Here is a 71509-nt window from a genome sequence, read left to right on the forward strand (position 1 = left end):
CCTAGTAGTCAATGAAGATAATATGAAGGAATGTTAGATACCCTTTTGCTCCAACTAGCAACCCCTCGTGTCTGCATACTCCAAAATAATAATTTTGAAATAGGCAGAAGCAGAGATAAGTTAGTTGCACCAGCTATGGGAACAACTTTACTTTTCAAAACAACTAAAATAAATTTATTTGATTTATGCATTTTTTCTGCACATTTTCTTAAATATCTCACACATAAATTGAAATATCGTAATGAAATGGTATTTTCATTTTTTTAATCCCTAGAATATTTTTTGAACATATTTTTTTGAACACATTTTCATGCGTTTTCGAGATATTTGGAGTTTGATTAGTGTTGTTTTAAAACAACATTACATAGAACGAGTCCCGAGTCATTTTACTCGAGTGAGCCATTTTGGTATTTCTATTACAGTAGTCGAGTTGAGTAGAATTTCAGTCGAGTATCTCGACTCAATCCGCGATGCCAGGAAAATGTTTGACGTTTTATAGTTAGGAAAAAGGTAAACAAAAGGGTGTAAATTTTCGATGAATTTAAAACTTATTTTACTACGGTTTTTTACTTCAGAGATCTTTTCAAAAAGTGAGTAGAATCAACTTTTAGGTCTTCTTCTAGCGTTTTAAATATTTTTTGAAAAAATATTGATAGCTACTAAGCGATAAATTGAGTTTCAAAAACTGATGTTTTTCTTGCTATTGAAAACACACCTAAGTATTTTAAAAGTTTTTGAATGAAAAAGTGATATTTTCACAAAAAAATTCATTCAAAAAAAATTGTTGGAGATATTTGTTAGCTAAATTTGCGAAAGTTCTGTTTTGGAAAGCATTCTAACAAGGAAAAAACCTGGTTGAAAAGACTGGAATTTTATCCTGATTTCTGCTAACTAAAGTAACCAATTTGATGTTTTTTTCTGGAATCAACGGAGTGTTTGAGTTGATTTTTGTACTGGAAGAAGATTTAAAATTATTTAGACTTTTTATAGATTTATTTAAGAGTTGTATTTTATTTATGAAAAATGCACGTCTGAAATGTCTGCTCTTATGTGAGAGCTGTTTGCACATTTTCCGAAATTTTTTGTAAGAAATCAAATGTATTTCTGTCGGCGTGTCTTACAAGTACCTTCTGATGACAAAATTTTGCCCAATTTTTTTTTAGGTTTTATTTTTGACACTTTACCAGCATTATGGCATTCGTGTCTAACCATTTTGCCCAATAATTATTAAAAAAATAACATTAGGAGCTAATTTCCTATTAATTATATGCCTGTTCCTAAAAGCTTCCCAATTTCTCTAAACTCTAGTATGGAGCACTTTGTGGCGCTACTGTTTGGTTAATATCTCGGATCGACTGCTTGAAAGTTCGTCACGATTAACCGAGCCAAGTTTGTTTTGATGCGGTTTTGTTTACAGCAACTATCATGGCAAATTTGCACCTTTTTTGCCATTTGTAAAATAGGCTTATACAGGCCATAATAAAAACAAAAAACAATAACGAAATCATTCAGAAATGACAGGAAAATCTGTTGAAAGCCTGATATTTTGCATGAGGAACCATTTCAAAGACGGTTTGAAAAATTATTGGATATTGGGAGCCGTAGAAAGAACACGTATTGTCAGCTTGGAAGTTACAGTTAAAGAGACTGATTTTATTCGAACTAATTTTACAGATTGCTATGATTGCTTCACAGTTCATTCGCCTACTGCGTCTAACAAAAATTTCAACAGACTATTTCAAAAATATTTTTGGAGTATGCAGGAGCAAGAGGTTGCTAGTTGAACCTAAAGAGTATCATACTAACATTCCTTCCTTTTTCCCCATTGACTACTAGGACGTGGCCGGCGCCGTTATTAATCATTTATAGAATAAGAGAGCATGAGTTTTGTACGTTGAGAATGTACTGCTAATCCCAAGCACCATTCTTTTGGGCTTTGGGCCTCGATTAATCACGGAGTAACAACCATTGGCGAGGTAGAACTTGTTCTGCTTAGCCACGCCAGCGATCATAGAATTTGAAATGCGTAAGTTGAGTAAAGAACTAGATAAATATGTTATCAGAAGTTTCACTTTTTTTTGTATATTTTTGATGAATGATCATATCTATACAGCATTTCAAGTTCAATGATTTGAGGTGGATATGAGTAGTCAACCAAGCTAAGCTAAGCTAGCTACTGCGTAGTTCTTGTACCCGGCTGTTATGATGCGCAAATTTCTCAGTTCAATAACGAAGAAGAATAATATTTCTGTGCAGAAAAAGCTGCTGCCCAACTTTGTACAATATTTAATCAATGTTGTTAGGCTAGAAATGCGATTGTACGAATATGGTATTTAATTTGAACAAAATAAACATACCCAAAGCTCAATAATGCGTTTTATTTTATTGTTTGAAAATGTTTGGTCAACTGGTTTATTTTGTACAGCGTTTTTTCCGTGATGCAATTTGAGTCGGGACAGGCCTTATTCATCAGAGCTAGATTAAAAACTTCAACGAACAAGCTTCCAACTGGTTTCCATCAAGTCATGGAGATTTGTCAGCATACAACTGAATTAATCTGTCAGCTTCTCGTCTACCGCTCTCGATGGCTCCATGGACGGTGGCATAGTGTTTCCGATTCGTTGCTTCGCCGGCAAATAAAAGCACCGGAGTGCCCAAACAATCGGTCAACGGAAGTGACAAGTCCTGGAAGTCAGCTTTCAATAGTTCTGTTGTAAGGGAACGGCTGGAATATGAACCACGGAAGTTGCGATCCGTAGACCACTTCGACCTGAAATGATAACGATAATAATGTGAGATATTTTTGAATTCCTATTAGTCACTACTTTACCTGATAACGCTAATAGGCTTTTCAATAGTTACTCCTTTGAAAAATTTGTTCAACAAAAACATAATGCCATCAATAATATCGTCATCGCGCATGAGCTCAGATTGGCGTCCTTCGGGTCCTATCATCCAAATTGCGAGTAAGTTCGGTTGTCTATCTATTTTGAAAGCCGTAGAAGCTCCCTCGATCCATGCATATTTTGAGGCTCGTAGAGCTTCCAAATCGTCTCCATTCCAAAGGAAATTAAATGAGTTTCCCAGCTCTGTCCAGAACGGTTTTTCAAATTCCATGATAATTTTGTTTACTGTCCCAAAGAATATTCCCTCGATTGCATTCATCTTTATGGCTGGGAGTTTGGGATTGAACATGCGTTGAGCGCCCTGCTTCAAAACTCCCAATGACACGGTGAGGATAACATGATTGGCATTGTACTGGCTACCATCAGCACAGGTCACAGTCACTGGAAGATCTGGGCTGTTACCCCAATCGATAACATCTACGGCCTTGTTGAAAATGATGCTGTCTTCAATTGGAATGGAGTCTGTGATAGATTGCGACTCGTGGCGTTTCTGAAATGTTTGTATCGTTAAAACTTTTCTGTGTAATGAATCGTGTATCTTTAAGACAGTAACATGAATGGAGTGAACAGCAATGTACTTTTTTTTAAACGTACACAAACACATAGGGTCTCAATGAAACATGTTGACTCTAAGCGTACATCTTTCGAGGATATGATGGCAAGCATCTTACAAATGTTAAAACCACCAATCCACAGAAAGTGTACTAAGTATACCGTGACCGGGATTCGATCTCATGACCTTTGGCATAGAAGACTTAAAGGTTATCCTCTACGCCACGGGCTGCGGCTAAATAGATCCGGAAGACAGTACAAAATATTTAAAAAATACGTTATTTAATTCAGAGAGGTGAACATAAAGTTTCAATTGCGAGCTGCATCCGTTCAGTAATACAATTCATTGATATGATTACTTGATTTAAATAGATGTCCGGGCCTGTAATATCACACTTAATTTATACAAATTTCTATCACAGCCTCATCCTTAGCAGAGTATGATATTTTTACGGGGAGCTAAATTAAAAATAGAGTTTACCCAGGGGTGTTTTACACTGCCGGCTGCAAAAATAAATAAAAAAAAAATGAACAAAAAAAAACAACAAAATACAAAAATCAAAATACGTGAAACGCTACCGCCAATGAGGATGAATAAATAAACCGGTTTATTATTCCTTTATTTTCATAGTTTTCTGTCGCACGACCATGCGAGGTCCTATGGGGAAGAGGGGTGATCACCCCGATCACTTCCCTTCCCCAAGCGGAAAAAAGCGGGAAATTACTAATTTCGAGTTAATAATGCAAATTGATTAATCACACCTTAACCTTCAGCTGGTGCAAATTTCAAATTTATAGAACTTTGTCTTCATATTTATTTTCTTTAATTGAACGGAAATAGTAATAATTTTCAAAAGATATATGAAAAACGAATTAAACAAAACAATTTTAATTAAATCAGTTTACGTTAGAGATGGTACCAACGCAGTATTTGGATCATTTTTATTATTATTTAAGATAACAGAAAGGAAAATTTTAGTGAAAATGCTGGCACTGGTAATTTATTGTGTTTGCTCATAACACTACATAACCTGAATACCATGAATTGTATTTAATACTCTTGAATTATAACTGTTACACTTCTTCATCAGATTTCATTCTAAAGTTGTAGAAAAACGAGTCTAGAATAAGTTTCATATTTTTTTTTTATATTGTATGGCAACAATTGAGTTGATAAAATGATGATGTAAAGTAACAATCGACAAAAACCTCTTTTCTGTGGAAAATCATCAAAAACTCAAAAAACACAAAACCTCACCTCCCCTGAGCGTTTCCAAAGCCCCCTAAAACTCAAATTGGAGCTCACAGTCTTCAGCAAACATTTATTTTTATGTTTTCAGCTTGTAGAATATTTTGGTGTATTTTTTTACCCCTAAATGTATGCAAGATCCTTATGTTCGGAAAAAGTGTAAAAATTAGTTTCAGCAGAACCAGAAATTACTGCAGTTGATGTTTTTATGCGTAATGACTTTTTTTGCATCAAAAGTTTATCAAAAACTATACATTTACATACGATTTCATTGGATTTTTTTTTATTAAAATCCAAGTTTGTTACAAGTTGCCCCATTTTCTAGATAAAATGAAAATCGCATTTTTTCAAAAAATTAAAATAACTGAAGAAACCCATTTTTTTGACTACGTTGACTACTTTTGAAATATAAAGAGTATGATTATCTGCTTAGCCATTGAAGTTGAAAAGTGTTGCATGTTGCCCCAGTTGACGGTATTTTTTCTGAGTGCTTATATAAAGATCTCAAGTCTGAAGTAGATGCAACTCTATCTGTATCTACCACTTTATAGTAGTTGGCTCGTGAGAAAAAAAAATGATATGTGCTGATGATAATGCTTCTCAATAAATTCTACCCGCTAATTTCCACCATCTTTCATTTCATCTACCGTTCTGTCCATCTATAAAATTTCATAATCTTAGATGTCCCTACTAAAAAGGACATCACTTTTCACCGATAAGGCCGATAAATTAAAGTACCCAACATAAATTAAGGTGATTAATTCTTCATAAAAAGTCTTCTGAAGTCCCATTTTTAATATCTCATGTCTCCTATCTCAGAACTCAGTTCTCAAGGTGATGCATGTCTCAGATCTTAAATCTTAGGTCACAAACGTTAATTTGTTTCATTATGTTTCAGATATCATTCAAAAGTCTCATTCAATTTTAAGGTCTCATGTCTCATCTTTCAAGCTTCAAAGCTAAGCTTCTTCAAACTTTGAATTTTTTCAAATGTTTTACATTTAAAAGGACTTATGCATATTTTCTCTCAGATACCTGTTAATTTCGAAAAACGTGTAAATACCGTGAAAAACGCCTTGGAGTATTCTTCGAGTTTCTTCAGAGACCTTCCCTCGCCAGAAGCAATTTGACCGTCAGCATCCAAGAGTCGATCTACTCTCGTTAATGAGCTTCGCTTTTCTGTTTTTTTGCCATTTCAAATTTCTTCTTGTTCTTTTTCTTTTAAGCGCAGGTCCATAACTTATTTATAAGGTACTTCCGGATAATAACGGACAAGTAGTGAAGTGGTGAAAAATATCAGAAGTGAATTCTATGCTTGAGGTAATAATTTTAAAACTGTTTGTCAAGACATTTCAAAATTACAGAAAAATGCTATTGTGGCATAACGCAGCTATTTTTAATTAAACTGTTATATCAAATTTTCTTGTAACGGTGTTTGTACACAGCAAAAAAAGTTTGTGATATTACATCGAAAACGTGCACATAACCTGAGTCGCAAATGGTATCTAATATTACATCATTTTGATGTACAAGAAAATTGAACGAGTAAATCTAGTAGACAAATTCGAGCTCGAAAATTATGTACCAACTACTTTTGATGAAATCGTTAGCCATTTTCAATTTACATTTTCGTTTTGAATTTCTATTTTTTGATGATAAATTATCATTTATTTAGATGTGACTTAGATTAAAAATTAAAGATTCTCCTACGTGTGAATATAGGGATTAGGTAATGAAATCAGGTTTAAATTGTAATTTATTTTCGAAAAATTTATTCAGAAGCTTGATGTATACTTATTTTTTTTATCTTTGCGTAAATTAAATTTATTATATTTCAATATATTATTAATTATTAACATTTTCTGATCAAGATTGTCCTAAGCGTGGAAAAAGTCTTCCCTTTTCTGGTTGTCCGAATACGGATCCGAACACCTTTAAGCAAACCGACTTAAATTTTAAGAAGGAATGCATTCACAACAACCAAATCCAGACAATCTCGTGGTGCAGAAACTGCTCAATTTACAGATTTACAGCTTCAGGAACTGAATTCCCGGCTTCCAGCATCTCGATGAAACGTTACCGCGGTATCCCTCGTCAATATTTCTACGCGTAACAGAATTCTAGTCGATGAAACTTCGTGTTTATAAATGGATGTTCCTTGGGTGAACATGCCACTCCGTGGTTTCATACCGAAACACTTCAATTCTGTAAAAACTTAATCAATAATTTCACAGGGTGGAAAAGAAATTGAAAAAATACACACCTTCACATCCAGTTGTTTAAAGTCTCCGGATCTTTTACTTTGGCTGATGCATTAGACCTCAATTTCCTTAAAAATGACAAAAAATGGAAAACAGTTAGGATCTATGATTTTGCTATGATTTTTTAGGAAAATTGATATGACTTACCGGGAGGAAAAATCCCTCTGAGCTCTGCAATCTTCTTCAAACTTTTTGATATTGAAATTTGCTTAAACGTCAAATTAGACGAACTTGGCTACTTGACCTGTTCATGTCTTGTACAGAATTTCGATGTAATATGAAATCAAAAATCTTCGGAAATACATTGATTGACTAACATCTTCAAAAATTACATCGGATATCGTTACATTTTTTTTGCTGTGTAGTACTACTCCTCTGAAATGACCCAAACTATTCAAATGAAATTATTTTTAGAATATTCTGTAGGCATGCGAATCGGTTAATATCGAATAAAAACAACACAAAGTCGCATCAACTGTCCGTAATAATTAAATTTGTAATAATTTGAATAAAATAGAAGTCATGGCATCCATTTTTTTGAGATTTTCTTTCCTTTGTGCGGTTTTTTTTTCCTCTCCATGATCGAGGCGTCTCGAGCAAACGTCGCGAAAGGATAGTAACCATGGCATAGCATACTGATTAGTGGGAACATTTTGGCGCGTATTCTCGACCAAGCATAATTTCAACGCACGTTGTGGCGCTATGAAGCCTAGATGTGATTTTTTTCTTCTTGATTCCTAGCTCATTTGTACAGCACATATAAAAAATGAATCCTAGATGTGACCCAGATTGATATTTTGCCGATCGGATCAAAACCATATAAATGCTTTTAAATATTAAATTTATTTTGATTTCATGTTAATTGAATCAGCAATTGTAGTATGAAAAGCATGAATTTAATACTGATACATATGAAAAAAATGGTATGACTCTTTGATGACGTTTAAAAAAAAGAAAGTGAGAAGATTTATGTACGATTATATAATGCAATACGCCAAGAAGGTTAGTTTTGATTTATATCGATAATATAAAAAAATAAGATGTTTTCGACAGATAGAGATTGGATTTTTTTTTAACATGTACAAATGTACTTAACTGAATATGTATCAAGCGTCTTTACATTTTTAGAACAACAACAAAATCCGATGAAAATAAACAGACACATGAACTGAATAAGAGCCAGTCCTTTAAAATTGAGCATTGGAGTATTCAAAAGTCGAATGCAGATCTGCAAGCATATGTGAAAGTTATCAATAACAATCCTCACAAAAAGTAAGGATATGCATTTTTCGGAAGAATTTTTAATTAAGAAAGTACACTAAAGCAAGCGCAAACTTTCAACATTTACAAAAAATGTATAAATCATTTCTTCAACTATAAATTGTTGGGCTCAAATAAACAATCTGTCTAAATAAACTCAACTTTTCTGTTGTAATCATTCACCAAAAAAAAAACTGTACTGTTGGTTTGCACACAATTCAAATACGTTTTTAACATGAATGGAATGTCTTGGTTTACATATTTTGGCAACACAAAAAAATCTTTTGTTGAAAAATATGTTTTTGATTGATATTCCACTCAAAGCAGACTTTTTTCGATACATGTTGATGATCTGAAAGTGTTGAAAATAATATTAACTCATTTCACATGCTAGAAAAAGTTCAAACGCGAATTTTTGCCATGAAACATCTACCTTTGAAGAATTTCCTCTCCAAAATGATTCAGTATAAGGTGAGAAAGTTCAGAAAGAGGTATCCCGTGTATTGAATCTGAAGAGGATTTTCAAAATTATCAAATGTCTTTGTAAATAAAGGTGTTTTGATTAAAACAGCATTCAGTCAAAGTGGAGTATCAAACATTTACTTATGCTGCAACAAAATGCAGATATATGAAATTTGATAACACAAACTGGAACACGTATTAAATTCATTTCAAAGCTTTTACACTATATTTCGCATCTATGAAAAAATTCAGAAAAAGCATTTTGCTTTCCTTTACCTCATTAAACAGGACAAATGTTAACTTAGAAATATCTGTTTATCAACATTTTTGAATATTTAACTTTCAACAAGAGTTTGTTGAAAACTGATTTAGTTTTGCAACAAACGAAAATTGATTTGATAACTGTTATGCTTCTGCGCGCAAAAATCATCATTTTAAGGTTTAATGAACAGATAAGGTCAGTAAGTTTCAATCTTGAAAAGTCTTAAAAAGGACCCTCAGCATAAAAAAGGGAAAATTTTTGAGATTCAGTCGAACAACAAAATTTAAAAATATTTTTTTCTTCTTAAAAAACAGCTGAACTATATGAATTTTATTTGAACTTTTTGATTAAACAAATAAAAATATGATAACTTGCAGTATAAAAAGTCGCCAGATTCCAGACCATGACAAGTACTGTTATCACTTCAAGTTGTAATGTGTCATGTCTACAAGTTTAATACATGGCGAAAAAAATATCAACATGATTTTTATTGGGGAAGGTATTTGGGTACAAGATATGTTTCTATTTACAAACCTTTCTGCGTTGCAGTGTGAAGAAGAGAGCGACAAAGCGAATTCCATACAAATTGCGTTGAATAGCTTGAAAACTTTTTAACCATTCAGGGCTTCCATACAAGTTTGTTGGCATAAATCGAGAACTTATCAAGCAAAAGGAAGAGAGGTTGTTTGAGTACGAATAATTTGAGACCCTCCTTTATTTCTGGGTGGAGTCGGAACGAAGATGTCTGATCATATTATATTTGGCACAATTTGAAACTTATCAGACAAATAAAGTGAAATGTTAAGCCATTTAGATACTCAAAATGATTTTATAGCAGTTCATGAGCACTTCTTTCATTGGAAGAGGGAAAGGGCTAAAACATTAATCATAAAACATACATTATGACATCATTATGAACTCTATGAAGTTTATAGAAATAGAGGAATGTAATAGAGGTTTGAAATGCCGTCTTAGAAATAAAACTAGATTTCAATTATTTTAACTAATCAAATTTTTTTTTGGAAGGCAGCAAAGCACACCGGGTCAGCTAGTCTTATATATAAAAATAGAGGCGTAAATATGTACGTACACGAACTACTCTTGCAGGCTTCATCCGATTTACATGCAATTTTTTTTGTTGTGTTAGTTTTCGCGCTGAGCAGAACACAACGGAGAGATAATTTCGAAAATGTTTTGTGGAAATTGATACCTAATTAATTCTTAGTTTTGATTCGCATCAAATAAAATTCATGGCACCCAATTTTCAAATTTTTATTTTTCATTCTAACTACCCAGAATAGGAAGGCGCCAAAAGCAATCAAGGCTTACTGCATGATGCTCATCAATCTTTATGTATGGAGTACGTATGGAGCTAGATCACAGCGAAAACGTTAAGTGAGAAAAATATATTTTTGTAAATCACCATTTACCAGCGCTCGATGTGAATCGTTATTAAATTTGTAGACTTAAAATCCTTCTTCTGTGCCAATTTTCAAATTAAAAAATACACAATTCAAATTTTGTCCTCGATGACCAGATTTTTTTTTCAACAAACGATGAAAAAACTATTCCGTATATGACCATTGCTGCATTTTTAGCGATGTTATTGAAATCACAAAATTTTGTAATTAATTTGTTTCACAAATTTTTAAACTTAATTTAGATGCCACTGGAATAGGCTTTTTTCAGCTGATTCATGAAAATTTTATAACTAGACTCAATTTATCGATGTTTGGCAAGATTTTTCTATGAAATTTCTGAAAATAGCGTCACAGATAATCGTCACAAAATTTTCAGGTCGGATCACATAACTACAAACATTGTTTTGTCGGGAATTCCGACATTTTGTTGGAGCCTTTGATGCTTAGTCATGTTAATAAAACATCTGAAATCGTTCTCCCAGTCCTTATTATACAAAATTTAAAAAAAAAACCATTTGTATATGGTTTTTTCCGGTATTTGAGTGTTAACAGAACAAGCCATTTTTTATTAAATGAAATAATTTATTTAAAAAAAAAACTATCTGCTGAGCATATAATACATCATAAAACTTTATCTTTGCTTGAAACGAAAAAAATATCATTTCACTAAAAAAATGCCTGAAATCTTTATCCTTTAGATCTTTATCCTAGCGATTTTTTGAAAACTCACCCGATTCGCTTCATGAATTTGAAATTCAAAAATACTACGTTTTGCCAATAAATAAGATTGCATCTATGTCTTAACTAGAATAGGGTTACCATATACCGCGATATGAAAAAGAGTACATTGAGATTATTTATCTAAAAATAAAGAGAAACATTAAACAGTTCAACCCCGCTCATCCGAACTCCAGTTTTCTGAGCTCCACTGTATCCCTGCCATCAGGTGACACAAGATACTTCTATTTATTTAGCTTTTTCCCGGATGGTATGCAAAAGGATGTAAAATAGAACCCCGTTAACCGAGATCGACAGGGGAAGGACCACCTTGGATAATTGATACCTCGAATTAAACGAAATACATTTTCAAACCCTAAAAGATAGGGCTATGGTTTTGCATATCATTCAGGCTACGCGCCGGTGTCTACATGAATTTCTAATCGACGTTTCTGGCAAGTTTAGATTTCAAACTTCCAAACACGTCAACTTAATAGCTTAACAATATATCGCGATGATAAAACACATTTTTACATGGATTTTTGAAAGAAAATGGTGGCTTGGATAACGCCGAAGCTCGGATAACCAGAGCTCGGATAAGCGGATTTCACTGTACATATATCGTAGTCTCCGAAGCGGCTCCGAGATATTTCAATTTATTCAAATTCTGTTAATTTCTTGGAGGTTATGTATCTTATATGACATTTATAAATTTTCTTTTTAAATATTTTTGTACTTTTTGTATACTCAAAGGCGCTTATCGCACTCTAAACAGTGAGCCCGATAAGCGCCTTTGAGAACGACTAAAAATGTATGATTTTTAAAACTAAATATTAAAGTAATTTTTTGTAAGCTGTATTCCTTCCGTAGGTTTAGATGTGAAACAACTTCATAAAATGGAAGAAATACGTTGGTTTTTTTTAATTAAATGTCATTCAACAAAAAAAAGAGTACATTTGGTAAAATTTCACAAAAAGAAGAGTACACCCATTTCTTGATCGAAAAAGAGTACATGTACTCTTAAAAGAGTACGTATGGTATCCCTAAACTAGAACACAAAAAACGATTAAAATTCTAGGAGAGTTTAAAATTTGAATGGTTTTGGGCAAATTCTACTGCAAACAAGTGAAGTACATATTTATTTAAGTTACTTTCTATATAATTTTTGTAAAATTAGTTTGGACCAGTATTTAATGATGATTTACAATCTATCGTAAAAAAGTAATATAAATTCAATTTAAGAAAAGCTTCGCGGGCCGCACAAACATGTCTCGAGGGCCACATGCGGCTCGCGGGCCGCGGTTTGCTCATCCCTGCTGTATTCAATTTAATTTTTAAATTTACTTTTTTATCGATCACATCTTGAAAAATCCAGACATAAAAACGGAAGATGTGTACTGTAATTATGTTTTTAAAAATGAATCGATGGATTTTATCATGATACGGTCTTACCAACATCAAATCCAGTACACTTTTGTATCCTTTTCCCATCCAGCTGAGGGCTTGATCACCCTCGCATTCCTCGTAATCGTAACCTCCGGAAGCGGAAACATTGTACCAGGAATCATAAGAATTGTAACCCCGCTGATAGTTGTGCAAGAAGACCAGGAACTGCTGTATCAATTCGCGGTCAATATCTTTCATGTTATCTTCATTGGCTGCTTTCATGAAACGGTCAGTCACAAAATCGCCTACGGTTCCATCGTACTTGTTCATTTCTTCGGATTCCATGATCTGGTGACCGACCTCCATCAATCGTGCAGTGATTTCCGCCGGAACAATATCTCCGCTGGATTTCACCAACCTTATCTCGCTGGCCACAACGGAAGATTCGAGCAGTCCCAAAGGGCTAGCCAGCTCGAACACGGCGTTATTCTTTTCCCCGTGACACCATTGGGCGCCCAAATCGATAATATTTTGTCCAAACGGAACCGAATGGATTCGACCACCGATGCGGTCAGTCGCTTCCAAGATTAGAATGTTGCGGAAACCACTCTCATACAGACGACTTGCGGCAGCGATTCCCGACGCTCCGGCGCCAATTATAATAATTTTGTTCGTACTCATTGTTCGTTTCGCGTTCCACGCTAGGAGACAACCAAAAGTGTACTAACCGTCGATGTAATTTTTGTTCTTCCTTTATTTAGTTGATATCGCGCTTACACATCTTATATCGCTAGCTCTATCAGTAGTGATTTATACTAGGCAAATCTCAGCTATGTAGTAGGAAAATCGGTATCGTATTTGAAACAAAACGATGTCCGATTAATTTTTGCTGTTCTATCTTCATTATTCAATGACAAACCATTGTCACTTAATTTTAGTAGGCATTGATTAATTTAAAACTAATAGCGTTTTTGTTTATTCTCCACTGGAACGGGAGCACACTTTTTCTTCATGCACAAACAAAATCGTCAAAATGCATATAATTTATATACATTTTCCCGGGCAACGATTTTGTTTGTTTATGAAGTTTGCGCTGCCTCCGTGCCAGTGGAAAATATACGAAAAAGCTTTAAACAATCAAGCATAGAAGAAAGATGACGTCACTTCAAGGTAATGAAGAAGCCTTTGCCACGAACAATCATTCTTCCTTTGATGTTCGCTAAGCCATCTAAAGAGTTCAGGTAACAGGAGTCATACATCTAGCCATGGTAACCGATATGTGTCTTGTAGAAACAATTCAGTATAAAATGTATATCTGTTGGAAGTAAGAACTGCAGAGCCATCTACAATAATCTAAATGGTGAAAATATATGTTGATTGAATTTTTTAACAAAGTTGGTATAAAAATTGCCATCCTTAAAACACTTGGAATAAATTTGAATCCAATCAAAACTCAACTTCATTACTTTTCTCTATTCTTAAAATACAATCATTATTTGAATGGTCAATTGAGATTTTATTCGTTCATAAAAACAAGCATGTTGAAATTGATACCAACAGTGTAAATTCAAACAGCGGTTGTTTTGATAATTTTGTAGGCTATTTGGTCGGGATTCTACCAGACCGAATTGAACGCGAAATTGAAAAAAAGTGAACTATTGCAGCCGATGCAAAAAATGTTAACCCAAGCAACCAAAAGTCTCGTTAAAATGGTTAAACACAGCGTAATCAGCATAATCAATGTGCTTAAGTTCGCTTTATTCAGTCCAAAATTTAAATTCTTATTGAAACTTTGAAGTTCCATTACAGATTTGGCAAAGACGGCAAAAACAAAAAACAAAAATCTATTCTCTCCTCTCTTACTTCGGTCATCACCAGCCCATGTGGTGCTACAGGTTTCTCAGCATCCGTCTTAATTCCGCCCATCACCTCAATTCATCTGACTTAATTGCTTGTTTTCGACATTGTTTGATACACATTTGATTCATTTGCTTACTCAAACAATCAAACAGTTTAATGAAAAAAAAAATAGTTCTGATACCAGATTGGAACCGCGACCCTTCGAGATGATAGCCAAACACACTGCCACGAGGTCACGCCTAGATGTTGCCTTTCCAGCAGCTAAAACTCGAAGTTGTTAAAAGCTTCCCTAGAATACCTGCAGGGCAGCCAGCGGCCAGCAGCGAAGACACCAGGCTATTTGAGGATTTTTTTGGGACTTGAAGTCCATGGAAGGCTATTTGAGACCCAATTTGTAACTTTTATACTGAATGGAAGGGATTGACATGTTACAAAAAGGCTATTTAAGGAACTTTTTGGAACTTGAAATCCACGGAAGGCTATTAGAGACCTATTTTGTAACTTTTATACTGAAAGGGTGCGATTGACATGTCACATAAAGGCTATTTAAGGAACTAAGTGGAACTTGAAGTCCATGGAAGACTATTTGAGACCAAATTTGTAACTTTTATACTGAATGGAAGTGATTGACATGTCACAAAAAGCTATTCAAAGAACTTTTTAAAACTTGAAGTCCATGGAAGGCTATACGAGACCCAATTTGTAACTTTTATACTGAATGGGTGCGATTGATATGTCATAAACAGGCTATTTAAAGAACTTTTTGGAACTTCAAGTCCATGAAAGGCTATTTGAGACCGAATTTGTAACGTTTATACTGAATGGGTGCGAGTGACATGTTACAAAAAAGGCTACACACTACCAAAAAAATCTGTAAAATTACATCACATATGATGTAAATAAAAAGAAGCATCATATATGACGGAATTTTCAGTGCGAGTTGAAAATTACACGTCGTTTAAAATTAAAACAAATGTATTATTTGACTCGCATGGAAAATTCAGACAAACATGACGCGTTGTTTCATTACATCATATCTGATGTAATTTTATAGATTTATATCTCTATAGGGCTTTTTTTATTCCAATAAGAAAAAAATACATGAGAAATTCTGTTTTTTTTTCAGATTTTATTGGAATTTGGCAAAATTGAAAGATAATTGCACAATATCACTTATCTAAATTATTAAAAACTACACTTTTGAGAAGGAATTTAAAACCCGGTTTTCATTGCCACTGATTTCTCGATTCCGGGCCTTGAAGAGCCTAGCCCACTGCCCACGGCAATCTAAGATGATTTTCTTGTCCATCACCCTTGTCGATCTACAGCCTTACGCACGAACGGAAGGTACCTATGTCCCTTTTCCGGAATACTTGGAAAAGTTCAAGGGAATTACTTTTACGGCATTTCAGGAAGGCCGATAAATTTGTGTACGTGGAAGAAAATCTGTAAAAGAAGATAAATGAAAATTACCACCGGGCAAAATCAATTGAGATTAACGTCCCGGGAATGTGAAACGTTCACTATGGGATGTAGCTTTAAACTCACCTGAATTCCAGCAGTATCCAAAATGCACACCCAATACCAAGCAGGTTCAGACCGTGAGGACAGAAAGGGTGGTTTAGTTTTCAGCAAAGCTTTTGTATCCGTGAAAGGTTCCCGGTTCAATCGCCACACTGGAGAGCTGCAAAAAACAACAATCTTTAAATTTTTGGTAAACCACCAACAGAAGAATTGGATAACATCGAAACTTAAAATTTAATAGAAAGAAAACCAAGATCTTATTTTTTTCGTCAATTGACTTTAACTCCCGGCGAAGATTCGGCAAAAGAGTGGACCTATTCAAATTTCCTAACACACAGCTCCAGTAATGACTGGGGTGGAAAACAAAATCTTCTTCAGTTATTTCGAAGCTTAACCCAGCTGGGAATCTTCGTCGGAGCAGTCAGCAGCGTGCACTTACCATCTTTGATGTCCTTCTGTCAGTTCAGAAATCAAGCGGAGATCTTGTATTTGCAGGGTCAGATCTTTTTTAATTCCCTCTATAAGAGAACACTCTTCTTTTCCCCTGCAGACAGGAAAATATGCCTTCTTCCGGACGACTTGGGCATAATGACGACCAGCATTCTTCATCACGATCGATGCAGGTGGAACCGTTTTCACCCAAATCTGTACTTGAAAAACAATTTGCTGGAACTTTTTAGGAATTACTAGCGACTGTTTAACGAGTTATATCGCAGCAGAATAAACATCGGTATCGAATTTTGAAAACGGCGAATGCGCCAAGACCTTTGTTTTGAGAAAAACGCATTCCAAGTTTCAGAAAATAAAATCAATTTCCTATTTAGCTGCGTACAATCATTTTCCTAAATAAGTCGCTAAAACGCTTTCAAATTGATTTAATTTCATCACCCGATCGATCAATATAGCTTTTCCGTACGTATTACTTTAAAAAATTAATAAATATAACTGTGGGCCCTTTTACCACAGACTGGTGCTCTCATTTTGTTCATTCGCCAAATTGGAGCGCCCTTTTGAATTGCAGAATGACTGTTAGCCTTTTGGATCACTCATTAAATAAGCAATATTCAAGCAAATTTCGGCTTAAAAGCGGGTCCAAATGATCACATTAACACATTAGCACATTCAACGATCTTATAAATGCTGATTTGTGCTTCTCCTCGTCCTGGGAAAACAAATTTCAAAAACTTCAATGCCCTTTTTCCATCTCGAAATAACTATTGGCCCTTTTGTTCGCGACGAAATTTTGAGGGGAAATGGGCGAATGAACTGTGGGATTACACACTCATAAAAAAAGCTATTCGCCTTATTTAAAAAATGAAATTTAATTCCACTAAAATAAGAAAAATCAAAAGGAGATCATATTTTCGGATGTAAAATAAAGAGTTTAACGCATTTATGTGATTATCTGGATTTGTTTACAGTTGGCGCATTCGCCGTATTCAAAATTCGATACCGACATGTTTTAAATCCTAAGGATTAAAAATATTGTTTAAATTAGTTCGATGAAAACAAAGAAAAAATGGGAACTGTAATGAACGTCATGATGAACGCGATGGAATTTCCTCCTGTCTCCCGCTGAACTAAAATTTGAGCAACAGGCTCAAAATTGAGCAAGTTCACTATCCAATGATAAAAAGCTATTTAACGTTGTAAATAAACCAATTTTTGAACCAAATGTTTAGTTTTTTTTATGTTTTCAAGTTTTTTGTTTGGTTAAATGAATGCTATTAGACTTAATATGTAATATTATTTTAAGCCAAATTCCATGCCCTTATACATTCTGTGTCGTGTAATTCTAAATTTTTTTTGATTCCATGCTGTTAAGGATATTACATCACATATGATGTAATTAAAAAGAAGCATCACAAGTGACGGAATTTTACATTACGAAATCGTGTTCTGTGTCATGTAATATTAAAGTTATTCAAATTCAGTGCTGCTAAAGACTCAATTTCTCTAGATAATGTAAATTTACAATATAAAATTGCATTCCATGTCATGTAATATTAGTGGATTTCATTTTCAGTGCTTTTAAGGATTCAGATTTTTTTGCAGTGTATTTAAGGAACTTTTTGGAACTTCAAGTCCATAGAAGGCAATTTGAGGCCCTCTTTGTAACTTTCATACTCGCATTCGCGAAAATTCGGTACCAATTCTCTCTGGAACCTTTGTTCAGCGAAATCGAAGTTTGGAGACACGCGTATAGGTAGATATGAGACTTTCGGTTGCTTGGAAAATTACGTACCCTAAGAAAATTAGGACATTTCTTCAAATTTTCTAATTTTATTGAAAAAAAAAATCAATGTTCCATTAAAGTGAACAGAGAGTAACCTCAATGGGAAAGATAGAAGCACAGTTTGGTAAAGAATTTTTTTTATGCGGAATAATCTTCAGTCCGTTCGGTTTTTCGATTCGATGCTGTTCTTTGATTTGTCAGCATTCGAATGAAATTTCGTTCAGCAAACCCGAACTGAGTCCCTTGAATCTTATTCTTCAATTTACCTAATGGAATGACAGGATTTTCATCATTAAATAAAATAAGAAGATCATTTATATTGCGTACTATCGTTTAGAACACAATCGGTAAGTTAAAATCGTATGGCTCGGTTCACTTTGACTCAACGAAAATTGTAATTATTCGAGTTATCAGTCATACTCGTTGGGTGTTGCGTATAAAGGGCCTATTCCTTTAACCTCAACGGAAGGTGTACGTACAAGCTATTTTAGCCGTAGGTATGTTATGGATCACTTTTTCCAGATGCGAGCAGCATTGAGAGCGTATAGAAAGAATTTTCGATAAGTTAAATGAGTGTGATGAAAAGCTAGTTTCGAAATTGTAACAATATTCTAGGTAACATATACAAAGTGTTTGGTATGCTTTTTCCATACCGTTATCGTACAGATTAAAAACTCAAGATAATGCTTTTTAATCTATAGAATGATGTGCAGAGGCATATATGAGCATCAGAATGGTTGACAATTCAAGTGAGATTTCAAAATGCGCTAACCGAACCTCTTTTAAGGAATTAACCGTCTACACGAATTTGAACGGTAAGAATTTATTTTGGATGAAAATCCCGAAGGAAAGGTTTCTTTACGAGAACCTTCATATATAATATTCTTGAATTTAATTCTTTACAATGATTTTGAATTTCAATCTTAATCTTAATATAAAATCTGCATTTGAAGTAAGATTTTTGAATCTGAAATTGAATTCCACGATGTGAATTAAACATACATATGAATCTGAAATCTCAATTCCTGATCTGAAATATGATTTTCAAATTTGAAATCTGAATCTGAAATCTGAATCCGGAATTGTTATCTTTAAACTGAATGTGGAATCTGAAATCTGAATCCGGAATCTGAATCTGAAATCTGAATTTTGAAATATGAGGTATCTAAAAATTGATATGAAATTCTGAAATAAGATATCCGAATTCAGAAATTGAGCTCTGAATGCGGAATTCGGAAAATCTGACTTTTAATTGAGTTAATTAAATGTGAAACCTTCATTTTAATTCTTGTAGAAAATGTTGATGCTTAATTCTTGTTTTTTATCGATTTCTGTTTCTGATATTGACTCATGCACATGTAGGTTGTTTTCATAACTATTATCAACAAAATTATTCGGAATTCGTTCATGTTTGGCTTCTCTGCATACGAACCCACCTGTTTAATTTGTTGCCAATGTTTTGTAAAAGCTCTTAAAATACATATTAACCTTCCCATCTAAAATCGGGTTTTGTTCTAACTGCAACGAGCGCGTCAATTTTCTTTTTCATTCTTGTATTTGGTCATTTTTTAAATTTCCATGTAGTTCTGATTTTTTTCGATTTTACTATTTATACTTTTTTTAAGTTTTAAGGAGTAGGCGTTTGCTCAACCGTCAACACGCGTTTTTTCTGCTTCAAATATTTTCTAAAAATTCAAAGAAAATTTCATGGATTTTCAGAACCCTTAATATCAAATTCGATAAAATTGATGTTTATAAGTTAGTAAAATCGATTGTTCAAAAGTTGAATATGATAAAAGTGCTGTTATTCAAGAATCATCCATTTCAACAATGGATTATTTAATTAATGGGATGGAAAAATGCGATGCAAGCGGCCAGCAAAGAATGAAGAAAAACGTTAGTGCTTAAAACATTTATTGGTAAAATTCAAGGAAGCTGAGCACAGGATGTTTTGTAAAAAGTTTCTCTGTAGGATCTCCATCTGATCCATTCAAATAGTGGGAAGATACATTCTGGGAGTGTTTGTTAGCTGATGCGTATTTTGCTGCTAAGAAATTAGTGAGCTCGTTCCTTGCATTATTCTTAATTACCATCTGCATTTCTTTTTCAAAATGCATCTGTGTTAAGTGGAGATTATTTTGTGGATTACCGTCAACTGGGGCAACATGCAACAATTTACAACTTTAATGGCTTGTAAAAAACTTATGTTCACAATTAATCCTACTCCTTATGCATCAAAAGTTTTAAGGATGATGGGTCATCAAATTGGCGTAATTAAAAAAAAATTGGTTACTTTAGTTATTTTGAATTTTCTAAAAACATGCGATTTTCACTCTCCTCAGAAAGTTGGGTAACTTGTAACAAAATTTGTTTCTAATGAAAAATCTTAAGAACACGTATGAAACTTTATAAGTATTAATATATTTGCGATGCCTTAAAGACCATTACGCATCAAAACACCAATTGCAGTAATTTTTTGGTCTGTAAAAACTAATGTCCACATTTTTCCTGAAAATAAGGATGCTGCACACATTTAGGGGTTAAATAATACTACGAAAAACTCTACAAGCTGAAATCATAAAAATAAATGTTTGGATGAAAGGAATTTCAATGTTTACAAACGCGTGATGCAAAACAATCATATTCCACCACATAGAAACGAGATTTACAAGGTGTTTCAGTGATTTACATTTTGTTGCATTTTGCCCAGACACCTTATTGAATTATAAAAATATTTATTTAAAAAAATGCGTGATTGTGCGAAAAATATTTTTACACCAACAGTGTTGGTAAAGCATGAGGAAACCAGTAAAAAGTTTGTAGGTAATATTATCAAGCCAATCCGTCATACTGGGTAAAGTTTTTTGCGGCATCGAAAAATGTTAAATTTTTTACATTTATTGCTCGATTTTTCAAATTTTACATTAAAATAAAAAAACTTTTCAAAACTAGCTTTAGATGCGAGAAATTATGTCATCTTCATTTTGTAATCGTAGCAAAATGTTTTTTGTTGTTATTAATTTTACGATATTAAATGAAACAGAATTATTTCACCGTTTATGAAAGTTAATCAAACGATCGGCCTCCCTCCAACCACTTTCTGTCGCTCCTTGGATGGTTCCGTATCGCTTCTCGTTGGTTGCCTCACCGGCAAACAGCAGCACCGGTTTTCCTAGACAATCTGTCAGCGGAACGGCCAGATCACGAAAGCCAGTCCTCAGTAGATTCGTTGCTAGCGAACGGCTAGAGTACGATCCCCGGAAGTTTGGATCCGTCGACCATTTCGATCTGGAATGTTGGGAAAAGGAACAAATTGTAATGAACCGATGATGTTATTCATTTATCTAAGCATAAATGCCTCATAATCTGTTTCGGTTTCTCAACTGCAGCAAATTTCAAAAACTTGTTCAACAAAACCATGATCCCCTCGATAATTTCTGCATCTGGAAGCAGTTCAGATTCTCGTCCTTTTGGTCCGTTCAACCAAATCACAAGAAGGTTCGGTTGACAATCAACTTTGAAAATCGATGCTGCAGCCACAATCCACGAATGTTTCGACGCGCGGATCTCCTCCAAATCTGTTGGATCCCACAGCAAACTGAAAACGTTACCGAAGTCGTTCCAGAATGGAGTTTCGAACTCCATCATGATTTTATTGACAGTTCCGAAGAAAATTCCCTTGATGGCGTTTTGCTTCATAATTGGCAGGGTAGGCACGAACATTTCATGGTATTTTTCTTTCAAAACTCCAAGAGACACTGTCAAAATCACGTGGTCGGCTTTGTATTCCGTTCCATCGGAGCAGGTGACCTTAACGGGTTCATCCGGTCCGCTGTTCCAGTTAATAGAGGTTACTTTTTTGTTGAATACAATCATATCTTCAATTGGTATTGGATTAACTCCAGTTTGAGCAGGATGCCTATTCTACATGAAGGAACAAGCTTATAATGTTGAGAGAGTGGTCGAAAACATTTCAGTTGTAACATACCAGAAGTAAATTGATTGCAGTAATCGAACCCTTTCCCTTCCAACTAACGGAAGGGTCGCCTTCAATGGGTTCCAAACCATCGCTATCTTCAGCCGGACGATCAAACCATGAATCAATCGCGTCCAATCCTCTCTGAGCGTCATGAAGGTAATTGAGAAACGGTCCAACAAGCTTCCGATCAATATCCTTCATATCATCTTGATTGATTGCGTCCATGTATTTATTGGTCACATAATCGCCGAAAGTACCGACATATTTGTTCCGATCCTCCGACTCTAGTATTTTTTCATGTAAGGCCATCAAACGATCAGTGATATCCTGATCTACGATTCCATCGGATGTAACGAGACGAATGTCACTATTGACAATTGATGTCTCCAGTATGCCTAGGGGATTGGCCATTTCGAAGATCACGTTATTTTTCTCTCCATGACACCATTGAGCTCCGTAGTCAATAAAGTTGGTTCCGAAAGGCACGGAATGAATTCTACCTCCAATTCGATCGGTAGCTTCCAGTATTTCAATGTTCCGTACGCCATGCTCGTACAAACGGCATGCGGCTGCAATGCCCGATACTCCCGCGCCAACAATAATCACTTTAAAGGCCGAGCACATGCTTCCGATTTGTTTGTCTCTGTTGCCAAACCGAAACTGTTTCGCGTTGTTGTTTCGCGAACGTCAGTACCGATAGTCAAAATTCTATCAGCTGAAAACCGCTCAGTGATAAGATTTTCGATACATTAATAGAACCACAAATCCACACGCTGATGAATTTTAGATATCTACCATGATAATAGGGAAATAAGAGGGAATGTGAGCTACTAAGCATTTCGCTATGAGACTTTGTAGAGTTTAAAACCTTTGGTTTACGACGACTAACAAGGCGATACACACACAGGGGTAAAACATAAAAAGGCGATCAAAACTATTATATCAAACGATTCAACTATTTTTATATAATTATAATTTGTATAGAAACTTCATTTTTGGCTCAGTTTTATTCACACATCATGAAGATCACAATTGCCCACTTTGAATTGTAAATTGTTTGAAAGATGATACCTTTCTGATTGCAAAACTGTAAAATATGTAACTGGACACGTCCGGACTCAGGAGATATGACCTGTTAAAAATGACTTTTTTTGTTAAGTATCGTTAAAATATCTCGTTCGAACTTCAAAACTTGTATTCAGCAAAAGTGTGCAATTTTGCTGTCTCCAAAACTCGCTACAACATATATTACATAAAATCACTCGCAAAAAAGTTACAGTACCGTTCATAATTGTATAGAAATTGGAAGCACGCGCACTATCACTTCGACTTTGAACTTCCATAACTTTTTACTCTGATGATATTTTTTGATTAAATTTTTTGCGTTAGATAGATCAACAATCACACTATTAAACCACAAAATTTGAGAATTCTGGAGTTTGTGTGGCCTGAGATACAGTAATTCTACGAAAATCGGACTTTTTGGATTTTTCTCATTCAAACTGCCATATCTCAGAAACTATGCAACATTTTCTATTGAAGTTTTGCAGAGTGATTGTTGAAATATAAAGCTAGCATGTCTGAAGTTTTCGAAAAGTTCTATCGATGAGATCAAAAGTTACGCGAGGTGCAATATTTTTTTTTTTTTTTTATTTAATTAGAGAGACTTTTAACTTTTTCAGTTAATTCGTCTCTGGGGGTGCAATATTTAAGGCATGAACCTAGAAATGCGATTTCTATAGAATTTTGGACGATTCATGAGAACAATATCGTTTCCATCCAACAATCAGAAAAAAGTGTCTGGCAAAAGCAATGAAGAAAAGAAAAAATGGAAAAAATGATCCATTTGTGTTTTGAAATCAGAATCTCACGATATTGTTTTGATTTTTTGGTTGAAATAGATTTACTGGTTGTTAAACAGAGAATATGATTTTCCTATGGAAACATTCGTCCAAAATTCTATGGAAATCGCATTTCAAGGTTCATGCCTGAGATATTGCACCTCGCGTAACTTTTGATCTCATCGATAGAACTTTTCGAAAACTTCAGACATGCTAGCTTTATATTTCAACAATCACTATGCAAAATTTCAATAAAAAATGTTGCGTAGTTTCTGAGATATTGCTGTTTGAATGAGAAAAGTCCAAAAAGTCCGATTTTCGTAGAATTACTGTATCTTAGACCACACAAACTCCAGAATGCTCAAATTTGGTGGTATAATAGTGTGATAGTTGATCTATCTAACGCAAAAAATTTGATCAAAAAATATCATTAGAGTAAAAAGTTATGGAAGTTCAAAGTCGAAGCTTCCAATTTCTATACAATTATGAACGGTACTGTATGTTAAAAAACTGAAAATTAAAGATACTTTTTTTAAACTGTCGTAACTTTAAAACGTATATTGATACAGTAATGACTTCTTTGGCAAAATTGCTAGAATTGGTACAAAATGTATATTAAAATAATTAGTTTTTCTAACTCAGTGCAAGGTGGTTTTATCAATTGTTTAAAAAAAATACTATAGCCCTTGTAATGTTGGTGATTTGTTTCGAATACACTATAGATTTAAAACGCCTAGTTTCTGCAGAAAATAGGTCGCCTTTTTCATGTTTTACCCCTGTGTGAGAACGTCAAAAACTTGAACTCAATAATAGTTGTACATCGATTTTTTATGAGCCGTGATCCGCGGTTAACAAACAAACAACTGTAATAGATTCCCACTTATCCGAGGTAATATGGAAAAGAGGCATTTCGAGTAAGCGAACGCTCGAATAATGCAAAATTAATTGCAATGGAAATCTACCATATCCTTGGTTTGAAAGTTACAAAAATGAGATGAATCGTATGTTGACAAAATGACATAAAGAATAAAAATAACAAAAAATATTTAATTTAAAAAACTACAAGAATTACAAAAAAATTAAGGATTATAGAAGTATCAAAACTTGCATAAAAAGCTAACAAAATTACTATTAATATAAAAAAAAAACTATTCATTTATTTTATTTTTTTACGTAGTATTCCGTCTCACGACATAACTTCGAAAAAGTTTTCGTAAATAAATATAGACACATTCCACCATCGAATCTACACTGCTTAATCTTTATCTGGTTGAATTTTATGATTTTTATATTATTTTATATTATCATTTTTTTTTATTTATTTATTTATTTATTTTTTTTTGTCTTTATTATAGAGATTTTCAACTTTTGTTGGTTCGTCTCTTTGAAAAATGATGACAGTATTTTACAATACGTTAAACAAATAACTCTCTTTCAGGAAATATAAAAATTTTTCTTCTTCGACAGGATCGTTTGATAGAGCATTTCTTAATGATGTGTCAATTTGGTAGGTGTCTCTGGGTCCTTGAAACTCGGGACATTCGATAATTATATGTTCTACCGTGAGTCTTAAATGGCATACGTCGCATATCCTTGCTGATCCACCCGATATGTAATGTTGATGAGTGCTTCTGGTGTGCCCCACCCGAAGTCTTGATAACACCACCTGCTCTCTTCTGTTCTCCCTGTCGTTCCATTTTCTGGGATCACCTTTAATTTTGGCCAAATTCAGGTTCCTATTAGACCTCCATTCGGCCATCCATGAATCCCAAACTTTTGATTTCACCCAGTGATAAAGATCTTCCTTCGGTATTGCTACTTCGTATTGGTCTTCGTTGCGTCCAATGGCTACCAATTTGTCTGCTTCGGTGTTGCCATGGATTTCAGATTGTCCGGGAATCCAACAAAACGTGAAGTTATTTGCACATGTTTTTTGAATATGTTGTATCCAGGGGTGCCGATTTCGTGGGTTTTCCATAGCAAGCAATACACTTGCCGAGTCAGAAAACACTGCGAAGTTTCCAGTGGAGCTGTTGTGGTGTAGAGCTAAAGCGATTGCAGCGGCTTCCGCTGAAAAAAACGAAATTTGTTCCGGAAGACTTCGTGCAATTTCCAAAGAATTACCATAAAGACCAGCGCCAACTTTGTCCCCTAGTTTGGATCCGTCTGTGAAGAGTTTTTTGTAATTCCGAATTTTTTTTCTAATATTGAATTGAAACAAGCAACTACTTTTCTTTGATTATCTCCAGCACGAACGCATTTCTTCTTCTCCCAGTTAATTTTTAGCTTTTGACTGTTCCACCGTCGATCTCCTAAGCGAACTACCCGCTCTGTGTTTGGTAAGTTCAATCCGGTGTATTTCCTGAATATTTCTCTAGCGTTTTGGTAGAAGGATAAATTTTTATTGGATTTTTCTGCAATACTTATAGCTTTTTTAATAACAGTAAGTGCCACAACCAGGTGGAATGGCAAGACACCGGATTCTGCACAACAAGATAGAGCGGGGGAACTTGGAAGCAGTCCACTAGCGAATCGAATAATTTTATTATAAGTGGGTCCTAATATGGATATGACTTTATCAATTGAATGGCTTGTTATTTCTAGTCCGTAGAGGAGTTTGCTAGTGACGATGCTATTTCCGACATTTAAAATAGTGTTGCGGTTGGAGATGGTACGTTTTCTACTGATCATTTCAATGAGGCGCACACGACTAAATGTTTCCTGCTGAATTTTCCTGCAGTGTGGATCAAAGGTTAGTCGCCTGTCGAAGGTTATTCCCAAGATTTTTGGTTCTTTCTTGTAGGGTATCGGTATTCCGTCCAATTCGATTTTAAGCTTCCAGGGAATATGTTTTTCAAGACAAAAGTGGCTCCTGAGACATTTCTCTGGGCCATCGTGAAACCCATAGATTTGGCCCAATGCGATGTTTTTCTCACAGCTTTTTGCAATTTCCTTCTGCTTAATTTTATACTGCGACCTGTCACAACAATAAGGATGTCGTCTGCGTAGACTAGTAAATTTACCCCTTTGTTCAAGTTTTTGAATAGAGTGTTCATTGAGATCAAGAACAATGTGACAGCGAGAACCGAACCTTGAGGAACCCCGTTTTCTTCTTTTTTGATTGAAGAATGTGTATTTCCTATCACAACTTGGAAAGTGCGATCAGTTAAAAAGTTTTGTACGAATTTACCGAGTTTTCCACCAATTTGCCAGTTGTGGAGTTGTTTTAAGATCCCTTCTTTCCACGTGCGGTTGTATGCCTTTGAAAGGTCGAGCGATGCGATGTCCACGTGGTGGCCGTTTGAAAATGCATCTTTTAAAATTTCTCCCACATCTGCAAGGTACGTACTTGTCCCGTATCCTCGGCGGAATGCATGTTGGCGCTTGTCTAACAGTTCGCTTTCTTCTAATAGAGTTACAAGTCGGCGGTTCACCATTCGTTCCATGATTTTAGAGGGACAACACGTAAGGCTAATAGGTCGGAAGTGACTTGGTTCTTGGCTTTGGCATCCATTTTTCGGTATCGGTACGACAAGGCTAGCCTTCCAAATAGCAAGAAAATCGCCTTCGTTCTATATCGATTCAAAGTTGCGAGAAGAGCTGATTTTGCTGAACTGGGAAGGTGTTTTAGCATCGGGTATCCTATATGACAAGGGCCAGCAGATCGTCCTTTAGAATTCTGGAGTGCGAAAAGAAATTCATCCATTGTAAAATGTTGGTTGTAGTCCTCTTCGGTGTAGTCCATGTGATCGAAAAAAATTGCATTCGCTTCTGCGCGTTCTTTTTTAGCTCGAAAATTGGAATTGTAGTTTCGTGTCGCTGAGAGCTCTTCGAAGTAATTTCCCAAACCTTCTACAATTTCAGACATATCGTCAGTATAGTGGTCGTTAAGTTTGATGAAATATCCTTGTGCTCTTCTTTTCCCATTCAACGAATTCACCCTACTCCAAAGCTCAGTGCTAGTCGATTGTGGGCTAATTCCATTCAAGAATTCCTCCCAGCTCCGTTGTTTGCTCTCAGTAATGATTTTCCTGCAATTATTCCGGGCTAAACAATATTTTGTGTGGTATTCCTCGAATTTTGGGTCGTTTGGGGGTAATCTCCTAACAGCACGTAGAGTTTTACGGTGGATTTTCACGGCCTCATTATTCCACCAGCGCGTGGCTTTTTTTGTCTTTTTCCGTCAGTTCTTGGAATGCTATTTTGGCTAGCTTGGTAAAAAATCTGATTAAGTTCTTCGATTCCGTAGCGAGCAAATTAAAACGCCTGGGATTATCTGAGAGATTATGCGCCTGGATCAGAATCTACTTAACTAATCGTCGTCTCGCTGTAAAAATCGGATCTTCTGAATGTCCCGATTTCATTCCGACTTCAGGAGTACCACAAGGAAGTAATTTGGGCCCTTTATTGTTCACCCTGTTCTGTAATGATATTAACATGCTGATTGTTGGATGCGGAGTACTCATGTACGCGAACGATTTGAAATTTTTTTTGGTCATTAACAGCTTGGCAGATTGTCAGATATTACAGCGATTCCTCGATACGGTTGTAAATTGGTGTGCTGTTAACTTACTGGCCTTAAGCGTCTCTAAGTGCTGTATCAGAACATTTGGACGCAAGAAACTTCCATTTTTGTACGACTACAATATCCAGGGCGAATTCCTACATCGTGTTAATCAAATAAAGGACCTTGGCGTTGTTTTGGATAGTCATATGACATTTAAGCGTCACTACTGTGCTACACTTGAAAAGGCTAACCGAATGCTGGGATTTGTCATACGTCTGAGTAAAGAATTTACAGATCCTATTTGCCTACGAGCTCTGTATTGCTGCCTGGTCCGTTCAATACTAGAATCTGCAAATCTTGTGTGGTGGCCATTTGAAGCTACAAAGGTAGCGCGTTTTGAAGCGGTTCAACGGAAATTCGTTCGTTATGCTCTGCGTGATCTACCGTGGGATAATCCTCGAAACCTGCCACCTTATGCACAACGTTGCGCTTTGCTTGGCCTTCACACGCTGTCGGATCGCCATTCCATCGGTCAATCACTATTTGTAGAGAAAATTCTCAGAAACGAAATCGACTGTTCTTGGATACTCTCCCGCTGTAACATGTATGCCCCAGAAAGAGCTCTGCGAAACCGTGACTGGCTTTCACTGGAATCGAGAAATACACGCTATGGCAGCAACGACCCCTTACGTTCCGCAAAAATTAGCTTCTTACGCCATTATGCTCTCTTTGACTTTAATGTCTCAACTGCAACATTTAAACGCTTGATCGAATCTAACATTAGTGACCAGTTAAGAAACAGCTAGAAATCTTAAAATGTAAGTTTAGATAGACCTAGATTTAAGTAAACCATTAAGACACTTACGTCAGATGGTCTTTTTTATAAACAATAAACAATGAACAATGTGGGTCAAGATGGTTTTCTATCTGTGTCTCAAAGTGTACCCAGTCGACTTGATCGTAGACCCATCGTTGTGTACGGCTGATAGATGGGGAGTTTTCTCTAATGGTGATTCCTATTGGAAAATGATCACTACCCCGGGGGTCATGGTGAACAAACCAGTCCATGGTTTTGACAAATTCTCTCGAGCACAATGATAGATCTATAGCAGATCGACTTTTACCACGGATGAACGTTTCCATCCCGTTGTTAAGAATTGTTAGATCGTGTTTCTCCGCTGTTTCGAGTATTGTTTTTCCTCGCTGATCTGATTTCAATGAACCCCAAACCGGATGGTGTGCATTAAAATCACCCAGAATGACGTATCGACCATGGAGTTGACTGATTAATTTTGATAGTTGTTTTCCTAACTCAGGAATTTTTCCAGGCGGTAGGTAGATCGAAACAACAGTAGTTGGAGTATGGGTATGCAATACAGCCCCGGCAGCGAGAAGAGTGGAATCGAATTGTATGAGTGAATGTGGTGTAGGATTGCTAATTGCTAGTGCTACGTTTTGATAACACGTGTCACCATTTTTTACATACCACGTGTACTTACCGCTAAACCAGGAGTTGAGTGCTTTAGTCTCTACTCTATGTAACTCTTGAAGTGCCAATGTTGCTGGTGGATTGAGAGAGATGAGTAGCGAGAGGTCTTTGAAGTTGTTTATGAGTCCGTTTATATTCCACTGCAGTGCAAATCGATTTGAGCTGCTGTAGTTCAGTAGGTCGTTTGAAGAGTTGTAGGATCCAGTAGATTCGGGACTGTGGTAGTCATCGGTTGGTACGTCGGGTGGGGCAGTTGTCTCGAAGATGGATGGGTGGCTATCCGTCGTGTTGGTCGTGTTGCTATTTGACTGGTTCTCGTGTACGTGTCGTCGATGTTGCGCGAATCGAGTTCTGGTACCTTCTCCTATATTATCATTTTGAAACACACGAAAACTACAAAGTTTCGAGAAAAACATGGAAAATGGACAGACGAAAGCTTTGAAGCGCATTTTTTTTGGGAAACAGCTTCGATGCACTTATACCCCTTCGTATTTGAGGGTTTTAAATATTTCCGAGTTTCGTTCTAATTCCTTGATAAGTTCTTTATTAATTTTAAAAAATGCCATTTTTTTTTCACTAACTGTAGAGGAGATAAGGGAATAGTGAGCAGCTTAAGGAAAATGCTCATTTTGTATGGTAAAATAATCATTTTCCTCATATATAAATATGTGAGTTTCATCACTGGAGACACTATAAAGAAGTTCATAAAAACAAAATTGGTATCTCTGGGTGTTTCTCTTGTTTGTATGCACCGTTACAGAAAAACAGCACTGATTACACAAAATTACAATCCTGCCGAGTTGAATAAACTGTAGGGTACTGGAGGGTACTTAATCATCCAAAACAAATGATCCTCTTTCTGTCCCTCCCAAGTCACCAAAACGAGTTTTGACATCAACTAAAGTGAAAAACCGAAACTTTGTTGAAAGTAATACCAGTAATACTTCAGGATTTTTATGTACATCATGTTGCAATGTGTTTATTATAGATCAAGATGATAAATAATACTTACGTCTACCCTAAAAGCTTGTTTACTTGTGCTTCTGCTTATTTCCATGAGTTCGAAAATGTTAATTTTTTCATCACTTTGAAAAAAATTGTTTTTTGAATATACATATTTCGCTGTTATTAAAGAGGAGTTTACATTTTTGTCTACAGGTAGATGCTTCATGAACTACAGATGTGTCATCGCTTTTTATATATGAAGTTGACAGCAGCTAGTGTACAACAAAATTGCCATTAGAGTAAAAAAATACATAAACAAATTTTATAGTTGATTTTTTTAAATTCATAGTAGAGTATTTACAAAATATTTTCATAAGAATCGATACAGCCGTTTCGAAGCTTCTAGAATATTTTCTAAATTTTGTACAGGTTTCCAAAATAATAAACTTGTATGTCACTTTCGACTTTTATTTCTGACTCTAAATAAAAAGTTTCAAGTTTGTTGATGTTTCACATGATATCCCAATGAACTTCATAAAAATACCGTTCCAGAAAACAGTCACAGAATTTAAGGTTCAAATCACAGAATTCAAGATTTTTTTTGTCAAAAACAGAATTTTTTTTGGCAAGCTTGCATGAGACGTGTGAAATTTTTATTAGATTTCTGAACCAAGTGTAACGGTTGAATGCATGCGAGATGGCGTAAACAGGCTTAAAATTTTGTGCATGAGAACGCTGTTTGCGTGCTTTTGCTTGTGATATAGCTCAGCTGGCAAGTCAGTTGCTTCCTGAGCCGATGTCCGTTAGTTCGAGCCCAAGAATAAACATCGATCCCAGTTGTGTCCGATAAGTTTTTCAATTACTATCCACCAACTGCATCGTTGATATAAATAAGTCGTGAATGACATAAAGATGTTGAAACGACTAGGTATAATCGAGACAAAAAAATTATAACGAACGTGCATTTTGTCCTGTCCCTCCTCCTCAAGAATTATCATCTGATAACGATCTGGTAGCATTGTCGTTGTTTTCTTCAGCTGATGTCACACGGCATGCGCAAAAAGATTAGTTTTTGTCTGAAAGCATTGAGAAATCGGATGGTTATTTTTGAACGTCTCGAAAACCGAGAATGAAAACAAAAATCATAATTATAGGCGCAGGCGCGGCTGGTCTGGCGGCTGGATCTCGGTTGTTGCAAAATGGTGTATCCGATTTTGTCATTTTGGAGGCTGGCAATCGCATCGGAGGCCGTATTTGGACCGTGCCATTCGGAACGGAAAAGTGCCCTATTGAATTGGGAGCTCAATGGTGTCATGGGGAGGAAAATAATGTGGTATTTGAGCTGGCTTTTCCACTGGGACTGCTTGAAGATTCTATTTTCTCCCATCGAAACATACTGATATTCTCAGATGGAGTTCTAGCTCCCCAGGATCTTACGGATAAGATGAAACAGTTGGCTGAAAAACTAATAAGCAGTGATGAAACTATGAAATCTAAAGAATTGCTTGGAGATTATTTCCCTCGAAAGTTCAAACAAATGGTAGCCGAAACACCAGCTTTGGCTGAAATGGATAATGATTTATTGGAGGCATTTATTACGTTCTACCACAATTACCTAAAGGGTTATCTTGCCATCGACTCCTGGAGTGAAGTATCAGCGTCGGGTGATGCCGATTATGAGGAGTGCAAAGGAAAGTTGCGAATGTCTTGGAAAGGGCGTGGCTCGTCGCAGATACTGGATTTGCTAGTGGTAAATATTTTTCTAATTCATGTGGAATTATTTTCAAGGGTTTATGCCTTTTTATTGTTCCAGAACTCTACAAACGCCGATGCCGATTTTTTAAATGAAAAAATCATTCTCAACAAACAAGTAACTCAAATAAAGTACGACCAATATCCTGTACGGGTCGAATGTGAAGATGGTAGTATTCTCGAAGCAAACCACGTTTTGCTTACAGTATCATTGGGAGTTCTCAAGCACACCTACGAAGAAATCTTTGATCCGATTTTGCCGAGTTGGAAGATTGATGCCATCGAAGGATTGCATTTTGGACTGGTGAACAAAGCTTTTCTGGAATTCGAGCAGCCCTTCTGGCTTGAATTGGCCAATGTTTTTCGTTTAGTTTGGCGCAGATCAGATTTGGTTGAGCTTCAAAACTTAGATCTGGGTTGGGTTGAGGGAGTATCTACGTTTTTCGCTGTTGATAGCCACCCTAACGTGCTGGGAGTTTGGTTAGTAGGTTCTCACGGTCGCCATATTGAATCGCTCCCCGATGAAGCTGTAAAAAAAGGATTGCATTTATTGTTGAAGAGATTTTTCCGCAATTTGAATGTACCGGAGCCATTGAATTTTATAAGGTAAGTAGTGAAAATGTATTATTTCACTAAATTCCTGTTAACTCATTTTAATTTTTCTAGATCCAAATGGTACAGCGATTCTTTGGTTCGAGGTTCATATTCTAGTCGGTCTCTTAAAACGGAACAACTTAACACCAGTGCGCATGATTTATCATTACCAGTAGCTGATGGGCAAGGAACAGCCCGCATTTTGTTTGCTGGTGAAGCGACTAGTTCTAACCATTGGTCCACCGTTCATGGCGCGATTGAGAGTGGATGGCGAGAAGCAGATCGATTGATTCAGATATTGAAATAAAGTTTTCTCTTGGGTGAAATACATCGAATTAAAAATCAACAAAAATGTGGATCTGAAAATCCTGGATGTAAAAATCTTCATTTGAGAACATGTTATTACCCTGCAGTTAAAAGCTAGGTAAAGAAGATTAACAAATTTGAAGTTAAAAATTCATTACTCCTTGAAAATCATTAAAGAAAAAATAGAAGAATTTCTTCTTTTTTGGTTTACCTAAGTCACGGATATGAATATCCAATGAAAATCGGTGTATGGTACATGGATTTTTGTCGTAACTCATAGACTACAGAGTTACAGCCAAACAAGTGGATTTGTTATGGTCTTCGACAAAGTTGTTCAGCGGAAAATTTCCTTTAGATAATTTATAAATTGACAACAAAAACAATTAGCAGGCTCGGTTCCACAGAAGAAACAAAAATGATGTTGATTTTTCAGTACAAATTTAATTCAAATTTAATCATGTAAACATTTCTTAAAAATTCTGCAAAAATCATGGATGAGTTGTGAACCAAAACGAATCTTTTTAGACCCCGAGGAGTAGGCGTTGACTAAATGGCAACGCACGTGTTTTTCTCCGTCCGCGAAATTTTCAATTCTATTTTGATTTAAGTAGTGAATTTATTGAAAAAATTGAATTGTTACCGGATGATGTTTACATTGGCGTGAATTTTTATGATGTTGGGAGTGATTTTTTTTTCCTGAACATCTGCTTAGATGGCGCTTGTACTACGCCACCCAGATCGACCAAGGAAAGCTGGAATGGAACATGAGAGTCATAGCGAGGAGTGAAGAAATGCCTTCAAATTAAAGATAAGTCATTTATTTTAATTTATTTATCTTATTAAATAATAATACAATGAATTTCTTTGTTAATGATTAGAAGTTGAATTTGAAATTTGGCCAATTGAAATACATAGCACGAGGCACCTTATATTTAATCGGCAAGTTGCATTGAACTTTAATACAAGTCAGGATAGAAATCGAAAACTACAACCAAAGCTCAAAAGAAAAGAAGCTTCCAATTTTTCCACGATGATTCATTTGCAAAAAGGCTCTGCTGTGCTGTGACTTTTCATTCCGAAATTTTCTGTTTGCCTCAAAACTGTTTTCTCTATGTGAATGGATTGCACTCGGCTTAACGTTTATAAAAGAAGTTGTTTACTGTCAAAATTTGCCTAATTGTTAGTGGTATTCTTCCAACAGTGTTATGAGTTTTATTTCGAGCACATTGACAGTTCAGTTGGAACTTGAAGCGTTGGAACATAGCAACTTCCCAGGTTCATTATGTTTACACAGTGAGTTTCTATTTCTTTTTTAAATCTTGAAAAATTGGAACGCTGTTAGTTACTAATATCGAAGTTCTAATTTTAGCTTAGCTTAGCTTAGCTTGATTGACTACTCACATCCACCTTTAAACATTGAACCCGAAATGCTTCATTATTTTTTTTTGTAATAAATTAATATTGAACAATTCCGATGAATTTCCTCAGTATACTTCATGAAAATTCTTTATTGGTAGTACAATGATATTAAATAACATGCATTTCGAATCCCATGATCGCAGGCGTGGCTCAGTAGAACGAATTCCACATCGCCAATGGTTGCTACTCCGTGATTGACCGAGGCCACCAATTTTGTTCAATGGTCAAATGAATGGTGTCTGGGACTGACAGCACATTCACAATGCCCAAAACTGATGCTCTCTCTTTAATCATCAATAACGGCGCCGGCCACGTCCTAGTAGTCAATAGATAGTTTGGAAAAGAGAGAAAGGGATGAAAGAAATAATTCGTGCTTTAGGACCGAGGTCACCTCTGCATCCTAGCAAATAATTTTGTTCTGGGGAGTGGGAAAAAGGATGTGATCTTGAGACACTTTTGACTAGTGTTATCTGATTCTGAGCATCCTATTCTCGCATTTTCCTAAAGACAAAAACATCTAACCAAATGTTACAATTCGACTAAATTAAGTGTATTTGGAAAAAAAATATTCCAACTTAAATCCCTCAATTGCAACCTCGTATCCTACACTAGGATTTTTATCTTGTTAGTGAATGTACATTTCCATTAAAATAATTTATAACAACTACAAAACCAACTTTTCAAGTATGCATCTTTTTATTAAAATATGCTCTAGATAATATGTCAAAAATGATTAAAAAAGAAATCACTGGATATAAACAGTGCGAAAATATCTTCATTGTTTCTAAGCGCCCCAAAGCTAGATTCAAAAATTAAAATATATTTTTTCTAACAATTTTGTCTTCAAGTTTTATTCGAGAAACATCCGATATTTTATTTTCTCATATTTCTAGTTATATGGACTCTTTTAGCATTGTGATCAGTTACTGTGATGCGAGAAGACAAAATTTGAAATATATAATATTAAGATGCCAAGATAAAAAACATTGACATCTTCGTAGTTTTAAACCCACGAGACTCGTATTGGAATAAAACTGCATGCAAAGATTAAGCCTACTTTTGGGCGTTTTTAATCTTATGTACAGCACTTTCGGTCGCGATTTTTCTATTGCAAACTTACCTATGTAATCTATTTATTAAAAGAATGAAAAAAATTTTCCGTACAACGAAATAGAAAACCTTGCGCTTTTTTGTTTAAATGTCAGCCAATATTAATATAAAACAGTAAATAAATATAAAAAGAAAGATACTTAGCTAGCTTTGTTTGGGTTTCGAAGTTAACGAAACTTGATGGTAGATTCTTAGCATTTTTAGGTCCAATACCAATTCAAACTGTTGACTGGCATCGCACTGATCCTGTAGCCCTCATTGCATCGTTACCCCCGTTATATCAAAATTTAGGAGCGTTGGACAATGTTTTCACAAGCTTTTTCACAAGGGCTTTTAAGCACAGAAAACCTTGCCGTAATTCTTCTATCTTTCCATCTCTTGGCGCAGATATTTTTTTCTAAATAACACGCAATGGAACAGAATTTATTGAAAAAATTCACTACACACGAAAACACCGATACACCACACAATCGACGAACTATACCGAGCATGCGTTTTATAGTTAAAAACTTAAACTACATAATTTTTCGTAAAAAATTATTGACAAAATTTTCACAGCCGAAAAAAAACGCGTGTTGACGCCTCAGCACACGCCTACTCCTCCTTACTAATATCGAAGTTCTAATTTTCCAGATAAAGTTCATTTTTTCGTATTTATCGCTCAAACCACTGGAAATTGTCTTCGCTGAGATTCAACTCACGTTTCTGCGTTCGACAGACTGACACATAACTGTTTACTTGACTTATATTTGACAAAGGCCTCAGTGTACGGACAATTTTTTGACGTCGATTTCGGGACTTTCTATACAAAATGAATTGGATTATTTTTAAGGTTTAATTTATAAACATTTTTAATACTGATCTACAAAAAGGACTAGTTTCTGCAGCGAATGTGTAGGTTTGATATTCGTTCGAGGATGGCAGGCAGGAACATCGAGCTTATTCCGTTCGTACATCATGATCCCTTGTAGTTTACTTCTGGATTGTGTTCAACTTCGCGGTTGTCCTCGTCAATCGGAATTGATTTCAAAATTTCATTATGCACTTTGTTTCCAAACAGAAGCAATGCATCGGGATAACTGTATAGGTGGATTTGTTTCCTCCAGTCAGCTTTTGCTGGTTTCTAAGTTTGATCTAGCACTTGATGAGGGCAACGATGATCGATACTTTTGTTCCACCAAGAAGGGAGCCAACATTTTTCCTACGTTACAATCACTGGTTCGTTGGCTCATCCGGACATTCGATACAAGGACAATTGGAGCAATTATAATTATACTATGAATTTTAAAATAAAAAAGCTAACGAAAAATTTAACCGACGGAGCAAAAAAAACATCTGTTGCTAGCTAGTCATGGCCTACTCCGATATTCTTCGGCTTCGAATTTCAAATTTGGCGGCCTATTCTCCGTACTTTAACTCAAAAAACGGACCTTCCTTGACTTTAGGTCGAATGTCATAAGTATAAAGGATCTATTCGAAGAAGCCTTTTTCAGAACCCATGTTTCAACGTTTAAAGGTATTATACAGACAAGTATTTTGTTTAGAAAATTTTATATTTTTAACAAAAAGAAATTGTTCACAATTTTGAAAATTGAATTGTTGTTCGCTTATCTCTGTACAGCTCGATTAACCGGTCAGCTTCTCTCCAACCACTTCCGATGGCACCCTGGACGGTGGAATAATACTCCGGATGACTGGCTTCCCCGGCAAATTGCACCACGGGTTTCCCGAGCGTATTGACCAATGGAGTTGCCAAATCTGCGGCCTTGGCATTCAAAACATCCGCCATCACCGATCGACTGGTGTAGGAACCGCGGAAGTTTTCATTAGCGTACCAAGTACTGCGCGAAAACGATTTTGGGTTAGGCACATTGAATTTTGTGAGGAATTTTCTTAACACGAACAGAAGCCCTTCTATGACTCTTGTTTCTGGAAGCATTTCCATGGTTCGAGCTTCTTCTCCGTAAATCCAACCTACAAGCAAATTAGGCTGATATTCCGGTACGAAAAATGCACAAATTGTCTCAACCCAGCGATAGTCTGACTTGCGAAGCTCTTCCAAATCTTGTTTGTTCCACAGAATCCCAAACCCATGCCACCCGCTAGGCCAGAAGGGTTGCTCAAACTCCAATATCATCTTATCGATAGTGCCGATATAAAGTCCACTGATAGCATTGATTTTCATTGAAGGCAGCTTAGGTGTGAACAATGTGGGGTAATTTTCTTTCAGGACTCCCAACGAGACTGTAATGATTACGTGATCTGCCGAATATTTGTTCCCGTCAGCACACGTTACAGTGCATTTTTCATCTGGTTCAGCTGGATAATTTATATTGATCACTCGTTGATTAAGGACTAGGAAGTTTTGCAGGGGTATGGGAGTCGAGTTTTGTTCAGGAAGACGTTTCTAAAAAAATATGATTCGTTTATCACATGTCAATCTAACGATTGTGCAATACTACAAACCAGCATAAGATCGATAACGGTTTTAAAACCCCGCCCTTTCCAATTAATCAGGTAATCATCTTGATGGTCCGTAAATTCTAACAGCCCAGCAGCAGACGTTTCGAAGAGGCTATCAACAGCATTGTAGGTGTGATGATATTTCAGAAAGAAATCGAACAGCTGATAACACGTTTCGTTATCTATCCCATCAAATTTTCCATTTTTCATCGATTCCTGAAATCTTTAAACAAATTTAGCAAACATATTTAAAACTTTTGGTTTTAATAATATTAACATATCAACATAAAAATCACCAAGAGATTTGGGGTAATTCTTGAGTCTATCCACGTCTTTGATTGAGTCCGTTAGGACTTGCAAAACAAGGTTTGAGTTTTCAATCGGGATTTCAACACCGTTCGATTTGATGCAAATTTCGTTTTCTGGATGGCTTTCGATTTCTACAAGATTATACTTCGCTGCCATATCATACACACAGTTATCTACATTGGAATGTACCCTTCAATATAAGAAAAAACAATTAAAATCTGGTATGATTATGATTTGTACTTTTCACTTACCATTGAGCCCCATAGTCCACAACGTTGGCTCCATAGGGCACGGTGTGTATTCGACCTCCAATCCGATTTTCCGCTTCTAATATCACCATATTGTCGAATCCATTTTCATACAGCCTCGTGAAAGTAGCAATTCCAGCCGCACCGGCCCCGATTATCAAAATTCGTGGTCCCATATCGTTTGCCGGCAAAGTAAAAAATCACATGCAGATTACAAGAGAACTTAGATAGCAACGTGGTGAATCGTTCACAGCTCGAGTAGCACTGAATCGAATGGTCAATCGAAACACGCGTGATGGTGAGTGAGTGAATGCGATGGTGTTTCTTGACTAGTCGCTTAGATTGATTGGGGCGAATCGTACTATATACTTAAAAGCACCGCTTCTAGAATTCATATTCAGAAAACAAATCCTGTATTCAGATTCAGAATTCAAATCTAGAATTCAGATTTAGATTCAGATTTGGAATTCGGATTCAGAATTCAGATTCAGAATTCAGATCCAGAATTCAGATTCAGAATTCTAATTCAGAACTCAGATTCAGAATTCAGATTCAGAATTCAGATTCAGAATTCAGATTCAGAACTTAGATTCAGAATTCAGAATTCAGATTCAGAATTCAGAATTCAGATTCAGAATGCAGAATGCAGAATTCAGAATTCAGAATTCAGATTCAGAATTCAGAATTCAGAATTCAGAATTCAGAATTCAGAATTCAGAATTCAGAATTCTGAATTCTGAATTCAGATTCAGAAATCAGATTCAGAATTCAGATTCAGAATTCAGATTCAGAATTCAGATTCAGAATTCAGACTCAGAATTCAGATTCAGAATTCAGATTCAGAATTCAGATTCAGAATTCAGATTCAGAAATCAGATTCAGAATTCAGATTCAGATTCAGAATTCAGATTCAGAATTCAGATTCAGAATTCAGATTCAGAATTCAGATTCAGAATTCAGATTCAGAATTCAGATTCAGAATTCAGATTCAGAATTCAGATTCAGAATTCAGATTCAGAATTCAGATTCAGAATTCAGATTCAGAATTCAGAATTCAGATTCAGAATTCAGAATTCAGATTCAGAATTCAGATTCAGAATTCAGATTCAGAATTCAGATTCAGAATTCAGATTCAGATTCAGAATTCAGATTCAGAATTCAGATTCAGATTCAGAATTCAGATTCAGAATTCAGATTCAGAATTCAGATTCAGAATTCAGATTCAGAATTCAGATTCAGAATTCAGATTCAGAATTCAGATTCAGAATTCAGATTCAGAATTCAGATTCAGAATTCAGATTCAGAATTCAGATTCAGAATTCAGATTCAGAATTCAGATTCAGAATTCAGATTCAGAATTCAGATTCAGAATTCAGATTCAGAATTCAGATTCAGAATTCAGATTCAGAATTCAGATTCAGAATTCAGATTCAGAATTCAGATTCAGAATTCAGATTCAGAATTCAGATTCAGAATTCAGATTCAGAATTCAGATTCAGAATTCAGATTCAGAATTCAGATTCAGAATTCAGATTCAGAATTCAGATTCAGAATTCAGATTCAGAATTCAGATTCAGAATTCAGATTCAGAATTTAGATTCAGAATTCAGATTCAGAATTCAGATTCAGAATTCAGATTCAGAATTCAAATTCAGAATTCAGATTCAGAATTCAGATTCAGAATTCAGATTCAGAATTCAGATTCAGAATTCAGATTCAGAATTCAGATTCAGAATTCAGATTCAGAATTCAGATTCAGAATTCAGATTCAGAATTCAGATTCAGAATTCAGATTAGAATTCAGATTCAGAATTCAGATTCAGAATTCAGATTCAGAATTCAGATTCAGAATTCAGATTCAGAATTCAGATTCAGAATTCAGAATTCAGAATTCAGATTCAGAATTCAGATTCAGAATTCAGATTCAGAATTCAGATTCAGAATTCAGATTCAGAATTCAGATTCAGAATTCAGATTCAGAATTCAGATGCAGAATTCGGATCCAGAATTCAGATTCAGAATTCAGATACAGAATTCAGATTCAGAATTAAGATTCAGAATTCAGATTCAGAATTCAGATTCAGAATTCTGATTCAGAACTCATATTCAGAATTCAGATTCAGAATTCAGATTCAGAATTCAGATTCAGAGTTCAGATTCAGAACTCATATTCAGAATTCAGATTCAGAATTCAGATTCAGAGTTCAGATTCAGAATTTAGATTCAGAATTCAGATTCAGAATTCAGAATTCAGATTCAGAACTCAAATTCAGAATTCAAATTCAGAATTCAGATTCAGAATTCAGATTCAGAATTCAGACTCAGAATTCACATTCAGATTCAGAATTCAGATTCAGAATTCAGATTCAGAATTCAGATTCAGAATTCAGATTCAGAATTCAGATTCAGAATTCAGATGCAGAATTCAGATCCAGAATTCAGATTCAGATTCAGATTTCAGATTCAGAATTCAGATTTAGAATTCAGATTCAAAATTCAGATTCAGAATTCAGATTCAGAATTCAGATTCAGAATTCAGATTCAGAATTCAGATTCAGAATTCAGATTCAGAATTCAGATTCAGAATTCAGACTCAGAATTCAGAATTCAGATTCTTTTAGTTGGTTGATTCTCGGCTTTCAGTCTCAATTTTTTTTAGTAGAAACTACTTTATTTTTACATATCCAACGTTTCGATCTTTATAGGATCTTCATCAGGGACCAAAATTAAGTTTACGTCTACTGACCCTGATGAAGATTCCATAAGGATCGTAACGTTGGATATGTAAAAATAAAGTCGATTTTACTAAAAAACTTGAGACTGAAAGCCGAGAATCAATCCACTAAAAGTAAACTAAACAGTCGCCCCAAAAAGAGAATTCAGATTCAGAATTCAGATCCAGAATTCAGAAACAGAATTCAGATTCAGAATTCAGTCACCTACCACGCAAGGGTTAACTCCCATACCGGTTAAACCTCTACCAAAAGTAAATAAAACTTTGTTCATGGATTTTCAAAAGTTCATCCGTAAAGGTTTACTCTCTTCGAAAGGTCTTTGTTTACCTTATTCCATATTCGTTTCTTCCTCAAATCCCCAAATCCTCCACGCAATGAATGAGTATGAGGGTGATGTTGTGAGAGCTTTCAACGCAATCAACAAGTGGTTTATCTCTCTTTTTGTCAATGCGCTCTATGGTTGTGTGTGTGAAGTAAGATGAACAAACTTATAGAGATGCTCAAAAAATTTTGTCTTGGAAAGTTTCTTAACATGACAAGAGTTTTGTTTGAACTTACCAGATATTTGGCTTGTAGAAAATTATTAGTATCATTCATGGTAAAACAACGTTTGCACGACAGTTGATGACAATTTGAACAACTCGATTGACGACGGTCTCGTTCGAATAAAGCAATCAAAACAGAGAAACTTGATAATACAAACATTACCGCATGGTCGCCGTCCGTGTTCGTGAAACCCCCAAAACAACACAACCAACCCCATCGATATTTCAGCCAGCCAGCCAGCAGGGTTCATTCATGAAAGTTCAACTTCTCATCCGCCCGCAGTCCGTTTTCGTTCGTCGTACGGGAAAGTTGAGTTTTGTGCTAGCGGGTCGATCTGACAAACAAGAACCGTTCCGTTGGTTGCTTCGATTTAATGATGATTGCCTTCAAGTGAGAGGCTGTTTCTTTCGTGATTCGATATCGTGTATTGTGTCAAGTGAGATATTTGTTTCTGATAGTTTCTGTCGCAGTTGTTGTCATTCCGATAAGAACAAAAATTGTTGTAACAAAACGTGCACGTTATCTGTCGGTGGTCGGTCGGTCTATTGGTGGTTTCGTTGCCGGCTAAACTGCTGCTTAACACAGGTCGCTTCCAGTCAGAGTTCTATCGGCAGGCTGCAGTCGCGATTTAGTGGGGCTTCTTCTTGTGGAGGAATCGCACAAAGTGGGTACCCTCTCCCCTCGTTTTCTAACGGTGCTTTCCGGTCAGCACACCCAAGATAAGCGCACGATAATCGGTTTAGTGGTTAGCACAAGTCGTTACTGAATTGGCTCCCCAGCGCCTATATCAGCCATGCTGCAATTCAAAAATCGTTGATTGAGGATTTTGATTGTTTCGGGAGAGCTTTTACATAATAATTAATCCGAAGCTCTGTGAGTGGTGGTTGTAAAATGGTTTTATTATTTCCTGTAAACCTATCGCTGTAGTAGTACAGCCCAGTTGCAAAAGGTGAAGAAGAATGATGAATTGAGGCTCCTGCTTGTACGCTGGCTACATTACCAAACCAACACAAACCCACTTAAGCTACTTTGAATTGCGGTTAAGCCGATCGTTTCAAGCCGCACGATCGTACCCTGTGAATGTGTGAGTTAGTAAAGCTGTTTGACCGACCGTTTAGCACCTGAGAAAAGTGCACAACCGATCGAAAGATCAGAATAGATGCGTTTCTGTCTACCAAAGTGTACGCGAAAAGCGAAAAAGTGGATCATTCATAACTAGAAAATAGTGTTCGGGCTAATTGAATAAGTGTGTTTGCTTGAGTTTAATTTTGGTAAATGTGTCAACTGAAATTCGACAAGAAGTCACGCGATACTAAAATTCTCACCTAAGTGCTTTCGAGAAAATGTGTAAAAGAATAGGTTTACACAAATCCATCAAGTGATTCACGAGACCCCCTCCCTACTCCCATTCTACACACGCGATCGAAAACCACCAGCGAGCAATCGTAAAGAAGAATACTCAACGACATCTCTGCAACGTTGCAAAGGTCATCGAAAGTAAATATTTATCCCGCTTATGCTGGTGCTGCTAAATGTGTAGTATATAGCTATTTTCGTATCGTGTTTCGGTCACAAGAATAGTGAAGTGCAGGAATCTGAATCAGCTCAAAGAAGGTGTGAACGGCGACGACATACGGCGCCAGTGTGTCATCGTCATCGTGGACTGCTTGGATCTCGTTAGATTTTGTGAAGGATTAGTGAAGATCGACCGTCACATCTCCCCGCGGCAAAACATCATCTACGGAAACGAATGAAGGCAACTTATTTTCGGTAGTTCACAAAACGGATGCCATAACACAACTATGACATGGGATCCTGTTCGAGACGACACTTTTTGTTGTCAGTATGTGTTCTGCAGTTGGTAAGTTCCATTGAAATGTTTTTAAACTGACCCGTTCAAATGTAAGAGCACCTGCAACGGTTCAGGCGTAAATATTGGTTTTAAGTATACCAGTTTTAGCACAATTTAAAATTTTAGAATCGGCTAAAACACCCACTCCCCACCGGTGTAGGAGCAAATTTAAAACGGAAACACTTCCATTGCAGACACTCAATAATTGAAAAGAAAAAACCCATTTTATTGGAAAAATTGCATAAGTTTTGAGTTTCACGGTTGATTGTCTTAAAATTAATTCTACGAATATTCTTTTTGACAGAATAATTATTTCAACTATTCTACCAGGATTTCACTAATTTAAAAGCAAATATGACTACACAACGAGGAAAAAAAGTCAATTGAAACAATTCTTCAATTTATTCAATCAAATTGCTTTGAATCAATGGAATAAGGTTTTGTTAAAATGAAATGAAAAAGCAATTTTTTTTTTCAAGTTTTTTTTTTTGTGATGGTCCCGTAGGCCCATTTGGGTCCTTCCTCCACCCCATACGCTTCTTTTATCCTTTGGATATTTAAATTTAACATTTATTTTCTTATTCTGTACGACTTTTTCGTCTTACTCCCGCGTATGTCCATCACCGTACAATTTCATATCTGATTTTTTTCAGATCTTCATCACTTTCTTATGATCCTTTTTAGGATTGGTCCTTTTATCAAATAGTCTGTTTTATGTGTCGTATTGTTAGTTTCTTAAAGGTGCTTATATTGACACTGTCTTTGATGCTCGGCGGTAAATTGTTGAACATTTTCAGTCCGTTGTAGAAAAGAGAGCGTTTGCTAATCTCTTTTTTAGTGTTGGGCAGTCTGAAGTCTTGTGCTCTTCTGGTATTGTATCTGTGTATGTCGATCCCGTACTGCAAGCCTTCCATCAAATAAGATGGTAACATTCCATTTTTCATTTTGTATATAAAAATTAAACTGTTGTATGCAATCCTTTGTTTAACTGACAACCATTGAAGAATATCCAGCATTAAAACACTAGGAGTGTATCGATTACAACGTATTACTACTCGCATTATTTTATTTTGTATTCTTTGCAGTCGATTTGTTTGTGTATCAGATGCATTGAGCAATATTGTGGCGCAATAGTCGAAGTGTGGCATTATAACAGATTTCACATAAATTATTTTTGACCAGAAAGTCATGTATCGGCTAATTCGGCAGAGTATACCATATTTCACGGCTATTTTCTTAATTGTATAATCGATATGGGCTATGAAATTAAGCTTTTCATCGACTTGTATTCCCAAATATTTGACTTGGCGCACTCTTTCGATGGCACAACCATCAATGAGCAAATCTGGACAAACTCCAATCTTCCGGTTACCAATAACCATCCAGTTGGTTTTGTTTATATTTAGACATAATTTTCTACGTTTCAGAAATTCTGCGATATTTTCCAAATCGGCATTTGCCTCTTGAATGACAAGCTCTAAGTCATTACCATTCCAGTATGAGACGGAATCATCAGCAAACAGTTTAAGACGACCATATCTTAGGCAGTTTTTCATATCATTAATATATAATATGAATAACAAGGGACCCAGGACACTTCCTTGCGGGACACCTAGATTATTTTCTCGAAATCTCGAATAATTCGAATAGTTATTGCTGACATTGATAAAGGAAACGAGAAATGTTTATCCCAAAGTCAAAGGAAATTTCCCTTTGATTTGTCGACATTTTTGTTTGACAAAAACTTGCTTCACTATTTGTAAATTTATGTATGGATACAGAAAAATAAATAAATAAAAATATTGACGAAAACTCCGAGCAATCCATACGAAACTAAAAATCTCTCAATATCTCAAATAAAACAAAAATTATAGAACAAACAATAAACATTTATTTTATCTCATCGAACAAGTATTGAAATTTTCTTTTCGTTTATTTTTTTCAAATTTTAGAACGCTGACTGGATTCACTAATTCGTCGAGCCCAAATGAAAAGCTTCTTATTTAATGATATTAAATCGAGAATAATGTGCCATCTATTATTTCTACTTGACATGGTTTTTACTAACATCTATTCTCAATTTATGTTACGTATAGGGTGGTTGAAGCGAAAAAAAAATTCAAATAATATCTCAAAAAGAAATTATTATCACACCCAATGTTACCCAAACATGTGTGAAAGAAATCATTGTTGGCCAAAATTTTCTCACCGTGAACTAAATCGGTCTGTCGTATATTTTGAAATCCTGTTCCAAATTTGCATGAATTTGGAACAAAGGCGTATAACTGTTGGGAATTTTGAAATCGATAACTGTGCTAAAACAGCAATTTACAACACCGATGCCAGCCGAAATGTTTTAGCGTGGTCGAAAACCGTGTTTTGCATCTACCGTTGGGACAGCCCAAACGTGTCACAATTTTCGTTCGTGTTTTACCCCCCTTCTCCCCCACGTAACACATTAATATCAAATTTTCTATCCAAAATCCACAAAACGTAACAACCTGTTACACTCCTTTCCTCCCTAATCGCGTTACGTAATATTTGAATGATTCCTATGAATGAAATGAATTGTCGGTAATTACTTTAAAAAACAACCAGCTTTGCAACCAGCAAAACAGAATAAACTTTTCAAAAAAATTGTTCAAACATCGATTGTGTAGTACAAAATTTGTTCAGAATACTTGTTTTTCAATCTTAATTCATAATCTTGAAACCAAACTTAAGATTTCAAGAATTTATCTACTCTAAGTTCTGAACCTTAATTTTGAATCCTTATTCTATGTCTGCATGCTTATCTAGAGTTTTGAACATAAATTTAAAACAGATTGAAATTTCTCAATCCTTAATTTGGTGTTTATGCTTTATATGGAATCGGAATTCATTTCGAATTTTTTAATTTGTATCATAATAATGAAGTTTGGATCTGAATTCATATTATTGAAAATTTTGAATTTTGAATCATAATTCTTTACGCAAAATCTTAATTTGAATCTGAATTTTGTATCCGGACTAACATTATGTAACTTTATTCGGGTGCATCCAAATGAAAAAAAAACCGGGAACCCTCAATGAATTCTTAATATTTTCAATTTTGCCTCATTACTTTTTTATGACCGCACCCTGAAAGCCCAGGAAAAAAAACTCCCTAATCAGACCTTGAGTGTCAATTTGACACTGAAAACCGCTGTATCTCTCTTGTTTCTCAACCGATGTTCACAAAATTTATAGTTTTGGGAACCTCAAATATGTTTCTCAGACAATATTCACCTACAACACTTCTGTTTTCCTTTATTCAAAGTCTAAGAAAAAAATCCGAAAAAACATGCTTCGGAAAAAGACTGTAGATCAGCTACAAAATGCTCGAAAAAACTCACTTGGTGTACAAAAAAGCTGAAGTTAGTGTAAGAAGCTATACGATGCACATAAGTATATATTTTTTGAAATTTTTTAAGATCATGACCGAAAACTTCATACCGATTCTAGTGGTGTTATTACGGTTTTTCGTTTTTCTTCAAAATATCGAAAGAATATCCTTATGTGCAACCGTGCAAATATCCAATCTCGAATCAAAACCGGGAAAATTATGTATGAATCGTTTTTCTCATTTATAAATCTTCTGAATTCAAATGCTCATTCATTTAATCAAGATTTTTTTTCTCAGAAGCTTGACATTTCAGAGTATTTCCAGCTGGCAAACCATACGAAAAAATCGGGAAAGATTCTGGATTAAAATTCCGTAAGAAAAATATGGATAAAGTTTTTTTTCAAAAATCGAAATTTTTGTGTTCAGCGCTTACATTTTCAGAGTTCCAGTTTCAGTCCCAAAATATTTTATGCGTACTTTTTTAAATAACGAAACGTAGCAGAAAAAATCTTGTCAATAATCTATTTCTTGACTCAGGTGTGTTGTCTGTGAATAGTAAAAATGTGTTTTAAATAAAAAAAAACCTTAAAAAAATGTAAAGCTTTGATTTTTTTCAAATGGCTGTATTTAATGTGAGAATGATATATTTTATAGTTAGTGCACTTTCTTTACAAATCTTGAGAAAAAATAAACATGAAAGTCTTGATGAAGAAATAAGTTATAGAAATAAAGAAAATTGGAAAACATTGCATTCATATTTTGATAGTTTTTTTCTGAATTCTTATTTCGGAACTTAAAATTGATGCTTAACATCTTTCTTACAACTGGCCTAAAATTTATTTTGTTCAAAACTCAATCAGACATACGCTATGCTGAATCAAAACTCAAAATAACAGAACTAGGGCTTGTGATATAGCTCAGTTGGCAAGTCTGTTGTCTCCTGAGCCGATGTCCGCGAGTTCGAGCCCAAGAGTAAACATCGAACACAGTTGTACCGGATAGTTTTTCAATAACGATCCGCCAACTGCAACGTTGATAAAGTCGCGAATGCCATAAAGATGGTAGAACGACTATGATCGAAACAAAAAAAAAAAAACAGAAATGTAAAGAAAACATTTCAAATGTACGGGAAACAATTTTGAAGAGTCTGAACAAAAAAGCGAATGATTTTGTTGAACCAATGAGAGTGGAATAAAATTGACTAATTTTCGGCTATTTTAAAAAGGGAATACGAAAGTACACGTAAACGTTTTTATCTTAACCACACTTCAAGTTTTCATTTCAATAATAATATATTAAGAAAAATCTAATAAAACGCAATTTTTTTGTTTGTGTTATTTATAAATATTGTGCTTTTTTACTGGTAACCGCATTCTTCAATAGAAAAGAAATATGAATAAATACTAATCATATGTTTGAGTTTTTGAATCATATTTTTTAAAAAGTCATTACAAAAAATTCCAGAATTTAAAATTTCATCCATAGCACGGTTTCGGAAAATTTGGATTCAAATTTCAGATTTTCATAAATATATTTATATAAATTTTGGGCTTAGATTTTTTATTATTCTGGCAAATCCAGTATCTATCAACCAGCCGGAGCTCAGGTTCTAGATATGCAACATTATTTTTTTTTAATTTGTCACAAAAAACTTAATTCCACCGAACATGAATCTTGAGCTTACATCAGAAGTTCACGTTTAAATTGAAATTCGAATTATGAATCCTAATTGTAAACTTAGTTTTGATTTATGGATCAGGCCGAAATTAATTGTTCATGATCATTTTTCAAATATCAGAAGCCAGAGATCAATAGAAAAAATCAGTATGAGGGCAGAAAAAAATAAACATGTTTTTCATTGGTACATTAACTTGAAATTTTTGTATCACATGGCGTTATATCAATGCAATATTTTATCAAAACCAAATCATGAAAATAAATTTTATAAAAAGCGAAATTGTTATCAAAGGCAAGAAAGAAGGTGGCAATATTCGATGAGTTTTCGCAGAAAACTAGAATTATTTTCTGCTAAAATTATTTTCTTGAAGCTTTGCATTTCAATTTGTTAATATTTTATTTTCAATAAAATATCTCAACAAACATTTATATACATAAATCTTTACTTTTTTTGTAAAAAACGATAAACAGATTTCTTCATGTTATTTGAAACCTGGGAAATAATAAAATATTATACGGGAAAACCCGGGAATTTGAACTTCTGATTTTTAATTTTAGCTTTCTTGTATGTATGTTTGTATGTATGAGAACGTACCAGGGGCTGATAGGTCTTTCGACCCGAGGCGGTACGGGAAGTCTTGATTGCACATTCAAATATTGTTCATGCTTAACCCATCAAAAATAATTGCAGCACTACCAAAGGGTCCGTTACCACTGGCTTGGGACAGGTTTGACTCATCTCACTCCCTTCCAACTGTTCGAAACAAATAAAAAATTCTAAAAAGGTTCCTAAGTACCATACTCATAATTCTAAATTTGCCGAGATACTCCGGCTGGCTTGAACCCACAATCCATTGTACATATATCAGTCTTCCGATCGTTTGATGTCCTGTCCGACCCCCTCTGAACCCTATAATAGAGTTAAGCTATTTTAAACACATGAATATATAAAAAAAAATAGTTACACTTTATTACATCTTACCTCTTTACCACTTTAAAAGGATACTTGTCTTCATACCATAAAATTCTTCGCGAATATTTAAAAGGCCCACAAATCAGTGCTAAATATTTATCTGGTCGCAGCATGCCGAGAATGCTAAAGCGATCACCCGAACCAAAAAAAAAACATATTTTTCTATTCCAGCATGATATGACCACTGATCACAATACGACCATCAGTTTTGGAAAATAACATTCAGATTCGTTGAAATTGGTAATTTAAAAATGGTGCTTAGTTTGAAACTTGATTATTATGTCCATTCAGTCGAAGCATCCAAGAACTAAGAACAAAAAACACTTTACACATGCAATGTTTTACACCAAAAGGTTTCTGTTGAAACGAACCATTTTCGGTACACATAACCTCAATTATCACGTCGGAGCTTGCGGGATCTTGAAGTGGTTACATCTCATCGGCATTATGATACACCGTTTTAGTAAATTCGGTTAAGTTTTCGGAATGAAAAATTATTTCTACTCACGATAGTCACGAACCAGAGAAAGTCACTATCAGTTGTACAAAAAACACTTGCCAAAACAAACTTTTTGTACGCACGAACCAGCCACAAGTACGTTCGAAAAACTTCCGGGGATCAGTATTCCACTAGACATCCGCTCATTCTTTGAACATATTTTCGAACAATTAATCACAAAATAACTATTAAAAAGAACTTTTGGGACGAAATGGAAAATCCTCGAAAAATTGGCGGAGCTTGAAAATTTTACGTCAGTTGAAGCCGCCGACTACTTTGATCTCACTTTTAATTTTAGCTTTCTTGGACACTAAGTAATTTTTTTTAGCAATCCGTAGCAGATCTACATTCTTTTTTTTTGAAGCATGTTTTTTAGGTTTTTTATCTTAGATTTCGAATAACTGAAAACTGAAGTGTTGTAACTGAATTTTGTCTGACAAACATATTTAAGATCACGAGGCCAAAATTCAAAACTATAAATTTTATAAAAATCGTTTGAGAAACAAGAGAGATATATTGGTTTTACTAACTTGAATTAAACTCGGAATTCTGGAACAAAATTTTGATTTTCAATTTTCGTTGACATTTGTATCCTGAATTCTAAATTTGCATATTTGATTTGATTATTTGCTTTCCTGTTTAACGTATAAATACTGTAATTTCATATAGTCTGGCAGAGAGAATGACAGGAGCCAATCGAGCATTCTATGTAATAATGTAATTTTCAAGCTCTTCATAACTCTCTCCAGTTTAAAAATAAAAAGTAGTTACTCAGATTCGTAAATTACATGCTATTTTTGTCAATTTAGTTCGAAATCGCTTTTGAAAAATATTTCAATCATTAAGATCTACAGATAAGACAAAAAAAAAAAACAGTAAAAATTAAGCTAAATAACTGTAGAAAAAGTTACTAAAATGCCAAAAAGCTTTGAATCACAATACTTCAACAACAGGGTTCGAAGTTGGTCACTTTTTAGTAACTTTGTCACTTTTTTCAGGCTGGTCACTCACAAGTTACTTTTTTTGAAATTTGGTCACTAAAGTCACTATTTTTCTAATAATTTCCTTACAACTGAGCCTATTTTTTAACATTTTCTACTCATTATTAAAAACATTATATTTTTTCAAGACACACGGTATGTATTCATTAGCTTATCATAAGTTTATTCGTTTAATATTTATTTGACGGGTTCGTTTTCTTTCCTTTCGAGTCCTGTGGGAATTCACACGATCTAAATTTGGAGAATGGCTCCGATTCACCAAGCAAGATTATTGTTCTGTTTTGCGTTGATACATTATTTGGATAAAAATTTTAATTTAAACAAAAAGAGTTTTTGCCTAAAAAATGTATTTTTTGTTTATTTTTGACACTCTACCAACGTTTTGGCATTTGTGTCAAGAAAAAAATGATTTATAAATTTATTACTTAAAATATTTCCTAAAGAGACACTCTCACAGCATGTTTAAGTTTAACCAAGATTTGGAGTGTTATGACTTTGAAAGCTTGAATTTGTTAAAATATAATTCTCAATTTAATTTAAAAAAAATCAATAAAAATCTGTACAGTGCACTTAATCACTTGATAGCTCTTGTTTGTATTGAATGGAAGGTAAACTTGTGAAAAGTGACTCAATTGAATCGAAAATATCAGATATTTCATTTCTAAGTTCCCTTATTTCTGGACATTTTCGAATCATTTGAAGATTTGTAGATATATATACAGTGAGGGGCAAAATAAAGTGTCCAAATTATTTTTTTTCAATTTATTTTATTTTTCTGGTTAAAATTCAACGAAAACACAACGTTATCATTTTTAAAATATTGTTTATTATGTTCTTTTCATTCTTTGTTAAAGTTGCGCTGGAAAAAAAAAGAAAGAACAGTCCCCCCACAATCATTAGTCACTTAACGTATCCCTCCACCACAAAATGTTCGTTTATTCGGGTGTTAGTAGACCAAATATCAAGCATTGCATGAATTTCAGTCATTAAATGCTTCCTCTTTGAGTTCAAATATGTGGCAACACCCGAAAATCAACATGGAAATCATCATGTTTCTGGCAAACATTCAGGGGCATTCTATGATAGTATAAATTCCAGGGGCATTTGGGTAGAGCTATAGCAACCAAGAAATGTTTTGCTTTGCTAGCAAAAAAGTGACCCATGATTGTGTGAAATTTGGTAGATGCTGTAACAATTATGGGTCAATTTTATTTTGCAAATATTATTTAAATTTCGCATTTTATTCGCTCTGTTTTGTTTGTAAAATGTTAACTCGACTTTTGTGCTTATATCAGACCTATTTCTTTTGGGAGATCTTAGTAGTCTGCGACTGGAAACTGACGTGTTTTTTCAAGCTCTCAATTTCAAACTTGTGAAAAAGTTTCAAAGTTTATTGAAAATCAAGTGTAAAACGTTATTTCGGTACGGAAGAACCCAGTTGTGATACCAATAATGGAGCGACCGATAAGAAAGCCAAAAGGACCCTCTGAATTTTAGGAAATCGATGCTTAAGCTGGTTTCTTGGCTGATTCCGGTGGTTGTTGGAGAAACTTTGATTCAGCAGTGAAAATACCGGAGCTAAGTACATATTTATTTTTATTACTTTTCTGTGGCATATTTTTGCTTGTTGAAGTGCAACTGTTTGTATCTTTTTATGTAGCCTTCCAACAGCAGATGTGGTCTGTAGTTTTTCAGTTTCTTTTTTGAAAATCGCTTTCTCAATAACCCCTTTTTATAATCGCCGGAAAACAGGAAACTATTTGGAAACTTAATAAAGAGTTCGAGAGAGAGATAGTTACTACAGATAGTTCATTTACATCATTCGTTCCTGATTTTAAATTTCCCCTCAAAATGATATAACAAAATTAAATAAAGAATAAGCATATTCGAGCAGGATTCGACCAGACCGAACTGAACGCAAATGTGTTATAATGGCAATTCGTTGAGAGAAGTTCTAGTTTCGCGATTTATTTAAATAACGATTTTATTCGGGAAAACAGTGAAATTGAGAGATTTCAATAAAGCAACCAGCGAGCAGTGAGCAATGCAATATATTATTTCTATTAATATTTTCATTTGCAATTTTCAAGCTAACTTAATTGAATACGAAAATACCTGTGTGCGGTTCCAAAGAAAAGATAACAATAAAAAAATAGATTGTAATATATCAGGCAGGAAACGTAAAAAAATGATAGTTTAGTGAAATCTTCATTTTAAAACTTTACTACAGTAAAATTTTCCTAATTCTTATTTGGATAAGAAATATTAAAAGAAAATTATAAATTAAAAACTGGAACATTTGATCATTTCAGGTTGGGGAAAGCATGAAAATTTGGAAGTGTTAGATACTTGAATATATTTTGAAAATTGAATTTTAAAGATGTTGATAGTAAAGAATTTATACGATGAAAATCTAAATTTTTGTAAACTATGGAATTATTAGGAATTTTAAAAACTTGAATGTATAACCTGAAAATTTCAAAACTAAAACATTATTAACATGTGTACGTTCAACATAAATTCAGAAATTTGAAGTATTAGAAACTTGAGGAATTGAAAATGTGTCAATTAGTGAAAATTTCGAATTTAATCTGGATTTTTTTTCTGAAGATTTTTCTAAAAATACAGATTTGAAAAATTATTGTAACTAAAATTTTTTTTTTATTCAAAAAGCAATTGAAAATTTTGACTTTTCATATTTGTGAATAGATTAAATGAAACTTTAAAAGTTTGAAATTTGGATTTGGAAAATTTTGAAATTTTTGAACTCAAACCATGAAAATTTTTGTCAATTTCAGTGTGCACTAAAACATTTTTTTAATGGTTTATAGCTTGTTGTAGATTATAGGAAAGTTATTATGAAATCAGTCATTCTTTATTTTAATGTTTCTTTTTCTTGAAAAATGAGTTCAAAAGGGTTACATTAACATTTCAAGAAAATATATAATTCTAAAATATAATAGACTCATCTTGTCATTGTTTCCTACTTCTTAACTAATGTAGACGATTGACTAGAAAACCGTGAGAGTGCAAAAATAGAAAATAAAAGTTTTCATTAATTTCTGGTGAGAGACAACTAGAGAAGTTTTCAAAAATGTCCATTGCAGAGATAATGCTAAATGAAATGCATATCAATTGATAAGATAACCTTTCGAAAATAAATTAATTATGAAAGAATCCATTCAAAGATACTTTCGTTTAAAGTTTTAAAATCAAATAGTGCATGATTATAAACGGCAGATCTAGGAATACACAGAAATTGGTTTTCTTTATCATGTTTTTATTATTTCTGATAGAATTTGTTACAAATAAACTTAACTTATTTGAAACATTTGTTTGACTGATAAAAAATTCAATGAAAAATCTTTAACATTTTGGAATTTTATACCAAACATTTTTGATAATTTAAAATGTGAGGCAACAGAGAGTAAAGAATCATAGAGTTTTCAAAAAGGCAATATTCATAGAAAAACAATTTGGAAAAATTTGTGTCATTTTAAGTTGCTTTCTGCCTTCAACCATTAAAGCCCTTTTGCAAACTCTTTGCTTCAACAGGGATCACGTTTAGGAAGAAGAGCTAGTTTATCAAGGAAGAAATTTGGATATTATTGATTTGCCTTCAATATTTTACTCGATCCAATTTTATTGGACGTTTATGAAATGCCTCATAGAAATAGGAGTTTCTTTAGGAAATGTCTAGGAGCATAGGAGGTGTAGGAAACTCATGATCGCACCATTTACCAAAATGGATCCTGATCTCTACCTTTCACCAACTAACACAACCCCTTCCTTGGATACTTGAATATGGATTCGCAGACGTATAGACGGTTTCCATAGTTTGTGATACTAGCTTATGTCTGGCTCTGACAATTTCAATTTTTTTTTTTTGGAGTGCAAGAGCGAGAGGTTGCTAGTTAAACTTAAATAGTATCTTACTAACAATCCTTCCTTTTTCCCCATTGACTACTAGGACGTGGCCGGCGCCGTTATCAATCATATAAATCATATAAAAAAGGGAGAGCATCAGTTTTGTGCAATGAGAATGGCTGCTAATCCCAAGCACCATTCTTTTGGACTTTGTGCAAAATTGATGGCCTCGATTAATCACGGAGTAGCAACGTGGAACTTAATCTGCTTAGCCACGCCAGCGATCATGGAATTCGAAATGTATAGTTTGAAAATAATGTAAAAAATACGAAGTTCCTCTAGAATCGATTTAAAAAAAAAACCTGTTATTGAAGCATTTCAAGTTCAATGATTTAAGGTGGATATGAGAAGTCAACCAAGCTAAGCTTAGCTAAGCTATATCAGACCTATTTCTTTTGTTGGATTTTTTGAAATACCCGCATAAGGAGCTTAACGGTTCAAGATGTCAACCTTAAAACATTGGAAATTTGTGCGATAGTTCAACAGGTAATAGTTAACGTATGACAAAAACTATTCAAACAGCGATTTTCTGTTATCAAGCGACAATATTTTTAATGCATTTTGATGACACTGTTGATAAATTAAAAAAATATAATATGAAATAATTTCATTCATTTTAGCAGCAACCAGCTGTTCAAATGCTCGGTGACTAATGATTGTGTGTGACCCATGATTGTGGGGGGACTGTATTTCTGATAGATAAAAAACAGTTAATATTCCAAAAAAAACAGGGGCAAAATAAAGTGTCCAGATCAGTACAGCTTCAAATAATTCAAACTGAAGGCAAACAAGAACGATTTAATAATGGATATGGCCTCCTTCAGCCTTCAACACCTCCTGCAAGCGCTTCGGCACACTTTCAACAAGGTTGTGCAAGTGTTGTGGGTCGAGTTCTTCCCACGCATGCTCCAGGGCATCAAAATAAGTACTTTTATTTGTCACACCAGTCTTATCAATCAGAGCATCGAGGATGGCCCACAGATTTTCGATGGGGTCAGATCAGGACTTTGTGGGGGTCATTCAAGGGGTTTGACGCGGCAGAAATGGAAAAATAACTTCGTCAGATTGGCCGTATACTACGGATCGTTATCCTGCTGTAAAACAAAGCACTTTTCGAGGCCCGTCTTGATGAGGGATACTTCGAGGTTTTCCAGCAGGACATTGCAATATGACTCAGCTGTCATGATTCCGTCAATTTTTACCAAATTGCCCACCCCACCCTGAGAAATGCACCCCCACACCATAACGTTACTTCCTCCGTTGCTCAGTGCTCGATATCAATCGAAAACGCTTACTGAAGAAGATAGTAAGTTGCTATCGAAATACCGGTATCTAAACTTTTCATTTACCGTGGTTGAATTAAAAGGAATCTTTCGATTGCTTTGATTCAGTGGAAAACATTGTTGTGTAAATTTGAGCTATTCAACCGGAAGAAGCGGGATCATATGTGGCGCAAGTCGGGTGAGGAGTTCCAAGACCGCCATATCCAAGGAACAGTCAAGCACGGAGTAACGTGACGTGAAGTAACGTGACGGTGTGGGGGTGCTTTTCTCAGGGTGGGGTGGGCAATTTGGTAAAAATTGACGGAATCATGACAGCTGAGTCATATTGCAATGTCCTGCTGGAAAACCTCGAAGTATCCCTCATCAAGACGGGCCTCGAAAAGCGCTTTGTTTTACAGCAGGATAACGATCCGTAGCATACGGCCAATCTGACGAAATTATTTTTCCATTTCTGCCGCATCAAACCCCTTGAATGACCCCCACAAAGTCCTGAACTGACCCCATCGAAAATCTGTGGGCCATCCTCGATGCTCTGATTGATAAGACTGGTGTGACAAATAAAAGTACTTATTTTGATGCCCTGGAGCATGCGTGGGAAGAACTCGACCCACAACACTTGCACAACCTTGTTGAAAGTGTGCCGAAGCGCTTGCAGGAGGTGTTGAAGGCTGAAGGAGGCCATATCCATTATTAAATCGTTCTTGTTTGCCTTCAGTTTGAATTATTTGAAGCTGTACTGATCTGGACACTTTATTTTGCCCCTGTTTTTTTTGGAATATTAACTGTTTTTTATCTATCAGAAATACTTTCTTTTTTTTTTCCAGCGCAACTTTAACAAAAATTGAAAAGAACATAATTAACAATATTTTAAAAATGATTACGATGTGTTTTCGTTGAATTTTAATCAGAAATATAAAAGAAATTGAAAAAAATAATTTGGACACTTTATTTTGCCCCTCACTGTAGATATCAATTTAAGATTTCAAAACTTATTGGAAATTTTCGATAACGTTTAGTAATATCAGGATTACTGATATTTATTTTTTACACTTTTCCAAGAACTTTGTGAGATGTTTCTTGGATCTTTTAATTTTTCCAAGAAATTATCGTATTAAATGAATATTTTTTTTTAAATTCCTTTTTTTTAACTTAATTTTCCCTAGTAAATCTTTCAAATGAATGATATATGAATCATGCAAGAAAGACTGCAGTGAATCTCTTTGGAAATGTTCGATTGTAGGTAAATTCTCTTTAAGTTAGTTTAAATTTGAAAAATTATATTCTACCTTGAAGATTAGTCTCGTAAAATTTAATAACTATCTTGAATCATAAGTCAATTTTTTGGCCAGCTTTTTGTCAATCTTCTGTCATAAGTTTGTCGTTTATCTATTTTCAATGCTCTATCATTGATTTGTCACTTTGTCAAGAGGACTTCCCAATTTTTAATTTCATGATTCTTTCACTTTCTAATTGGCAAATTGTAAAACTCTGTAACTTGCTTCCTAAAGACTGGAATGAATTAGAATGAAATGAAATGAAGGAGAAAATAAAGAACCAAAGAATATCAGTCGTTTAAAATTACCTAAAAAATTACTCTTTCATCAAATGAAATTTCTGTAAATGTAAATCTTAACTCAATTTCTATAAATTCTTTAAATTTTTCGTTGAACATGTGCTGGTTTTTTATTTGCATTTGTAGATTTCTCACATATAACAATTTTGTTTTAAATGTTTGGTTTCTGTCAATTGATTTCAAATTGTTAACTTTTTTCAATATAATTTTAGGCTTTTTCAACTGTTTTAGAGGCACTGAAAAAATTCTGATTTGAATACATACACTTTTCAATATACACTTTACAATTTTCAAAATTTGTGGGTTTTTTTTTCAAAGAAAATGGATAAACTAGAAGTTCTGTTTGGGCTTAGTTGTCCTAGTCCTTCGGGTACGTCCTTTTGGTTTCCTCCCATTGTTTCCTTAGAACTTGAGGATTCTCGCTATTCTTAAATTATCTTAGCTCATTCAAAATGTTCCTCTTTTGTCCAACAAATTGCTTTTCTACTAGTGAGGCCAAGAGCCTTTCAAAAACCGTGTTTCAATAAACAGAATTGTCTTTAAAGCGTTATATTTTAGTTTCCAATGTAATTTTCAGGTTTGTTTTCGTCTTGATCTGGTCACTAATTTTACCCTAATTTCACTTGAAAGTAACTATTTTGCCCTACTTTTTTACCACATGGTCGCTTCTAGCCCTGCAACAATGATTTTCCAATGTTTAGAAAGTTTGCTCGATTGGCTCCCGCTAATGACAGTTCGATTGGCTCCCGTCATTCTCTTTGCCAGACTATATGAAATTTAACGTTGTTAAAAGCACGCGCTACCTGCATATTAGACTGAGTTGATTTGGTGTCATTTTTTAATTGCTCAAACCCTGGGGTATAAAAAGCTTTGTCTTGGTCCAAAACTCATCCATGATTTTTTTGCAGAATTTTAAAGTTACGTTTACATGAGTATATTTGAACTTTCAGGTTCGTATCTAATTAGACAAAAAAGTTATAAGCTGTTTAACAGGAGTATGTCTTTTCGCATCGATAGACGATAGATTCAATTGACATTACTGCAGGGTGCCTAGCGAGGTATTGCATGACTACTTTTCACGCATTACTTCGCGAGGCTCGAGCAGGGATGTCAATTGAATTTATCGTCTATCGATGCGAAAAGACATACCCCTGTTACAGCTTATAACTTTTTTGCCTAATAAGATACGAAGTTACGATCTTGGACAAAGTTGTTCAGTGAAAAATTTCTTTCAGGAATTTTATAAATTGGCACAAAAACCGTCAGCTGGCTCGGTTTCACAGAAGAAACAAAAATTATGTTGATTTTTCAGTACAAATTATTCAATTTTCCCAGACAAAACTAAAAGTTCAAATTTACTCATGTAAACGTTACTTAAAAATTCTACAAAACAATCATGGATGAGTATTAAACCAAGCTGAAGCGTTTTAGACCCCAGCCAGGGTTTGAGAAATTTAAAAATGACCTCAAATCGACTCAGAGTGCATATGTATGCAAGCAGACCAGAATAGAGAATGGAGAAAAATCTGTAAAAATAATGTGTTTTAAGTCACAAACACCAAGTTTGAAATCTTGGAGATAAATTGTACGAAAATATAACAACCCTTATTACAACAGGGAGTTCTGATCACAACATTTTTTTTCCTCTATTTTATTAAAAATTCATAACAGATTTGAAATGTTCATAACAATTTCGGGCGATATTCGAAAAGAAAAAAAAAGCATTTTCCGTGTCGCAACTTCAGCTGCCTAAGATTTCCCAAAAGTCGCCCCTTACAATACGTCTAAGTTTCAAAATTGTGATCTTGCTTATACGGACGATGAATTTCTTAAATCAACGTGTCATTCATGCGTTCAGTTCTATTCTTGAATTACAAGCAGAAGATTTTCTTAACATTTGAATTTATAGCCAACCTTATTATGTTTCACTTGAATAAGACGTCAAGATAAAAAATATCTAAAATAATAACTAATCATTTGCTGTAGTGATTTAGTATTAAAAGTTGTGGCAAACCTTTTGCGGATGAAAACCGTTACGCTTAAAGTTTGCTCAAATCTCAACAAAACGCATAAAGCCACCGACTTAAATGGATGAAAGAGCTGAAAAAGGCAGCTTGATGGCCAAGGCCGTCAAGTAACGCCAACTCTCGCCAGTTTCGTTGACATAAAAGGTAGCAATCTGTCACTGGCTGGTGGCTGCTCTGGTGTGAGCCATAAAAATATTGCCAAGTTTCAGCATACCCTCAGCCTCCTCAACGCAAAACGAAGGTATGAAGGTATGCAAATACGTTTGTCAACCTACGCACTGTATGGATCAACAAAAGTATGAGACGAGGCGAGAATCGATTCGGCTTAGTTGTTCACACTATTATGACACCCGCTCGGCTTGTTTAGTGACATGTTGCAACAATAATAACGGCCGTAAGAAAACCGGTAGGACGACCTTTTGCCTGTCCCAGGCGCCTCGTTTGCGCCGAGGAAAGAATCTGGGCTTAATTTCAAGCACGTTAACACCTACGCATCAGATCACTCAGGTCTGCCTTTTAATTAGACTTAAGCTGTGATACATTTATGAAGAAAACTAGTTTAATATGTAAACTAAGAGTTTTTGATAGCCAACGTGTTTATCGCTCAATTTTATTCATACGACGAATCGCAAATTCATGTCTTTCTAAACATTGTCAAAATGCATAGGTGCACTATGACTCAAAGACTTAGGAAGCTAATAAAAAACAACTTCTGCTTATCATTGGCAAGCTGCATCGAAAAAAAGATAAAGGCACCCATACTTCCTCATTTTTAGTTTATTTTTTTGCACCTGAATATACTGAACGAAAGTGCTCATCGTGAAAAGTGGGGGTGACGAATTGACTTTGTCGTTACTCGCTACTCATCTATTTCATATCTTTACTATTGGCGGAAGTGTTTCACTCGAACAAGAGTGGCTGTTGATGTCTGTCACAGGCAGAACGGCTATCACTGTCATTTTGAAAGCTTCCTATGTTTGTGTTCCAAGTTTATTTAAACCTTAATTTATCCACTTTGTGTAGTGTACTATCTTTGATTTTGGACATTTCACTTTTTTAACATCATAAGACTTTTAAGCTTTCTGAGGAATGAAACACACTATCTGCAGAGGATATCAAAACTTATTTTCAATCACTTTGTATAGGACTATAAGTCTACCCAGAAGATAAGGTTTTCTGAAATTTAATCTAGAATTATCTAGACCTAAGTAAACAATTGTAAACATACAAAACGAGTTTGGCTCCTTAAAGCCTCAAGGTGTGAGTCGTTTCAGATAAAGAAATTCCAAAAAAAGGCTTAAAAAATGGAAAAATAATTAAGCTGTTATTTTAATCGAATGACTGGCAATCGTTCCAAAAAAAAGGTTTCCCAGGTCCCCTTGTACTCATACAGTTCATCACTTGCTCTCATTGAGAATTCATACAGTTCCAACTTCACAATTCCGGCCACGACTTTTCGGGTTTTGATGGGTTGAAAGTTTACCTTGGGCGGTCCCGAATACTTTTTTTTGTTTCGTCTCAAAGAATAAATAATTCTACTGTGATTAGAATGCCTCGCTTAGCACCCTGTCTCTCTTTCTCGAAGGAAACAGCGTGGAAAATGCGAGCCGCTCGCTCCATGTAGAGAGGTTATGTATATTTAATTTGTCACAAAACGACGGTATATTCGTATCGCAAAGTTTTGTTTGTTTCAAAGGAGCAAAAAAAAACAAACAAAGCTGCCTTTTTGGGCATTGTACTTCAACGTTATGAGCAGCCCATAGGTTGCCGGAAAAAAATTGTTATATTTCCCAGAAGTAGACCAAAGTATCGATTTCTGTCGCATAATCCACTTCACCAACCAGTAGTAGGTAGCAGCTTTATCTTATCGCTTGCTCATGTGGCGTTTGAGAGATTGATCCATTGCTGTATGCGAAACCTCTTTTAGCTTATCGTTTATGAATTTGAAAATTTTACGGATAAGACATGACTTATTAATCGGGGTAAAGAAGTTTAACGGGGTGAATAAAACTTCGGCGACAGTTTTCATTTATGAACCATCGCTTTCGTTTTTGAATTCACTGATAAATCAGAAGACAAGCAATATACGGCACTGAACTCAAAACGGAGCATGCTCTCACAAATTTCTTAACCATAAAAATACAGAAAAAGAATGTAGGATAAATTGATTGGCTCACTGTTTATTTGGGAGGATGCCGTGCGCCAAGCGATTACCTAAGCCTAATCCGCTCTTGAGTGTCAATATGACATTATTGGAAGTTTGGCGGCTTGTAACATTATTCAGTTGCATCCAAATAAAAAAATTATCGGGGACCCTCAATGAATTCTTATAATCTTAAATTTTGCATCAATACTTTTTTTTATGGACGCACTTTAAGCACAGGAAAAAAAACTCCCTAGCTGGACCTTGAGTGACACTTCTTGCTTAAAACCGATATATCTCTTGTTTCTTAACCGATTCTTACAAAAATTTATAGTTTTCTAAACATCGTAATGCAACTCAAATGGTTTTTGGTCATTATTCACCTACAACATTTCAGTTTTCAGTTATTCCAAGTCTAGGAAAAAAATCCGAAAAAACATGCTTCGGAAAAAAGACTGTAGATCAGCTACGGAATGCTCTTAAAAAAATTCACGTAGTGTCCAAGAAAGCTGAACTTGAAAGCTATACGATGCACATAGGGATATGAGTATGACAAATTGAAACTAAAAATATTTTATTGAACAAATAGTAATCAAAATATAATCAAAAGAAATCGTGACGTCACAATGCGCCTCTTTTTTCATTTTTTCAATTTTTTACAAAACCGCATTTTCTGCTCTTCTATTTGATCAAATTTTATGGAAATGTCAGAAAAGTATCGTTTCATTACAACCAAAGAATCGCTGTTTTTGTTTTTTTCAATTGTCGATTTAGATTTATTTTAGAGCGATTCAGTTTCGTGACGTCTCTACGCGCTTTTTTTTAAAGCAGGGTTTTGCAAAGCGTTGTGACGTCACGAAATTTTATGGTCAGCTACATGAAATAAATTAAAATATAATCTTGAAATTAATGCTTAATTTACTAAAATGGTCAAAAACTCAACAAATTATGTGATTTAATGATGAAATCGATCCATTTATACCCAAAAAACTAAGGGAATAAAATCTTAATGGCTCATATAAGCAGATAACGTTTGCAACACTGCGCACATCAATTTTATTTAAAATTTATTTGTACGATGATGTGAATATTATTTAAAAAAAAAACTTATGCTAGGAAATATTCATTTGTAAAAGCGTTGAAATATATTTCTGAATCTTTTCAATATTTAACTGCAGAGGATAGGAAAAATAAATTATGATTTCAAAATCCTGCGATCTATTAAAAGTTAGTTAATGGACACTAGATTGCCTAAATCAGCCCACTTATGAAAAGCTTAAATAGATCCCAGGCCTAGCACAAAGTCCAGTGCTAAATTTGGGGGACCGGACCACGGAAATAGATGGCGCAAAGAGCCTAAAATTTGTATGGTATTATGAGAATTTTTCTTTTGGAAAAAAACATGAACACCCAGTTTTGCACCAATTTCTGAAGTCCCTATCGGGTGATTTGTTTTCAGTATAGTCATTCACAAATCTTTCGTTATGACAAACAGTTTATCCCAAGGTCCCATTTCGATAAGAGTTCTGGTGAAAAAAAAACATATTGAGTTTCAAAAATAAGCTTCTGATTACAATTGAATTACAAAAAATACATGAATGATCGTTAATCGTCGCTTGTATAGCTGTTTTGTAGCTTTATAACTGTTTTATGATAACTCTAATCTCTCTAATGCGCTCTTCAGATGAAATATTGTTATAATTCAAGCTTTAAAACACTGAAATTAAGAGATAAATTGGTTAATAAGGACCAACATTATTGGTGAAAAACTATTTAAAATGTTTTTTGTTCATCCCGTACACGTTCCGCTCAATTCTATACAAACTTAAGGTATTCGCAGTATAATATGGCCATAATTTTGCATGGAACCCTGTGCTAGTACCTTCATATTTTAATTTTGTTATTCAGTTAAAAGTCTCTTCGTGGGATTTAATGTGAATACGGGGTTCGATTTGGATTTTCTAGCAACATTCTTTGAGGTGGAAGTTTCAATAAATGACTATTTTCTTAACAATTTTATAAGAAATTTATTTTCCTTTAAAGTCTTGTGAATTTGAACGAAAGAAAATGTGTATCTATAAAATTTACCATGTTCAAAGATTTTTTTTGATCTCATTGCATTTATTCCATAGTCAAATGTTGGTTGCACATAATATAAACAAGTAATAGAAGCTATTAGCGCGTTTTTTTTTTTTCATTCTTATATAGAAGAGCTTTATCTTATTGTTATTTTCTTTTCATACCCCAGATAACTACCTGCAAGATTTTCGTACGACCTGCTGTATAATTCACAAATATTCTTTTAAAAAATTGATGAGGATTTCATGTTTATGATTGGTTATTTATTCTCGAATCAAGTTTTTTTTATTTAAGACGTTTTAAAATAACCGCGTTTATGTGAAAAAATATGATTCTAAATTTCATTTAAAACTTAATAATTGAATTAATTTATTGAAGTGCATTGTAATGTTAAACTTGTTGTGAAGAAATACTATAATAGTGTTGAAGTAAGAAGCCATGGACGTTTCCGAAAAAAAGGAAATCAATTCTTTACCCGGGTGCAACTCACAACCTTCTGAACCGATTTTTATTTTGAAAAAAAGCATTGAATTTCTCTCAAAAAGTTTGAAGAGATCTCCTATTTTCGACAGTATGTGACGTTTAATGGAATCATAAACTGAAAAAATAGTAGAATTTTCGTGACGTCACAACACTTAAAAATAGATACCTTTATTACTGATTCTGGAGCGTGAAGTTTCTGTGATTATTTTTAATCTAATATCATGCTTAAAAGATGGCTTTTTTACAATCATTTTGCTATATTTTTTTTATATAGCTAGTTTTTTAGACAAAGTTATATTTCAAATAAAGAATAATTGTTATAATCAGTTTGTGTTCGTACTAAAATGTTTAAATTTCAACGTCAACATATTCAATTCCGAAAAAAGTTAACTGAAATTCTTTTGATGGAAAATGAAGATCAACAAATAAACTTTCAAATGCTGGGCAAATAATTTTTGAATAATGAAAAATAAAAAACGGTTCTCCAGTTGAGGGGCGCTTGAAATGGGTCATATATTACTGTTGAATTTTTTTAAGATCACGACTGCAAAAAATGTAAAAAAGGGGTGTAAAAACCGTACCAGATAAATTTTGAAAAAATGATTAAATAGTAGACGTTATTAGGCACATTTTCGCATCTTCAGATTTTCAAAATACGAAACACAGAGTTTGGGACGAATTTCTAAAGTAGCTGTTTTTTTTTAACTTTTTGTCTATTAGCAATTTCTCATATATTTTCTTGCACATAAATTCAACCTTGCACTGGATTTTGAGTATATTTAAGCTAAATTCCCTATATTCAACGTATAGCTTCTAATTTCAGCTTTCTTGAACACTAAGTATTTGACACTAAACATTCGAGCATTCAATAGCTGATCTACAGTCTATTTTTTCCGAAGCATGTTTTTTTCGATTTTTTTTCTTAGACATTGAATAACAGAAAACTGAAGTGTTGTAGCTGAATATTGACTGAGAAACATAAATATTTGAGCTACATTATGACATATCCAAACCTATAAATTTTGTAAAAATTGGTTGAGAAACATTGGCTTTAGTCAGGAGTGTCAAATTGACACTCCAGAGACTGTAACGGGTCAAAATTTCAGGGCCGGATGAGGATTATGCACCCTTGAAAATGTAAAAATCTTAAAGTTTATTCTCTGGTCAAATAAATTTCCTATCAGTAGAATCAATCCCAGAAAACTCTCTCGAGGATACTTAGAGGTTGTATATAGAAACAACAGGCGATTGACGTAATCTATCATCTAGCGAGATTTTTTTCTAAACAAGTTCCGTTAACAGAAAAAGAAATAACATACAATTTTACTTTAATTTTCTTGGGGTGCGTTTTAATTTGTCAATATAAACTACGCAAAGCTGAGAAATGAATTATAAGAAGCCTTTTTTTCGTGATTTGTAAATAAAATTTAGTTTTTTTTAAGCCTTATCGCCTTCTTCCAAAACTCTCGTGTAGTTTGAAATTATAAAGGAATTTAAATATTGAGCTGATTAAGCTTTTAATGAACTACATTGAATGACATTTGGTAGCTTCAGTTTCCGGTGTCTTTTTCTCATAATTAATGTCAATTCTTCAATTTCTAAACCATATTCTAGAAAAAAAAAGGCAGACACTCTTTAAATGGATATCTTTTCGATTGAGATAAGTTCCTTTAAAAATCCATGCGATATTATCTCATGAGTAAAATTTAAGGGTGGTTTTGAATTGTCATTGTCAGAATTTGAACGATATTTTGTTTTAGCTAAATAAAAAAATTATAGTACAACATTTTTTTTAAGATTTCAATCCACGAACCTCACAGTAATAATCCATATGATATTTGGAGGAGTATAACTTTTCTTGGATATAACCAGTTTTTCACTAACAGAGATTTCCTGATTGTATATAAAAAATGCATTGCGATAAAAAGTTTGTAATTGGTGAACACGAGTGTTAAGACAACTTACCGAAGTTAGGCAAGTCTTCTAAATATTGTTAACCAGACAGCAAATTTAGTCATACATTTCCAATACTTTGTTTTAAAGAATGACGCCTACATAAAACCATTATAAAGTCTTGGTTCAATTAAAAATGTTCAAGTGGTTTTCATCAAAATTGGTATAAAATGAGTTTATCAGGTGATTTGTTCTATCGAAAAACTCCCTCACACTTTAACTAGAGGGGGTGCTCATACTGTTTGGGATTTTTTGTAGTCTGTCTCGAATAGACTTAATGCCGTTTAATGACGGGAAACTGTCCTCGTCAGGACTCAACTGCAAAAGCATTTTTATTAAATTTAGGGAAATACAATAATAAATTGGTCACTTACAAATAGTTCCCCTACTAACTTCCGCTCTACTCGAGTGCCAGGTTATGGTAGCAAACTGCCTTACGCCTGTTTACAATAATAAATTTACTAATTTATAAATCTATCTGGCGAGAAGAAACTTACTTGGCAATAGGACAATTTTATCCAATCAATAAGCCGTTCAATAAGCCCCAGTGGCTTTGCCGAAAACACGCCTCAACAACGTAAGTTGGCGATTTGCTGGATCTGGAGGATTATTTAATTAGTACAATATAATTATAAAAAAGGCAACAACTTACTCAATGAAAGAACTAATCGAGCCTAACTCACTCCGAATATAATATTTTGCCAACTTTTAAGCGGTTATACTGACGCGAGGAAATATTTTCACGACCGTTACAAAAACGCTAACGATTTTCTTCGTATCTTCTCTTTTGACGTTTATCGCTCTCTACACGCTCAAACTAGAAACCCAATCTGTGGGCTATAATCCCACGCAACACATACCTTGTAGTCCACTTGCGAAATTTTTCAGCATAAATTTCTACATGTCATTTGAATGAAATTGAATTGTATAAATCAATATAAAACTTATTTATTAATATTCTTGAACAACATTTTTTTTTGCAAAAAGAATGTTGTCATTTAAATAAATCTTATTTTTTGCATCTTTTAAGTTTACCTTTTTTGGGAAAATATAGGGGGAATAAGGGCAAGACGAGCACCTTAATCTTACACGTGGTTAAACAGAGAAACATAATCAAACAAATATGAACGGTTTTCGAAAGGGATAGCAAAGCATTCTGGTCAGGTAATTTCCTTATAAAATATTTGATGAATGCCAGTCTCTTCCAGGTTCTCATAGTAGGTATATTCAAATCGTTATAATTTTATCCATGATCATCAGTCGGCTTCAAGCTTTGAATGCATAACGATTACCGTAAACTATTTCATAGACGATAGGCATTCAATCGATTGTAACTGCTCTATTTACAGTAGTGCATTGTCAATTATTCAAAATAATTCATAGCTTATCAATATTTTAAAAGCGGCTACCAATCCTGCACAGGCTTTTCCTGAACTAAAATAAGGCACCACTCCTATTGGCGAGCACAATAGAGGCTTAGCGTTGAACGAAAATAAAACTTTGTTTCGAAGGCCACAAATTGCATGTCACTCAGCCAGGCAGGCAGAAAGTCTTTCAAGGAAAAAAAGACCGGAAAATCTTGGTACTTCGCGGTGGCACTTTGTGGAAAAATTTGAAATTCATAACCGGAACAGCACCATTTTTTTTTCTTTAAGGCCAACCGGCAACTGTAGAAGGTTACATTTTTCGCAGACCAAACGGCTTTAGCTTTAGAATGGCGATGTGTGGGTGGAGTTAAAATGGGGCTGCGAGCCTGTTTCGGGGCAAGCAAGGCTATGTTTTCCTCATTTTACTCAATCAGCCACATGCACGTCACACTGATTATCGATCAGACTTTTAATAGCTGCCGGAGAAAGAAACCTATCACAGAAAAGGCATTTTGAGCAACGACGGCAAATCTAGACATGTTTTGCTTCGCTGCTCTTGTGTTGTTATGAGCATAAACATAAACATGCCAAGAACGAACATCCTCGAGAGGATTTGCTCGATATATGGAAGGGATTTGTTGGAGCCTATGAGTGGTGATCCCATGCATGCGTAGGAAACGAAACAAAAATCTTCTTCTGAGACGCTCACTCACAAGTTAAGTGGTTGGTGGTTCGTGATGGGTGATCATTTATGGGTTCGACTTTTTCGGATTATTCCGATAAGAATCTGAAAATATTTATAGACCTAAGCTGAAATGATATTCGCGAGATAACGATCAAAGCATAACAGTAGAGAAGGGTTTTGCCCCGTTGAAGCACAACGGTCAGAATTGTGCTTTGAAAAATAGCTTCAAATTAAGGAAAATTTCCATTTCTTTCTTTTTCTTACATCACGCGATGCTGGTTAGAAAAATGAATTTTAAAAAGTGTCGTTGTCCATTTATTTGCGATAGACGCACTTAGTAAGATGTATAAAATCATATTTTATCATAATTTTTCATATAAAACCACAAATTTAGGCACACTTTAGGCCCCGTTAATCTTTTTAAATTGTTCTTCGTATCTTCTAAAAGATCTTCGTATCTTCTAAATCGTATGGGGTTTCCTCAGAATGCTCGACCATGCTCAACCTTGAAGTTTAAAAGAATTCGATTAACAACTGATTCTGAATGTTCTTCGTAATTTAACATACTATCCTATCCATTGGATTAAGTTGTTTTTTAAGAGTCATCAGGGCTAGTATGAACAAAATAACACAGTGTTTAATACTAGCAGCTCTTGTTCAAGTCTTTCATCAATGTACAAATACTTGTGAAAATCTATCTTTAAAATTTACTGAAATGCCTCGGAGAACTTCACCGGGGTAAGTGTTGACGCAGGGTAGGGGAGATGGGGGCATAATGGCCTCCTTAAGGAAAACGGTTATTTAACCATAAAAAATAGCTATAATATGGAGGTTACATTATTGTTTCGTGTTCAGACACTTGAAAAGCCTATTCCCTAACGGGCTGAAACGTGAAAAACTAGATGAAATCGTTAAAAAATGCATTTTAAAATATTTTGCCAAAAGCTGAAAACCAGCCACTGTGGAGGCATAATGAGAACCCCCCCTGAGGCAGTATGAGCACCATTAATCAGAGCAAGATGTGCGTTTTTGCCGGGGAATCTAGCAGCGAATTCAATTCGATGAAGTCAGGTGAGTCGTAGATTTTGATGAAAAGCAATAACAAAATAATCTAGGTCTGTTTGTAGAATACAAACAATTCACGCACGCTCATGCATTAAGTGCTTTGTTCGGAGGATGATGCTACTAGCCGTATAATGTAACAATAAAAAAATCGATCATGAATTGTAAATGGAAAAAAATCACCTCGAACAGAAATCTAACTCTAGTCTTTTGATTACCTCTCCGACACCTTACCAATAGGCTAAATCGTCGGATGAAAAGTAGTCAAGGTGTGGCGCTATAAATCAATTTTAATTCGCTGCTAGATTCTACGGCAGAAAATGCTCATTATGCCTCGATAATATGGTGCTCTATATGCCCCTAGTCAACAACTTTAAGTAAAAACGTGTTTAAAATTGATAAAAGTGAAAAATCAAAAATTTTATGATGGTAAAACTTGAGAAACAATGTGTACATCATGTTGCAGTGCGTACATTATAGATCAAGGTTATTTTAAGATCATAAGAGCTTATTTCGTGGTGCTCAAAAATTATAATATTTTCGTAACTTGAGAACCAAGCTAGTTTTTTTTAAATATCTCTGTAAAGATGATAAGAGATTCCTTTTTTCAAATCCTCATGAAAATTTATTTAAGAAAATACGCACTTTCGTTGAAAAGCGTAGTTCTCATTATGCCTCGGGTGCTCGTTTTGCCCTCATCTCCCCTAAGTGGGGACAATTCAAACTTTTAATGCAGAATGTTAAATTTACTTGTAATCTATCCAATAACTGTAAAAGAGATACGATTTCGACAACAGCGGATGTTTACGATGACTTTTTGTAAATTTTCTACGAGGTCGAGTTGATGTGCTTCTTTTTCAATTGCAAATTTCTCGTACACTAGCTGGCTCCTGACGAAAAACTCTACATTAAAACAATCCATGCATTCGAAACAACCAGTTAGGAAAAAAAACGACGGTTAAAAATTAAGAAAAAAGAGTTTATTTGCAAAATTCTGAAATTTTGTCTGCAAACCCTACCTGGGGTAGGTAGGGACGGCTTTATACATACTTGATGTTTACACATTTTTTCAATTTTCTCTCCTTCTGTAATACAATTTAGCTTTATTTAGCATTCGCATCATGAAAAGTTGGGAAAAGTACTTGTTTTTTCTGGAATTAGTATACATTTTCGCGCCATTTGACTGCCACCCTAATATTCATGTGGTAAGAGAAATCATTTT

The 71509-nt window shown here is 34.7% G+C and overlaps 6 protein-coding genes and 1 long non-coding RNA gene across 8 annotated transcripts in view; 2 read left to right on the forward strand and 5 right to left on the reverse strand.

Moving 5' to 3' along the window:
- Positions 1-2364: 2364 nt before the first annotated feature.
- LOC129754959 (spermine oxidase-like) lies at positions 2365-13190 on the reverse strand. The gene is made up of 3 exons (XM_055751230.1): positions 12543-13190; positions 2831-3396; positions 2365-2770 (listed from the first exon to the last, which is right to left on the reverse strand). The coding sequence occupies exons 1-3, from the start codon at positions 13155-13157 to the stop codon at positions 2524-2526; spliced, it is 1428 nt and encodes a 475-aa protein (XP_055607205.1). The 5' UTR covers positions 13158-13190; the 3' UTR covers positions 2365-2523.
- On the reverse strand, positions 6770-7204 carry LOC129754961 (uncharacterized). Its single transcript, XR_008739130.1, has 3 exons — positions 7116-7204; positions 6971-7036; positions 6770-6912 (listed from the first exon to the last, which is right to left on the reverse strand). It is a non-coding gene; the product is annotated as an uncharacterized LOC129754961 (long non-coding RNA).
- A 2369-nt stretch (positions 13191-15559) lies between the features above and the next one.
- On the reverse strand, positions 15560-16516 carry LOC129754960 (uncharacterized). The gene is made up of 3 exons (XM_055751231.1): positions 16300-16516; positions 15885-16020; positions 15560-15782 (listed from the first exon to the last, which is right to left on the reverse strand). The coding sequence occupies exons 1-3, from the start codon at positions 16467-16469 to the stop codon at positions 15735-15737; spliced, it is 354 nt and encodes a 117-aa protein (XP_055607206.1). The 5' UTR covers positions 16470-16516; the 3' UTR covers positions 15560-15734.
- A 4630-nt stretch (positions 16517-21146) lies between these two features.
- LOC129752847 (peroxisomal N(1)-acetyl-spermine/spermidine oxidase-like) lies at positions 21147-27292 on the reverse strand. The gene is made up of 4 exons (XM_055748632.1): positions 27266-27292; positions 22085-22762; positions 21455-22020; positions 21147-21384 (listed from the first exon to the last, which is right to left on the reverse strand). The coding sequence occupies exons 1-4, from the start codon at positions 27290-27292 to the stop codon at positions 21147-21149; spliced, it is 1509 nt and encodes a 502-aa protein (XP_055604607.1).
- Positions 27293-31986: 4694 nt separating this feature from the next.
- LOC129757742 (spermine oxidase-like) lies at positions 31987-33518 on the forward strand. Its single transcript, XM_055755030.1, has 3 exons — positions 31987-32607; positions 32671-33215; positions 33276-33518. Exons 1-3 carry the CDS (start codon positions 31987-31989, stop codon positions 33508-33510), a joined length of 1401 nt encoding a protein of 466 aa, XP_055611005.1. The 3' UTR covers positions 33511-33518.
- A 4096-nt stretch (positions 33519-37614) lies between these two features.
- On the reverse strand, positions 37615-39304 carry LOC129757575 (spermine oxidase-like). Its single transcript, XM_055754849.1, has 4 exons — positions 39062-39304; positions 38779-39000; positions 38505-38724; positions 37615-38445 (listed from the first exon to the last, which is right to left on the reverse strand). Exons 1-4 carry the CDS (start codon positions 39232-39234, stop codon positions 37615-37617), a joined length of 1446 nt encoding a protein of 481 aa, XP_055610824.1. The 5' UTR covers positions 39235-39304.
- Positions 39305-42636: 3332 nt separating this feature from the next.
- The window catches only part of LOC129755128 (sodium/potassium-transporting ATPase subunit beta-1-interacting protein), a 197072-nt gene continuing 168199 nt past the window's right edge, over positions 42637-71509 (forward strand). For both annotated transcript variants that reach the window (XM_055751468.1, XM_055751467.1), the window contains exon 1: positions 42637-44200. In XM_055751468.1, coding sequence (XP_055607443.1) covers positions 44147-44200 — 54 coding nt within the window. In that variant the 5' untranslated portion in view covers positions 42637-44146. The remainder of the gene's footprint in view (positions 44201-71509) is intronic.

The sequence above is a fragment of the Uranotaenia lowii genome, chromosome 3 (assembly GCF_029784155.1).
Source record: "Uranotaenia lowii strain MFRU-FL chromosome 3, ASM2978415v1, whole genome shotgun sequence".
Taxonomy (NCBI): domain Eukaryota; kingdom Metazoa; phylum Arthropoda; class Insecta; order Diptera; family Culicidae; genus Uranotaenia; species Uranotaenia lowii.

Excerpts from the sequence above, each read along its gene's own strand:
- LOC129757742 (XM_055755030.1), top strand. The coding sequence starts at position 31,987 with ATGAAAACAAAAATCATAATTATAGGCGCAGGCGCGGCTGGTCTGGCG. Across the intron at positions 32,608-32,670 it reads AGATACTGGATTTGCTAGTG|AACTCTACAAACGCCGATGC; the intron begins GTAAATATTTTT and ends TTATTGTTCCAG. Across the intron at positions 33,216-33,275 it reads GAGCCATTGAATTTTATAAG|ATCCAAATGGTACAGCGATT; the intron begins GTAAGTAGTGAA and ends TAATTTTTCTAG.
- LOC129754960 (XM_055751231.1), bottom strand. The coding sequence starts at position 16,469 with ATGAAGAATGCTGGTCGTCATTATGCCCAAGTCGTCCGGAAGAAGGCA. Across the intron at positions 16,021-16,299 it reads ACAGAAGGACATCAAAGATG|CTCTCCAGTGTGGCGATTGA; the intron begins GTAAGTGCACGC and ends TGTTTTTTGCAG. Across the intron at positions 15,783-15,884 it reads TGGATACTGCTGGAATTCAG|ATTTTCTTCCACGTACACAA; the intron begins GTGAGTTTAAAG and ends CTTCTTTTACAG.
- LOC129757575 (XM_055754849.1), bottom strand. The coding sequence starts at position 39,234 with ATGGGACCACGAATTTTGATAATCGGGGCCGGTGCGGCTGGAATTGCT. Across the intron at positions 39,001-39,061 it reads GTGGACTATGGGGCTCAATG|GGTACATTCCAATGTAGATA; the intron begins GTAAGTGAAAAG and ends CTTATATTGAAG. Across the intron at positions 38,725-38,778 it reads GGTGATTTTTATGTTGATAT|ATTTCAGGAATCGATGAAAA; the intron begins GTTAATATTATT and ends ATTTGTTTAAAG.
- LOC129752847 (XM_055748632.1), bottom strand. The coding sequence starts at position 27,292 with ATGCATTCCGCCGAGGATACGGGACAA. Across the intron at positions 22,021-22,084 it reads CTGCAATCAATTTACTTCTG|AATAGGCATCCTGCTCAAAC; the intron begins GTATGTTACAAC and ends TCCTTCATGTAG. Across the intron at positions 21,385-21,454 it reads AAACCGAAACAGATTATGAG|ATCGAAATGGTCGACGGATC; the intron begins GCATTTATGCTT and ends CCAACATTCCAG.
- LOC129754959 (XM_055751230.1), bottom strand. The coding sequence starts at position 13,157 with ATGAGTACGAACAAAATTATTATAATTGGCGCCGGAGCGTCGGGAATC. Across the intron at positions 3,397-12,542 it reads GTGTACTGGATTTGATGTTG|AAACGCCACGAGTCGCAATC; the intron begins GTAAGACCGTAT and ends CAAACATTTCAG. Across the intron at positions 2,771-2,830 it reads AAGCCTATTAGCGTTATCAG|GTCGAAGTGGTCTACGGATC; the intron begins GTAAAGTAGTGA and ends TTATCATTTCAG.